The sequence below is a fragment of the Pelodiscus sinensis genome, chromosome 29 (assembly GCF_052426305.1).
Source record: "Pelodiscus sinensis isolate ZL-2025 chromosome 29, ASM5242630v1, whole genome shotgun sequence".
Classification (NCBI taxonomy): Eukaryota; Metazoa; Chordata; order Testudines; family Trionychidae; genus Pelodiscus; species Pelodiscus sinensis.
In genome coordinates, this window is record NC_143080.1 from 5,544,071 (window position 1) to 5,607,924 (window position 63,854).

General features: G+C 42.7%; 2 protein-coding genes across 3 annotated transcripts; both read right to left on the reverse strand.

Moving 5' to 3' along the window:
• Positions 1–6,451: 6,451 nt before the first annotated feature.
• On the reverse strand, positions 6,452–33,253 carry KRT222 (keratin 222). The gene is made up of 6 exons (XM_014569116.4): positions 33,140–33,253; positions 31,102–31,230; positions 23,100–23,320; positions 18,809–18,885; positions 14,376–14,484; positions 6,452–8,640 (listed from the first exon to the last, which is right to left on the reverse strand). Exons 1-6 carry the CDS (start codon positions 33,233–33,235, stop codon positions 8,427–8,429), a joined length of 846 nt encoding a protein of 281 aa, XP_014424602.4. The 5' UTR covers positions 33,236–33,253; the 3' UTR covers positions 6,452–8,426.
• A 4,865-nt stretch (positions 33,254–38,118) lies between these two features.
• Positions 38,119–45,041, reverse strand: LOC102451558 (keratin, type I cytoskeletal 12). 2 transcript variants are annotated; one of them, XM_006114287.5, is made up of 9 exons: positions 44,442–45,041; positions 43,851–43,933; positions 43,265–43,421; positions 42,876–43,037; positions 42,627–42,752; positions 41,221–41,438; positions 39,904–39,956; positions 39,758–39,820; positions 38,119–38,438 (listed from the first exon to the last, which is right to left on the reverse strand). In XM_006114287.5, the coding sequence occupies exons 1-9, from the start codon at positions 44,958–44,960 to the stop codon at positions 38,335–38,337; spliced, it is 1,485 nt and encodes a 494-aa protein (XP_006114349.2). In that variant the 5' UTR covers positions 44,961–45,041; the 3' UTR covers positions 38,119–38,334. The 2 variants fall into 2 exon arrangements, with proteins under 2 accessions (XP_006114349.2, XP_014424604.2); XM_014569118.4 differs by having other exon boundaries at positions 39,758–39,805; positions 44,442–45,040.
• Between the last annotated feature and the right edge of the window lie 18,813 nt (positions 45,042–63,854).

Below are 63,854 nucleotides of genomic sequence, written 5' to 3' on the forward strand. Positions count from 1 at the left end.
GCAATAATATGAGAAGCTGCATCAGATGGTTATTTTATAACCCTATGCATGCCCCACTAAAGGCTGCACTCAGCTATTTAAATAGAGATATTGAGGAAGAGTTATCCATACCCATATCCATACCCTGCATAGGACGCTTGAAAATTTGAGGAACAACTGGGTCTTAATGTGAATGTCCATGCATCTGCTTCTTCCTTTCCTTGGTTTGTGGCTTTGCTTCCTCTGGAGAGGATCTGGTGAAAGCCTGCCAGAGCTATTAGCAGAACCCTGAACCTGCGAAAGAGCCATTCAACTGGTAATGAAGTCATTTAACAGACATTTGTAAACTCCAGGTATATGTTGTCCATTCAGAAACTTACAGGACTAGTTTAAAATTGTTTTAAAAATATGTTGTTAGCATTTTGCTGAAGGTTATAAAAGCAGAATTCTAAAAAATTGTCTTCCCCATCCACCCAGCTGCCCCATCAGGCTTAGGGACATCAATTTAATCATACAGCGTAGAGTCCCATAAATCCTATGGATTGCCCTCCGCCCAGGGTGAGGCATTGCTGGACATGGTTCTCTTAAATACTTGTCTTTAGAAATAAGGGCCAGTGTTTTCTCTGGGACATTCAGAGTTTGTCTAATCAGATGTTGGTCACTGAAGATCTGTCACTTTTTCAAATAAATAGAAGGTCAAGGTCCACATTGGCTCACAATTTATCCCTTGCTCAAGTACAAGGGATAAATCCATAACTTGCATTTGGCTACAAAAAACAAAGGGAACCAAAATACATATTTTTATGAACTTCTTTTTAAACCACCATTATACATCATCAGAAAATTTATGTGAAAAAGGTGAGAATATTGTTTTTATATTGGCAAAATACCATTTCACTCAAGTTTTTACCTGCTGTTAGTTAAGGAGTTTCTGGAGAAGAGTGTAGGTAGTAGAGGTGAAAGTAGGGTCCATTAATTCTTGCTTTCCTTCTTGGTCTCACACCATTACACCACTCTTTTCTCTCCAATCTAGTATAACATGATTTTGATAATATGAAAATGCTAAAATGCTCTTAGATACAGTCATATGAGTCTATGTTTTTGAAATATTTCTCATTGGTTTTTGTATATGCTGGTCACAACTGTGCAATCTTTATATGATTGAGCACTTAACAATGAGAATAGCTCCACTGGAGTGAACAGTCACTGGGTTGTGGGTGAATCGATACCACTTTCTTCCCACATGCCCTTTATTGTAATTTAGGTCTTGTATTTTTCTTTCTGGAAATAGATTTACTCTGCAGTTGCTAGAAGAGGGAATGTACCTTCTGCATTATTTTACCAGAAAATAGCTACATTCAAAGTGATGAAAGGACACCTTCTTCCCCAAGATCCTGCATTTGTAGGTATATGCAGAGTTCTTGTTGTGAATTTATCCCAGGATATTAGTGAGACAATATGGGTGAGGTAATATCTTTTTATGCACCAGCTTCAATGAGAGAGAAAAGCGGTCCAGCTACACACTCTTCCCCAAACAAGTTTTTCCAATGAAAGACATTACTGCACCTACCTTGTCTCCTCAGACATGTTAATTGAAAAATATCATGACATGTTTTCAGCAGTGAAACAGTAGCATATTTATCCATTGATGGCTTAAATGTAAACACTTTGATACTTAAAGTACAACATAACATTCAACCCTTAATTCAGTAAAACTCCCACAGACTTTAAGATTTTTTTTCCTTAGTCTGAATGGGTGATATGACTGCTCTGTAAGAGTCCGTAGGTCCAATCCTGGAAAGTGTTTACAATATGGAGTCTCGTTTGAAGTAATTTGGCAGGAATTCAGTTCTTCTACCAGCTATTGACTACTTCTCTTTTCAAATGTGCAAATTTTAGTTATATTTTTTTTATACGGTTCTCAAATAATTTGTGAAAGCTAAGGTGGAAGGTTTCACACAAGAGGAAGTTTCAGGGATTCATGATCTATGTTGTACTTATTGACAAGGCAGTAACTGTCAAGCAGTCTCAAAAGTTTTCCCTCCTAATCCTGCTTATAGCATTGTATGTTAGTGGTGGATATTTTGAAGTCCTATTGGCACACACAAAGTATCATGTTAATTACAGTATGAAAGTTTTCTGTACTTCATGTATTATAGATCTGCCAAGAAAAATAATTATTTTGTATGCATAGAAAATTAAAAGGAAAGATAAAATCTAAAACAGGATTTATGCATCTAACTCAGATATTTAATGTACGGGTGTGGTGTGTGTGCTTATATTTCATTTTTCATGCTGACATGCCAAACCTATTGTATGTGTTCCACTGATTAGCAAAGTTGTGTTGATTTCTGCTCTTTCATTATATGTATGAAGAGGTGCATGACAGTACTCTATTTATTCATAAGGAAATATGTAAAATACAGGCAACAACAATACAAACTTCACCGTATTGTGCCAACAAAGTGCCTGTATCATGATCTGGAGAGACAGATCATGAGAAGATAATTAAATTTCTTTTCCATATTTGTTTAAGGTCAGACTCTGCCACCCTTAGGGCATGTCTACACTAGGAAATCATTTTGAAATAACTAAATTAGAAATAACACCCAAAATAAAATCAAAAGAGCATGTCCCTACTATGGGGGGAGCCTCGACATTAGTCTGAGGCAGGCTCCATTATTGTGGACATGCTTCCTTGACTTAGAGCCTCAGAAAGGACTGGGGAATAATTACTTTGAATTAGTCTGGGAAGTAGTTATTTTGAAATAGTAGCAGTGTACTGTTAGTGTGGATGCTCTTTCAAAATAACTATTTTGAAATATGTGTTATTCCCCAGGGAAAGCAGGAATATAGATTTTGTAATGACCAGCCTGTTATTTTGAACTTGGTAGTGTGGATCCTTTGTTTATTTCAAAATAAGGGGGGTTATTTTAAAATAACTCTCTAATGTAGACCAGGGCTTTGTGTGGTGGTTGACTAGCATCTTGCTATATAAGTAGTCCTTTGATTTTATAAATAAAGGTGGCAATATGTAGCCCTTAATCTTTGGTTTAACTGCTGAGATTTCTGCATCTTCTACTAGGAAATGGTAGGATGCAGAATGACCTATGGGACAATAAAACTTAAGTTCTCAAAGGTCATTCTACTTTTGTCAGATGGCAGTAGCTCAATCCCAAATCATGTAGTCCCTCAGTATTGAGCTTTTTGAGTATCACTATACAGTGACCAAATTCCAAGACAGTTTGGTCAATATACACACATAATTCATATTGATGTATTGACTGTTCTGATAGTACAGGGAGAAGAAAATAAATCTCTTAACTTTGAAAAGTATGACTCTGTGAAAAATCCATTAAAAAAATCTCCAGTTATATTTTTACTGTAAGTGGAGGAAATGTAATTTAAAATATCAACACCCCATATTGCAGCTTATAAAACCTAAAATCAAGAACAGACTTCATGTAATAGAGAGGATTATACCGGGGACAGAGCAGCATGAACTCGGTATTCTCTAAATTAACTAACCCAACATTTAAACTATTTGTGCTGCTCTTTTTCTTGCAACTCAATTTGTACTCACCAAACACCATAGCTGGTTTGGTGCCAGATGTTTTAAACAGCAAACAAGAATTGTGTAGAAATTGAGGCCAGAGTTATACTGTGGGAATCTTTCACCTGTAGGTGAGTTGAGTGACTTTCACACTCAGAATAACTTAGCATGTAGTTGTGCTCTGATTAAAGTAAATAACTTCCGTTACCTTTAGTTTCATCAGGTTAGTGTGTGGCCAAAATACTGTATGTCAGTAAAGTCTGATTTTTTTTTTCTATTTGATTTATTTCTGGTCCTGGACAACCATGATAGGTCTATATTCCTTCCCCCCCCCTTTTCGATAATATACACGTTTAAATGTAAGCTTAGGCCGGATGTATTCATCAGTACAGTGCATGAAATGTATATGGATAGTGAAAACATTCGTAGTTGCATTAGATGAGATTAAAAAATACAGAGGATACATGTTTCATATGCCAAATGATGGCTGCTTAGAATAAAATTTTCCTTATGGGCAAAGTTACTTCCTATCTGTCCATTGCAGGGATTCTAGAACCTTCTTACAATGTTCCTGGTACAGACCATTATCAGATTTAGATAATTGATCTGATCTGGTAGGGCAATTCTTATGTTCCTATACAAACTTTTCCTGTTGGTGGATATATGCCTAAACAGTTTTACTGTAAGATATGTCAGCCTAGACTTCTGATAATTACTTATTTGCTGTTTGTCAATTTCTGTTTCTGCTGTCTTTTAGGGTGCGTCTCCACAGCAGGGCTTAAATCAAAATATGCTATGCAAATTGAGCTACATTAATTGTGTAGCTTATTTTGAAATTGGGAATGTCTACACAGCACGTATTTCAAAATAGAGCACTCTTCCTCCAACTTCCCTTATTCCTTGTACATTGGGGGTTACAGGAATCAGAGTAAGAAGTCTTTCAGCTTGACAGTATTTCAGCATTATTTTGAAATAACTGCGTGCCATGTAGACGCAGGCTAAGTTATTTTGAAATAATGCTAGTTATTTCTAAATCATGTTGCTGTGTAGGCGTACCCTTAGATTGCTAGCTCTTTGGTGCAGGGACTATTTTCTGTTCCTTATTTGTGTAGTACCTGGCACAATGGGACTCCAGTTCTGATCAAGATCACTAGCATACCCAAATAATAATATTAATAATAATAAATTATGATGAAGATATACTAGGCAACATACCCCCCCCCCCCCCCGTGATGTCAGAAAATCCATACGAAACCTGGATGATAGTACTACTTTTGGAGATTGATAGCAAGCATGGGTCATGATGCTAGAGTACTTGCAGTACTGGTTGAACCTCATAAAACTGGTACTCTCTGGTCCAGCAACAGCTGATCCATGAGTACTTGTGGTCTAGTGAGCCTGGAGTGTAATGGTAGGAAGTCCAGCAGCCTGGCCTGGTGCAGTGGGCCGAAGCACCACAAAAGTGCCTGGGCCATGCCAGAAAATCCCAGCAGCCCGCAGCAATGTGGGAATAGCGAACCTTGGATGCCCGTGGAAACACAGAGCTGGGGGGCTGAAGAAATCTGGCTGCCCGCAGCAGCATGCAGATAGGGGCTGGAAAATCCCAGCTGCTCGCTGTAACATGTGACTGGGGGCTGGAGAAGCCTGGCTTCCCATGGTAGCATGGGGACAGAGAAAACCCCAGTAGCCTGCAGCCGCATGGGATCAGGGGCCAGAGAACCCTGGACGCCCACGGCAGCGTGGAGCTGGGAAACCTGGCAGCCTACGACACTGTGGGTCTGGAGGCTGGAGAACCCTGGACACCTGTGACAACCTGGGGTTGGGGGACCGGTGGTAGCAGGGCAGACAGCCTGGCTAGGGAGGAGGTAGAGGGGGGCCAGAGGCAGGAGGCCAGCTGACTCGGGCCATTAGCAGGGAACACCTCCCCTTATCCAGCAAATTCTCTTCTTGTCCCGAAGTTGCTGGACCAGAGACGTCCAACCAACCTACACTGCATTCTTTTTAGATTTAGGAGGTAGGAGAGGTAGGTAGGTAGGTAGGTAGGTGTGTGTGTGTGTGTGTGTGTGTGTGTGTGTGTGTGTGTGTACATGCCCCCCTCCACTTCCCTTTTAAATGGAAGTGCATGTCAAAAATCACATACTATGCAGTTTCAGGGTCTATTTTATTATTCTTTATTGCAATGGTATAATTTACTTTGGTAACTTCATATCCCTGTTCAAAGTGCCTCAAAGCAGTTTTATCTTAGTTTATCTTCAAGTATTGTAAAAGATAAATATTATAAACACAAAAAAGCTGCATAGTGGAATTACTAGGACAAGCTATTACATTCAGGATGCCAAGTATTCCATTAACACCAGCTCAATATTTGACTGTTAAGGTTAATGTTAATTAGTTGGCTTGGTACAATAAATATAGAAGAATGGCTTGGAGTAAAAATGCATGTTTTTTACACTAATCCAAGTCAGAAATAGTTAACTAAATACTGGATTAAATTTACAGTGTCAGTACCTGATTTGCATGCCATAAGTAACTGAACAATTGCTGACACCTGAATAAAATTTTGACATGCTAACATGGAACAGCAGGAAACACCGGCTTTTCCCTGTACTTCAGTTAGAGTTTAGTTTGCAAGGCCAACACCTTTGAAATTCTTCACAAGTAAATTGTCATTCTTACCTAAACACATACATTTTTTAAACCTAGTTTCATAGTCTATTAAAGAAAATGTGTGTACATATTTATATTTCTGTTTTCCTGTGAAAAGACAGCTATTTAACAGCTGAGGTTTGCTCATTTAGCTTTGAATTAGCAATGAAAGATACCATTAAAGGCATAGTAAAATGTTGACTTAAATTTGTAGTCTTTATCTGAATAATTTAATGAGCTATACAGTAAATAAGCCCAGGCATAATAATGATATTCCAAATACTGTAAACCAACAGCATATATTACTTTTTTAAAAAGGATTTTATACAAATTCCTTTAATTCAACACTTATTGGAACATTTGGAGAGGTATGAAAATAATTGTATTTTCAAAATTGTGGGATGGCCACATTTTTAACAACTTCAAGGAACTATTTTACTTATTGCTCAGCTAATAATGCAGATATATTAGTCCAGAAGGAGAAGCAGTTCTAGGATTTTTTAGTTAGTATATTTATATAATACCTATACAGTAGAACCTCAGGGTTAGGAACACCTTTGGTTTGGAGGATGTTTCTAACTGTGAAATGTTTGTAACTGTACAAAACATTATGGTTGCTAATTTTAAAATACACAATAAATATCTTAATGCAGCTTTGAAAATTCACTATGTAGATGAATAATGTTGCTTTTAGCTATCTTAATTTAAATGAAATAAGTACAGGAACAGTTTCCTTATGTTGTCAATTTTTTAACATTTTTTACTATTTCAGTAGTTTATATTTAGCACTGTTGCCTGATTATGTGTACTTCCAGTTCCTAATGAGATATATAGTTGTGTGCTCAATTTGTAACTTTGAGGTTCTACTATATCGTAAAGCCTATTGATATTTCTAGTACAGGTTGAACCTCTGTAAACCGGTAGTCTCTTGTCTGGGCACATCTGTAGTCCAGGAGGCTAAGGTTAAGGTGTAGTGCTGGTGTCTAGGAACCCTCTGGGCTGGCAGGACTGCAGGCTGCTGGCAGTGAGTGGCCAACCAGGCCAGGAGCCCAGCTCCCCACACCTGAGCTGCCTGGCATGCCCTAATTAGGCTTCCTGGCAGGGCTGGAAGCCTGGTGCACCCCTGCAGAGTTGCTCAGTGTGGCTGCCTGGTGGATCTGGGAGTGTTAATGGGACCCAGAGTGCCCCAGCGGGGCTGCCTGGCACGCACTGCAGCAGGACTGTGTTGTGTGCACCATCTGGACTGCTGGGTGTGGCAGGCAAGGGAGGATGGGAACCGGCAGAGTAGAGGAGCCTGAGGCACGTCCAGGACTGTGTGGCAGATATGACCTCCCCTGGTCTGCCAAAATCCCTCATTCGGGACCAGTCAGATCCCAAGGATGCTGAACCAGGAAGGTCCAACCTATACACAAGACTTTTGTGTTTTGAACTACTAATGAAGTAATGAAATTTCATGCATGAAGGACTTGTGGGACTAGGTCTAGTATTTTGTATTTCATATCAAGTGAAATCCTGGCTCAGATTAAATCAGTTGCAAATCTCCTATTGATTACAGAGTGGTCTGGATTTTGCTCTTTATATTTCACTAGAACTCAGAGAGAAAGAAAATGAGAAACTGATAGATATAGTAAACTCTATGGTGTATATCAGCTCTTCAGTTTTCATGTAAAACCCTGAATTGATTTTAATGGGGAATTCTTCCTAAAAATCAAAGACATGATATTGTTCAATATTACTTCCTTGTAAAACCAGTCTTAACAAAATATGTGCATGGATGCATAGGAGAAAAAGTCAGTTAAAAATAATTTTAGATGTGCACCTCACAGCATGATACTTTTGTATTATAAGTGATATGAGGGTTCATTGTGTTTGTTATATTGAAAAACTAAGAAAACAAAATGATCAGTTTTCATTATGTGAGGTTCTTTGCTACAAAAGCGATGTAAAGATAAAACGGTAGTTCAGTGTTTAAATATTTGATGAAATTCGAGATGGCAAAGCAAGTTTTTTGGAAAAAAATCCCAAATGAATAAAGAGTAAAAAATGAGTAAGAGTTACCTTTCTTGAAATACAATACCTTTACCCTACTTTCTTTCAATTAAGAGAACCTCACAATGTTCATATTTATTAAAGCATATGCTTAGTAACATTCATAGTTGTGACAACATAAGGGGAAGCTGTGTGGTCCCTGTAGATTATTTATTTCGAATACTCATCCTAAATGACCCTTGAGATTTTTTGCTGCAGGTTAAGGTTTGATAGATGGAATACTGCAAGACCTTCTCATTACTAGCCTGACTTCAATGTCGGGTAGGTTATTCTGTTTAGTCTGTAAACATCCATCGTCTGTTGCTGCTAGATGAAGATCAAAGCGCAAAGAAACAGATTTTTTCCTTAAGTGAGGATTGTCCTTAAAGAAAGATCCTTCCCATTCTTTAATAACTTCATCCACTTTTTCTGTCCTGAAACAATAAATGAAATGTTATTGTGAATATTGTGGTGAATACTGCTGGCACGATATTACGTATCTTCAAAGTATTCTTTTAAAATGGGATGAAAAATTCAGTAATATGATATGGAGATAATTTCAGTAAATGCAAAGATTTCAGAGTTCTTGTTTCACAGCTACATTGTCAAGAAATATAGACTACTCATTGTAGAAAAAAAAATGTATCAAAACACGAGTCTAAACACCACCAGATTTTAGATAGAAGGTTGTTTGAAATCCAACCTCAGATTTGAATTTTGCATTTACCTTCTGTTATCTGTAATGGGCAGAACCAAGTTCCTGGATCTGAATGCCTTCACAATGAGGAGGAATAGAAGTCCAGATGCAGACTTCAGAACTTGGGCCTACTTTTAGTGCAAATATAGAAGTAACAACAAGCATGATTCTAGAGCCTTCACTCACACAACTAAATCTTACTCAAGGAAGTAGTCCTATTTAAGTCTATCAGACTATTGGCATGAGTAATGATTACTTACATAAATAAGGGGTTCAGGATTAGGCCTTAATGATTTCAATCAGTAATTGTAATTAAATATTAGTGACACTGTTCACCCAGTTTTCACTAAATGTTAATGAAAAAAAGGTGCAAAAATTACTAAAACAATGCTGGTCTTATATTAATGAAGCAATTTAAGGTAAATAAGTCTTAATAATTTCTTCAGCTAACAAAAAAGAGACTTTGCAGATTCATCATGTGTCTGTAGTTCATAATGCAAGTAAGGAAGGGGCTAATATGAAAAATACAATAGAATATGAAAAAATAATGTGCAAGCCTAGTTAAATACCTGGCTTTTATTAGCAAGATAGTATAGTCCACAATTCTAGGTCTTAAAATGTTTTTAATATTGGCTGGATAAAATCTGTTCCGTTTCATATTAAAAATGCACAGTCACTTGAAGATAAGTCTCTATATAACCTTTAAATATCCTACTGCATATTTATGTAAGATTTCTTCAACTCATAAAACACAAAGGGCAAGTCTACACTACATGGAAGATCGATGCTGCCGCGGTTGATCCTCCAGCGGTTGTAGTATAGGCTGACTAGATCGAACCAAAAGAGCACCCCTGTTGGTGCTACTACTCCTACTCCTCACAAGGAGTAGGGGAAGCTAACAGGAGCATTTGCTCCTGTCGACCTCCTGCTGTGTGGATGGAGATTTAAGATATGTCAACTCCAGCTAAATAATTTACATAGCTGGAGTTCCATATCTTACTTCAGCCTTCCCATGTAGTGTACACCAGGCCAAAGAGTGAAATCTGGGTTCTGTTGTTAATGACTTCAATGGCAACAGGATTTCATCCAAAAGGTGTGATTCCAAAACAAATCTATTTGGATTCCACACTGGAGAAGTACATGGAAACCCTTAAAAATCACCACTCTTCACTTTGTGCAAGCAGAATATGGACAGCAATTTTGCTAATTTAATTAATAATTATTAAGCACTCTGCAGCATTTAGTGAAGTATTACATTGTTTGCTTTCTTATAATTAACTAGGTTATTAACTGACAAATTATTGGAAGTGAATCCAAATCTATAATTAATTAGTGTGTTTATTACAATATATAATGGATCATAAAATACAAACACAAAACTTAGATAATAAAAATTGTGCAATATAGTACAACTTGAAGAGTAGCTAATGCTACTCTGGTTAGTGTAATAGTTGCTTATAGAAATCAAAACATTTATTGGGATGCTGCAAATAACAATTTGGGCATGCCAACCGAGGTTAAAAACTTCCTACATACCTCACCCTGATTAGATCCAACAACATAGTATCAAAACAAGACAACTTAGTTACAAGAGAAAGATACAGCATCATTTACTGGTGGGAGTTCTGTTTACACTGATAATTAAAACTTCCCCTCTCTGGTTAAAAAGTATTTGAAAAAGCAGTAATAAAAGTTTCACTGTAGTAGCTCCTAGGTATTAAGGAAGTTTGCCATCTACAGAGTTTTCAATGTAGGTCTTAAGTCTTCATTCATACTTGGATCTAGATTATCAGTGAATGCATAAACTTAAAAAAACAACAAAAAGTCTAGCAGCACCTCAAAGTCTAACAAAACATGTAGATGGTATCATGAACTTTTGTGGATACAGCCTACTTCTTCAGAGGAATGGAGCATTAAAAGTCCAGATCCAAGAATAAATAAGGGAAAGGGGGGGAGGGGAGGAAGTTAAAAAAGTGAATTAGCGTGTTCAAGTTACAAGAAGCTGATAAGATGACCTCCTTGTTAGATTATAGTGTCTTGAGGTCCTGAAGACACCCTGACAATTCCTTCTCCATGACTGGTCTCCCATATCTATAGGAATCTGCTGGGATGCTTCCAAATCCCTTTCAGTATTCCATTGGGATGATTATTGAATATCCTCAGTGTTTCGTCTTTCCTTTTTTTCCCCCAGTGAATCTGTGCACCAGTTTTGAATGCACTGCAGAGGGGTGAGCTCTTGATTTTTGTAACAGTAAAAATAAGTTGTTTGTTTTCTTAATTATTAGACAGTGTAGACAGCTGCCAGTGTAGACAGCTGGCAAGTTTTTCCGCAAAAGCAATTGCTTTTGCGGAAAAACTTGCCAGTCTAGATACAGCCCAAGGGTTTTTGTGATGCTCTTGGAAGAAATCTACTCCTAATACAACAAGAAATATTGGTCACTTCAACAAAATCCCATCTGCTGTGCAAAAACACTGAGTTCAGCTGGAGTTGGATTTCTTCCATTTTCTGCAGTGATTGATGATTAATACTTATTATTTTACCTCCTGCATAAACCTTTTTTCCTTTTAGCACTCTGTGTTCTCCATAAATCAGATATAATTCAAGTGGTTTTCCATTTATGTCTCTAGACAGTAACAGTGGTTTTCCATCTGTCTATTTCTCTAGACAGTAACCATTCAGTAACAGGTATCTGGCCAGCTCTTCACATGGCCCATGCTAATAATTGCTGAAGCTGACCCTACTGCCTCAACAACTTTTAGCTTCTCCAATGTGGATTCCTGTGTTCATTAAATTCTGACTCCAGTAGTATTTTCCTCCACTTTGCCTGCAAATGTCATTTGGTCTGGGAACCATTCAGGAAACAGTCTGGCTCATGAAATCCATGAGACATCTGAAAATAGTTTACACCTGTGCCTTCTTCAGCATTTTTAGTCACTTCACTAGCAATTATTTCTTGAACATGCTGCATCTGGCATAGAGGAGTCACCATGAATCTGGGCATTAACAGCTGATACTTTTGAGGAAACCCAGTTTCTGCACATTTGTAACTCTGTATATAATCAGGTCCATAGTTTTATCCAGCATGTTATCTTTCTTCACAACAGTTTAAATTCCCCAATTAAACTGCATGCATCTGACGAAGTGGGTCTTTGCCCACGAAAGCTTTTGCTCCTACACTGCAGTTAGTCTATAAGGTGCCACAGGACTCCTTGCCGCTTTTGCCCCTTTCTGCATTCCTTTTCCAAATTTGACACAGTACATCACTCACATTTTGGACAGAGTGGTGCAGGGAAAGTCCTATTTAACAATCTCCTTAATGCCCACAAATAACGATGTAGGAATTCTACCTTTCTCATGCCTACTGGCTTGTTGTTCTGTCTTGTACTTCAAAAGAGCCAACTCGCCCTCCCACACCAAGCAGTGTATAAATATTTGTGTAACTTTCTGTAAGATCCATGATTTGTACTTGGAAGGTGCTAGCAAAAAGCTTTGGCATCACCATCCAGAAACTGGTAAATACTATATTGCTTTCTCATTCGTCCACTAATTTATAAAGAGCAATAGCTCAGTCTCTGTTAAGTACACACAGATTCTAGTCTCACCTGGAAGCTTTGCCATCTTGAAGATACAGCCACCAGTTGTAATACAGAAATTAAATAATGTATTGGGACACTGTAGGCAACAACTCTAGTATATACAGGGGGCTTGTCTACGCTACAGAGAAGACTGAAATTGCTGTAGTTGATCTTTCAGGGTTTGAATTAGTGGGTCTAGTGTAGGTATGTAAGCGACTAGTGGACTAGTCAACTATCCAATAAACAAAAGGAGCTGATGCTGGGGGGAGCTGGCTTAAAACCTGGTTCCCCTAGCACCGTCTCTGCAGGGGGCAGGGGAGCAGTGGGGACCAGGTGCAAGCCAGGAATCATGATTCCTGACTCGTGCCCAGTTCCAGATGCTGCGACTCTGCTTTTTAAATGTATTAAGAGCCTGATTTCCAGCTAACACTGGGTCCTCCCTGCTGCGCACCAGCCTTTTAAAGCCTTTTAATATATTTAAAAGGCAGAGCCATGATGGGGTTAACTCCTGGGGCTTCTGCGGTTCCTAACCCCACTGTGACTTCCCCACTTATCAACTAATCACTAGTTGATGGAAAGTCCATCGACTAGTTGATTAGTAATTAAGCTATATTTAACATCCCAAGACATGCTAATTCAAACTGAGAGGGCATATCCATCAGTGCTGGTAGTCCTGCTCCTCAGAAGGAGTAAGGGAAGTCATTAGGAGCACACTCTCCCATCAGCCTCCTGCTTGTGGACAGCGCCAAAATACGGTTTAAGATACTTTGACTCCAGCAATGTAATTAACATAGCTAGAGTTGAATATCTTAAGTTGACCTTCCTTGTTAGTCTAGACCAGGCCAGACAGGATTAAAAACTTCCCCTCCCCTTTCTTCTCTCTCATTCAAATCCAAGACATACTATCAAAACAAGGCAACAACTTAGCACTAAAATAATTATATTTATTGGTAGAGGTGTGATGTCTGTACTGATCTGACTAATTGTACTGATCTGACCTCCTTACTAATTGGAAATGGTATACTGAAACGATGCTACAAGGAAACACGGTACATCCCAGAGAGGTTTAATTTCAATGTATAGAACACACACATACCTCTCTCTCTCTCTCTCTCTCTCTCTCTCTCTCTAACTAGAAGATTTATCCAGCTTTGCATGGGTCCTTAATTAATATTTGTTTTTTGGAAAATAAAATGTAAATGTACATGCTTCATTTAAATAATTGCTCTGTGGTGGGGCTGGCGATAAGGGGGTCAGTCCTGTAAGCTTTCCCTGGGAGAGAAGGTCATTGCACTCTCTCACCGCAACAGCTTTGAACCAGGTAAGAAGCATCTCTCCATGGACACTGGAGTTCCAGCAGGCACAGCCGAGGGAGGGGTGCGGATCCTCTGTCTGGGGAAGGTCCAGGTTCTTCTGTTCCCCGCACTCCCACGCCAGAGTGAGGAATTCAGCAAAGAGCGCATTTTCCCCTCCCTGATGGAGGGAAACATCCAGCTATGTTCCCAGATGAATCCAGGTGCAGGGGGAGCTTCAGCCTCCTCTCCCTCAGTAAAGAGTGCCAGGGGAATGGGAGGCTCGGGGATAGGGCAATCCAGATGGGAGGAATGCCCTCAGCAAACCCTTTTTACCTGCCTGGTGATTCTTACCTGCCTGGTGATCCTGCCTCTTTTCTCTATGGTTTCATGAGAAGCAATTCCATTCTTGGCACATCCCATTTTCTTGGCACAACCAAACCCTGACCTTGCTTTAAGTTATGATAAGAGGAAGCTGTATACAGAATTTTGTGGTCTTAGCTCTTATCATTTAGGAGGTGTCCTTGAACAAACAGAGGGATGGACAGACAGACAAACTCTCTCAAATATATAATAGATTATAATTTTGCTAAATTTGTCTTACTGTATAGTGCCATGAGCTTCAGCACTTTCCTTCATACCACCTCCATTTAAGATAGCTGGCTTTGTCACTATTTCTGCCTTTTCATCTTCTTGCTTCTTTATAGCTCCAGCTGTAAGGGAAAATGCAAATATATTTGATATTTGTTCTAAAGGAGCTTTCACTCCTTGTACAAGCATTAGGGAAAGATCCCTTTAAAATGTTTAAGAGACTAGTAGGAGGAAATCTTTGCTAGTTTGCCAAGTCTTGTGCCATCTTCTTAAGATACTGTAGTCTGTCTCTCAGGGCGCACATCTGGTAATGAACTATCTGGCATATATGTTGTGGTCAGAAATATGTGCTGATATTTGGTACACAGGTAGGCCTTGTCTACACCATGAGATAAGGTCGAATTTATTAAGGTCACTTTTTTAGCATCTGATTTTATAAAGCCAAAGGTGCATGTTCCCATTGTACACAAGTGTTTGATGTAGTGCATCCCCAGTCGGGTGGCTACTATTAACTTTTGACAGTGATGCACTCTGGGTAGCTATTCCACAGTTCCCACTGCCCCCTTTGCATTCCGGGTTAGGCTCCTAGTGCCCGATAGGACCAAAACAATCTTTTTGTGCCCTTTTTTCTCTGGTTATCTGTGCCCACTCCATAGCATGTCAAGCATGGACCTCGTTCAGCAGCAAAGTGCTATGGTAATCATATCAAAATATCTTGTGCTTTATGCTGCAGCATGTCCAGAGCCTATCCAGTGCCTGTCAAAGCGAGGGAGAATATAAGGAAGCCATGAACAGACTTTTCTGTGAAGCACCTGAGATGTGCAATTAGCAAATGCTTGTGGCACTTGATTCTCTTGACACAGTGGAATGCCGATTCTGGTGCCATGAGACAACCGCAGACTGGTGGGACCACATAGTTATGCAGCTATGGGACTATCAGCAATGGCTGCAAAACTTTCGCATGCATAAGGCCACTTTCATGGAAGTTTACAAATTGCTTTCCCCTGCCATGAAGCACAGAATGAGACTTGCTCTGATAGTTGAGAAGTAAGTGGCAATAGCCTTGTGGAAGCTTACAATGCTAGATAGCTATCGGTCAGTTGGGAATCAATTTGAACTGGGTAAATCTACAGTGGGGGCAGCTATCATCCATGTAGCCAAGGCAATCAGTACCCTTCTGCTATAAAGAATAGTGACTCTGGGAAACATGCAGGACATAGTGGAGGGCTTTGCTGCAATCAGGTTCTGTAATTATGGTGGGGCGATGGAGCGCACATCCCTACCTTGGCACCTGACCACCTTGCTAAAGAGTACATAAAACCTCAAGGAGTATTACTTGATGGTGATGCAGGTGCTGATGGATCACAAGGGCTCTTTCACCAACATTAACATGGCATGGTTGGAAAAGGTGCATGACTCACACATCTTTAGGAATTCCAGTCTTTTCAGAAAGCTGCAGGATGGAACTTTCTTCCCAGGATGGAAAATTACTATTGGAGCTGTTAAGATGCTAATAGTGAACCTTGGGAGACCCAGCATACTCCTTGCTTCTTGGCTCATGAAGCTGTACACCGGCATCCTGGACTAGAGTAACCACAGGCCGAGCAAGTGTGAAATGGTAGTAGAATGTGCTTTTGGATGTTTAAAGAGAAGGTTTCACAGTTTGTTGACTAGGTTAGATGTCAGTGAAAGCAACATTTCCAGTGTTGTGGCAGCCTGCTGTGTTCAGCAATCATACAGGTGTGAGAATGATAGCCTTTTGTTCCTGGAAACATACCTGGGATTGCGTGAGGCACCACATGACTCCTTCCCCTCATCCCTCCCACATTCTGTGCATCTGATGGCTCTCCTGTGAGTCTAACAGGCATGTCATCCATTCTTCCATTATCCTCAAGATGTTCTCCTGTGTCTTCACTTTGCATTCCCTGCATGCTCTCCTGTCCTCATGCTCCGCTCCCATCTCCTGCAGCAGTGTTCTCCTCTACTCATTTAATGCGCCCTGTTCAACCGGGTAGATTGCATTTGCTCATTGGGCATGTCATCCCAATTATATTTTCATCTTCGGATCTGTGATAGTCAAACAGCTGGACGAGCCAGGAGAGTGGGCAACAGGCTTGCTGTTGCACCCGCTGTAATGAAAAAAGTGAAGGGCAGATTCTACAAGAGATACATTGTGGAACATAGAACCTAATCTCTTAAGATAAAAGAATATTTGTCTAAGACACTAGGCATGTATTATGTACAAGGCCAAAGTTATGCTTTTTAGTACCCACTATGCTGATTCTAGTAGTATCTTTGAGATACTACTCAAGGAGCGGATAGAGAAGGTATTTGAGCCTTTAGCTATCATCTTTGAAAAATCATGGAAGACAGGAGTGATTCCAGAAGACTGGAAAAGGGCAAATATAGTGCCCATCTATAAAAAGGGAAATAAGAACAACCTAGGAAACTACAGACCAGTCGGTTTAACTTCTGTGCCAGGAAAGATAATGGAGCAAGTAATTAAGGAATTAATCTGTAAACACCTGGAATATAATAAGGTGATAGGTAATAGCCGGCATGGATTTGTAAAGAACAAATCATGTCAAACCAATCTGATAGCTTTCTTTGATAGGATAACAAGTCATGTGGAAAAGAGAGAAGCGGTAGATGTGGTCTACCTAGACTTTAATAAGGTCTTGCATGATATTCTTATCAATAAACTAGGCAAATACAACTTAGATGGGGCTACTATAAGGTGGGTGCATAACTGGCTGGATAACCGTTCTCAGAGAGTAGTTATTAACGGTTCACAATCCTGCTGGAAAGGCATAACAAGTGGGGCTCCGCAGGGGTCTGTTTTGGGACCGGTTCTGTTCAATATCTTCATCAACGATTTAGATATTGGCATAGAGTATGCTTACTAAGTCTGCAGGTGATATGAAGCTGGGAGGGGTTGCAACTGCTTTGGAGAATAGCGTCAAAATAAAAAATGATCTGGACAGACTGGAGAAATGGTCTGAGAGGATTGACAATGTGAAGGGATGTATATTTATCAGAAGTGCTCTCCCCGCCATGGGGGCCCAGCAACGATACATTCTTGGAGGAGGGCTTTGTCTCCAAAGTTATAAAAAGGTCTTGGTTATTGGTGATGTCGGATGCTTCTCTCTCCTCCTGACAATGCTTCTCCTCTTTTTCCTTGGCAATACTATCCTCCATGCTGTTGTCAGAGGCTGCTGCAGAAGTGTTTTGGGAGGAATTCAGAGACTGAGTTGGGCAATTGGTCAGGTACTCCCAGTGGCATATTTATTGCACTGACCAAGACTTTCCATTTGCCTCCCTTGTCTTTTGGTATGTCTGCCTGAACTCCTTTATTTTCACGTGACACTGCTGGGCATCCCTGTCTTATCCTTTATTTTGTGCAATCTTGGCAAAGGTATATCAACATTTCATTTACTGCTTCATAGTTCTACCTGAACAGATTTCTGTCCTCCCACAGCAATCAGGTCTAAGATCTCCTGCATGCTCCATGCTGGAGCTTGTTTTCATCTTGGGACGTTCTTGGTCAAGTGTGCTACTGAGGTTTGCTGCCTGCCTGATCTGAGGTCTGTCCGTCACGCTGGCCAAATAGGTTATGAAATTCAAATTTGTGGCAATGTGGGACTCCTCCCGGAGGCCAAGAACTTCAACTTTCGCAGTGCTGCATCTGCAGTACCCTAAAGTCAACCATGCAAGGTTGAAATTACAGTTAATTCTCATGAAAAGCAGAAGTACTAAAGTTGACTTTAACAACCCTTAAAGTCGGTGGAATGGACTTGGTGGTGCTGACTCTTAGTTTAGAAAATTGACCTAATGTAGCTAAGTTCGACCTAAACCCCTAGTATAGACCAGGCCTTACAAGTAAATCTGTGTTTCTCTGCATGCAATTCTAACTCACCCAGCTGAATTCAGCCCTGGCAAACGAAATTCCAATGGAGGATGATGCACCAGGCCATGATGCACCAGGCCATGTCTCTGGCCATCTTCTTCATTCTGAGTAGATTTTTAGCTTTAAATTGTTTATTTTGGCATTATCTGTGACTAAATTAGGCATTTGACTGTTTTTTTCTTCAAAATACTGTAGACTGGAATCTGTGACAATAGATTTGAGATAAGAGAATTCAGAAATATTTTTAGCTATGCATTAATGAAATATAAAGTCAGCTATATTTATTAGTAATATACTATAAGATATTTGATGTGCCGCATACATCAATATACTTTATTGAATTAAAGTTTAAACTCCTGGAGTTTGGAGTACAACTTTTACTCTCCTTTGGTTCTATCCATACAAAGGAAGCTTGTGGCCCATCACAATGCTAATAGCTTTTGGTAGCTCCTGTTGAAGAAATTCAGCTGGGCAGCATTAAGAACTGAGAAACTATTGCGGTTTTATTTTGGGAATGTTCCCTTGTCTTAAAAACTCACTTGAACGTGGAATAAAAGCTGTCTTGCTAGTGGTAGGTTTTCTGACATCTTTTGTATCACATGTAGAACAATAAAGCCTGAAAAAATGAAAATATTACTAAAATATAATAATATAGTTATTTTAATCCAAAACCTAAATGATGAATAATTGAGAGGAAAATATGCAGAAATGACAAGATTCATTTATAGATTTGGTGTAGTCACACCTTATTTTGATTGCAGGACCAAAGAATGTTGTTGAAAACTTGTATTGTATTCTATCATTTTTTCTTGAAATGTTTTCAGTAATTTTGAAGTATGCCAGAAAGATCTTTTCTTAATATTTTTCTTTTGCTTTAGTCATAGGTAGGAGATTTACCTGGTGGTGCTTGGAACCTTAACCCAATTAAGTTTTTTTTTAATAAAAGGAACATGTTCATGTTTTATTTAAATAATTGTATTTTTAAAAAGTACAGTGTTATTCTGATAAAATTAATTTTTATTGTGATTTCTTAAAAATGGATTGTTAAATGTTTTCCATTTAATTTTTTTAGTAATTTTTTTAAAATGGGAAGTCCATCAACTGTATTTTTTTCATCCCTATAAACTTACATTCATTATATGTTTTAACAAAAAAGGGCTATAGTCAATGTGGTTTTCTATAACATTTTCTTCTAATTTTCAAATCTTAAGCATTGATTTAGCTTTGTCAAAATAAAGCACTACTCCAAATTTCTCCATTTTATGTCTTTTCGGTAAGATTAATTGAGAAGCAGTCCTATTCCAGGTTCATCCTATTTTTCTATATCATCTTGATTCAGTCTCTTTCAACATTTGCTCATTTATGTCAATTTCGAGGACTCTTTTCTGTTTTGGTTTTTGTTTTACCAGGCACATCCCATTTTCCTGCTACAACCAAGCCCAGACATTGCTTTAAAGATATGATAAGAGGAAGTTGTGCACCAAATTTGGTGGTCCTAGCTCTTACTGTTTAAGAGGAGTTCTCGATCAGACAAACAAACTCTCTAAACTATATGAGGGTATGTCTGCACTAGCCCCCTAGTTTGAACTAGGGTGGCTAATGTAGGCATTCGAACTTGCAAATGAAGCCTGGGATTTAAATATCCTGAGCTTCATTTGCATGTTCCCGGGCGGGCGCAATTTTTAAATCCCCTTAGTTCGAACTGACTGACCGCGGCTACACGCGGCAGTCAGAAGTTAATCTGAACTAGTCCTTAGTTTGGATTAACTGTTACACCTCATTGCAGGAGGAGTAACAGTTAACCCAAACAAAAGACTTAGTTCAGATTAATTTCTGACTGCTGCGTGTAGCCGCGGGCAGTCAGTTTGAACTAAGGGGATTTAAAAATGGCGCCCTCCCATGAACATGCAAATGAAGCTCGGGATATTTAAATCCCAGACTTCATTTGCAAGTTCGAATGCCTACATTAGCCACCCTAGTTCGAACTAGGGGGCTAGTGTAGACATACCCTGAGAGATGAGCTATGTATATTTGTAAATAGCTATAAAATAGCAATGGACTGAAAAATATTTGGAGCCCTAACATTCAAATGTTTTGCCTGTCAGGTTGTGGGAAAGAAACCCTCTAATTTCTCCTGCATGTGGCAGAGGAGGCAAAATTCCTGGCCACCCAGAAGTATTCCCAAGAAACATTTTCACTTGCAACAATAACAGAACAATTCAGAATTTCAAAATCTGATTACAAAGGAAGACAGCTGAACCGAAATTCATTTCCAAAATCTATACAATCAACATAAGGTTGAATAAGGATCTTAACTGGTTACGATACTGCAAGGGCAATGTCCGCTCTCTTGATATACACATTTCCAGAACAACTGCTGTTAATGAATCACTTCCATTCTGACTTGTTTACAGTCAGGCTTTAAGATACAACCGGATTTGCTCCAATCCCACGGACAGAGAGAAACATCTACAGGAATCTATATCAAGCATTCTTAAAACTAAAATACCCGCCCGGAGAAGTGAAAAAATAGATTGAGAGAGCCAGACGAATACCAGACATTAGCTTCTTCAAGATAGGCCCTACAAAGAAAACAATAGAACTCCACTTGTTATCACCGGCAGCCCACAATTTAAACCCCTCCAACGCATTATAAATAATCTACAACTTATCCTGGAAAATGATCTCTCACTCTCACAGGCCTTGGGAGACAGGCCAATCTTCACCTTCAGACAACTCCCTAATCTCAAACAAATTCTTTCCAGTAACCATGCAACATGTCTCCATCATGCTCATCCAGGAATCCACCCCTGCAATCAGCTCCAGTGCCAACTGTGTCTACACATCTATACAAGTGACATCATCATAGAACCTAACCACATAAACCACTTCAGAGGCTCATATAATTGCACATCCACCAATGTGATCTATGCCATCAAGTGCCAGCAATGCCCCACTGCCATGTATATTGGCTAATCTTGATGGTCTCGATGACAACGGATTAATGGACATAAATCAGATATTCAAAAAGGTAACACACAGAAACCTCATTAATGGATCTTAATGTTTCCAAATTATTACAACCCAAATTTAAAAACCAGCTTGAAATGAAAGCTGCAGAGCTTAATTTCATTTACAAGTTTGATACCTACAATCCAGGTTTAAACAAAGACCTTAACTGGAGTACCTGCTACATTCCACATCCTAATGACATAAAAAGCCAAACAACAGGTACTTAAGAGTACTTAGAACCCTCGCTATCAGCTTCATTTAGTATGAAAACTAACTGACTATTCTTTTCTCATTTTTTTCCTTTCCTTTCCTTTTCCTCCTCTCCCCATCCCCTCTCTGCTATTTATTTGGAATTTGGACCCCTTAAACTCCATTCATCTGAAGAAGGAAGTGGGTTGTGCCCATGAAAGCTCATGATACCATCTACATTTTTTGTTAGTCTCTAAGGGTACGTCTAAACTACGTGGTTTTTTTCAGAAGAGGATATGCAAATTCCACGCATAAACCTCCTTTTTTTTAGGAAAAGTGGGTTTTTCAAAAAAGGATTTTTTCCTGAAAAAAAACCAAAACGCATCCAGTCTACTTTCACTTTGGAAAGACCCACTTTCGAAAAAGCAATCAGAAGAAGATATGCAAATTCCACAGGAAATTCCTCTTTCGGAAAAAACCATGTATTTTAGATATACCCTAAGGTGCTGCAGGACTATTAATTGTTTTTTTATGTTTTTTCTATTACAGACTAACATGGCTATGTCTCTGAAATTTCATTTATACAAGTACCCTCTTTCTTTTGTTGTCCTTATATATACCCATGCCTCTGTAAACTGCACTCTGGTATGCCTGCCTGAAAGCCTTTACCCTAATAAATCTGTTAGTCTCTAAGGTGTCACAGGACTCCTCATTGTTTCAATATTTAATATAATTTATGTTAGTAGTTACTTGGATGAGCAAAACCCAAATCTTGCCTTTGATTTGCACTATAACTGAAATATTCCAGATACATTTTATCTCATTTATCTTCAGAGAATTCACATATTCAAAGCATGGGAAGGCTTAAAGGTGACAAAGCTAATGTATGAGCAGTACAGTATATGTGGAAAATGAGGAACTGTTTAAATGTGTAGCTTTTGGATTATAATTATTGAACTTTTCTCTCTCTCAAGTTTTCCCCCTTTAAAACATTAAAGTTAAATCTATATTGAATTATTACAGGAATATTTTTTCATGTTTTGATCAATAAGTTTTACTCCAGTTTGATGTTGGTATAATTCAGTTCAAATCAAAGTGGTGTAATGCTGTGGCAAATCAGGTGCATTATGTATAATTAGATTAAAACTGTACTGAAGCAGGACATTTAATAATACAGATGTGTGTGTACACACATATACACACACACTACTATCCTTTTCTCCATTCAGTGAGAGTTGTGAGTCTAAAGTATTTCTCACTGTGGAGGCCAAACTGCCTTTAAATATTGGTTAAATATTAACTTTACTTTAAAAAAAAACACCATGATTTTTCTAAACAAAACAATTGAAAATCAGAAAAAATAAGCACTGCAGACTTTGTACAGTAAGATAGTTTAATGGCATGAAAATTGTTCATGTAGTCATTTAACATATTATTTTTAGATTTTCAGTATGCCTGTATGGAACTTTGCACAGGTCAAAATGAAAAATCCTTTCATGAAGGATCATCTGTTTTACTGCTATATTTGATGGAGTAGTTCATGTTGATGGCAACTCTGAAAAGTATTGCAAATAGAAGCTCTAAAAGATAATGTAAAAGCAAATACACTTTCTCCAGTCTGTAACTTACCTGTTTTCCTCTTTCTCCAGCAAACTGCGATACGTTGCTATCTCCTGCTCCAGTCTCATCTTAGTGTTCAGTAATACTTCATGCTCTTGAAGCTGTTTCTCGATCCCTCTCCTCACTTGCTGTAATTCCATCTCTAAACCTTCAATTTTAGCTTTTAAATTCTGCAGTTGTGTCTGGTACTCCCGCTCTGTGGCATGCAGACAACTTTCCAAACCTCTTTCCTGGCAAATAAATCCAATATTAAAGCTCAAAAAAGTAGTTCTAAAAGTTCGGTTCCACATAGTGTTTAGTAATAATTCAGCATTGTAAAATTTTTACATTTATTTTTCAATTTATCTGCTAAATAATCTTAGGAACTATAATAGTAACTCAGCTTTTAGAACACCTTTAATAAGAAACTTTAAACTTGTAGATTTTTGCATTTAATTTTCTAGTAACATCTGTAATCACATAAACTCAATTAGATGATCACACATAAATATTGCAATTTTATATGATTAAATCAATTAGTTTTGATCAGAAATTTTACTCAGCTGTCCAGAATGATGTTTTCTAATAGTTACAGGAATTCATAGTGTTGCAAAGTCATCATCCTCAAGCTACAACCCTACCTGCAATAGGGAAATTGACTAATATTTCTAATCTGTTATCACAGTGGCGACTGGTGACAGGGAAGAAAGGGGGGCACTGGCCCCACTTCTCCCCATCCCTTGCTCTGCCTCCACCACATGTTTGCTCCTCCCCTCCCCATCTCTTCCCAGCAGTCCCTGGAGTGGCGCGGCTGGGAAGTGTTGTGGTGTGGGCTGGAGCCAGCTGGCTTGCACCTTCTCCGCCTGCCACTGTTGGTGAATGTGTGTGTGTGGGGGGGGAGCAACATGGTCTCCTGCTGCTGGTGCTAGCCCTCCTGCCAGCGGCTAGCCAGTCCCTCCCACCTTCCAGCTGTATGTGGCCCTGAGTGGATTTTTCTGAAAGATTGTTAAAAACAGGGCCAGTCTTAAGTCTTGTTGTCACTAACTTCTATCTATTAAAAAAAAAAGTTTCCTGTGGGATGACAGAGTATGTCATCACGTCATTCTGGGTATGTCTAGACATACCGAAATTGCTAATGAAGCGGGGATTTAAATATTGCATGAGGCATAATGGATCGGTTGGAAAAAGCTTTCCTTGCCAACCGATCCCTGTCTAGACTGCTGCTTTTTGCCGGCAAAGTGCTGCGGTGGCAAAAAGTGGCGGCCATTTTTATTCTAATGAAGTGTGAGATATTTAAATCCTTGCTTCATTAGCAATTTTGGTATGTCTAATTTACATCCCTCTGGCAACAAAGGGATGTAGTCTAGACATACCCTCTGTGTCTTGCCTGCCTCCTCCCTCCCCACTCTTCTATCCCTTCTCCACGGTGCTTGGCAGGTGGGTACCACATGGCTTCCCTCCTTCCCCTACCCCGGTGCTCCTGGGGGTGCTGGGCATGCTGCTCCTTGGCCTGGCCCAACCCCCCAGTGGCTGGAGGAAGAGAGCTGGGCCTGCCACGCCGTGGCCTTGGCCCAGCCTGACCCCCAGGCGAGTCCCCCTTTCCTTCCTTAAAATCTCTGGAGTCATGGCATGCCACATTCTCCACGATTTAAAAATTGTCAGGTTTGTTTTAAGCACATGCCAAAAAGTGACCCGCACTCCTGCCTGACATGCCGGGGAGAGGGCCATCAAAGAAATCATTGCTGCAGAGAACAGTGGCTCAAAGTGCTTTGTATGGAGGTGGCTCTGCGTCTGGAAGACCCGGCGCCAACCATGTCCTTATCAGTGTAGAGCACCCTGTTGCCATCTTCCTCTTTGAGGCTGAAGAAGAGCTCCTTTTGGCACCACTATGGGTCAGCAAGAGAAGCATCTGAAAGGCACCAATTGCATTCACCAGTGTTTCAGAAGCAAAAAAAAGCCCGAAGGCCGGACTTCATTGAAGTCCACAACTGTGTGATGCCAAGACGGCCACTCTTTCTATGAAACGTAGTTTAGTCTAAAGCCATAGAACTCCCCCAGGCCCCGGGGGTTCAAACCCTGTCACTCTTTTCAACACCAGAAGCATTTGATATGGAAACAAAATTGATGCATCTTGCAGTGCTATTCTACTCCTCCAAGGAGAGAAGTCCCCGGCAGTCATGGCATATAGAGGGAAGCTGGCATTGGTATGTAGGTATTCCCGCTCACAAAGCCGATAAACATTGTCTCGACCTGATAGACAGCCCAGCCACTCACTTAGCTCCCGCTTGTAGTGCCTAGAAGCTTGGCTTCTCCCTGGTCCGTGTTATTAGAGACTTCAGGATTAGAATTGGAGTCATACCGATCCAGAAGGAGCTCAAGTGAAAGGTCTCAATCCAGGCACAAATATCGTTAGTTGCAGGTGCTGTGGCCTTCTCAGTGGCAGAATGTGCCACAGGGGCCCTTCTGGACCCTCTGAACATTCCATCAAGCCCAGGATGGGTTCTCAGGACATCGCTTGCCACTGTCTTCCATAATGTCAGCCACATTTGTCCCTCCCTCTATGGCACTATGTCTTCTGGCCATGGCACACATATCAACACCAATGGTAAGATGGCACTGTGTCTGGTATAGACCCCGATCTCTGTTCTAACACTGACCATGAGTCCAGAGCTGGCAGCTTCCTTAGCTCTGTTGCCTTGACCTGGGCCCACAAGTCATGTCACCAACACCAATGGTGCTGTCATCAGCAGTGTCTTCACCACTCCACAAGCCAGCATAGGTGCCAGTGACATCCCAGGCATCAAGACCGGCATTGATATCTGCATCGTTGGCACCAAAAGTTCTCCCTTAGGCACTGAACTATTTCCAAGATCCTTGGGACTGACAAGATGTATTGGGTCCAGATGGACAGAAACAAGTCCCAGTCCTAGTGCCCTCCTTGTTGTTGTCTCCTGACGCGGCATTAGTGGGCACTGCAGTGGCCCAAACTCTTGAGGACATAAGGGTCCTACAACTACCTTGTGAGGAGGGCTTTAAACTAGGTTTGTCGGGGGCAGGTGAGCAAAGCCCACAGGTAAGTGCTGAATGTGCGGGACTGGGAGATGGGTTGGAAATGGGGGGGACTACGGCCTATAATGGCAAGGAGAAAGGAGGGTCAGGGCACAACAGGGAGGCAAGATCAAATCAGTATCTTAGATGCCTATATACAAATGCGAGAAGTATGGGTAATAAGCAGGAAGAACTGGAATTGCTAACCAATAAATACAACTATGATATCATTGGTATTACAGAAACCTGGTGGGATGGGACGCATGATTGGAATATTGGTATGGAAGGGTACGGCTTGCTCAGGAAGGACAGACAGGGAAAAAAGGGAGGAGGGGTTGCCTTGTATATTAAAAATGTACACACTTGGACTGAAGTGGAGATGAACGTAGGAGATAGCTGTGTAGAGAGTCTCTGGGTTAAGCTAAAAGGGGTAAAAAACGAGGGTGATATCATGCTAGGAGTCTACTACAGGCCACCTAGCCAGGTGGAAGAGGTGGATGAGGCCTTTTTTAAACAATTAACAAAACTATCCAAAGCCCAAGATTTGGTGGTGATGGGGGACTTCAACTATCCAGACATATGTTGGGAAACTAACACAGCGAGGCACAGGCTATCCAATAAGTTTCTGGACTGCATTGGAGACAACTTTCTGTTTCAGAAGGTTGAAAAAGCTACCAGAGGAGAAGCTGTTCTGGATTTGGTTTTAACAAATAGGGAGGAACTAGTTGAGAACTTGAAAGTGGAAGACAGTATAGGGGACAGTGATCACGAAATAATAGAGTTCATGATCTTAAGGAAAGGTAGAAGGGAGACCACCACAATTGAGGTTATGGATTTCAGGAAGGCAGATTTTGATAAGCTCAGAGAACTTGTAGGTAAGGTCCCATGGGAAGCAAGACTGAAGGGAAAAACAACTGAGGAGAGTTGGAAGTATTTCAAAGGGACGTTGTTAAGGGCCCAAAAGCAAACAATTCCGCTGTGTAGGAAAGATAGAAAATATGGCAAAAGACCAGCTTGGCTTAACAAGGAGATCTTGCATGATCTCAAAATAAAAAAGGAGTCATATAAAAAATGGAAACTAGGACAACTAACAAAGGAGGAATATAGGCAAGCAACACGGGAATGCAGGGGCAAGATTAGAAAGGCAAAGGCACAAAATGAGATCAAACTAGCTACAGGCATAAAGGGAAACAAGAAGACCTTTTATAAATACATTAAAAGCAAGAGGAAGACCAAGGACAGGGTAGGCCCACTGCTTAGCGAGGAGGGAGAAGCAGTAACAGGGAACTTGGAAATGGCGGAGATGCTCAATGACTTCTTTGTTTCGGTCTTCACCGAGAAGTCTGGAGGTGTGCCTAACGTAGTGAATACAAGCAGAGAGAGGGTAAGTTTAGAAGATAGGATACACAAAGAACAAGTTAAAAATCACTTAGGAAAGTTAGATGTCAGCAAGTCACCAGGTCCTGATGAAATGCATCCCAGGATACTCAAGGAGCTGATAGAGGAGGTATCTGAGCCTTTAGCTATGATCTTTGAAAAATCATGGCAGACAGGGGAGATTCCAGAAGACTGGAAAAGGGCAAATATTGTGCCCATCTATAAAAAGGGGAATAAGAACAACCCAGGAAATTATAGACCGGTCAGTTTAACGTCTGTCCCAGGGAAGATAATGGAGCAGGTAATTAAGGAAATCGTATGCAAACACTTGGAAAGTAATAAAGTGATAGGGAATAGCCAGCATGGGTTTGTGAAGAACAAGTCATGCCAAACTAATCTGATAGCTTTCTTTGAAAAGATAACGAGCCTTGTGGATAAGGGAGAAGCGGTGGATGTCATATACCTAGACTTTAGTAAGGCATTTGATACGGTCTCGCATGATATTCTTATTGATAAACTAGGCAAATATAACTTAGGGCCACGATAAGGTGGGTGCATAATTGGCTGGATAACCGTAGTCAGAGAGTTGTTGTTAACGGTTCTAAATCCTGCTGGAAAGGGATAACAAGTGGAGTTCCTCAAGGGTCTGTTTTGGGACCCGTACTATTCAATATCTTCATCAATGATGTAGATATTGGGATAGAGAGTACTCTTATTAAGTTTGCAGATGATACCAAACTGGGTGGGGTTGCAACTTCTTTGGAGGATAGGGACATAATTCAAAATGACCTTAGCAAGTTAGAGAAATGGTCAGAGGTAAACAGGATGAGGTTTAATAAGGAGAAATGCAGAGTGCTCCACTTAGGAAGGAACAATCAGTTCCATACATACAAGATGGGAAGCGACTGTCTAGGAAGGAGCATGGCGGAAAGGGATCTAGGGGTCATAGTGGACCACAAGTTGAATATGAGTCAACAGTGTGATGCTGTTGCAAAAAAAGCAAATATGATTCTAGGTTGTATCAACAGGTGTGTTGTAAGCAAAACTTGTGAAGTCATTCTGCCGCTCTATTCTGCACTAGTTAGGCCTCAGCTGGAGTACTGTGTCCAGTTCTGGGCGCCACATTTCAAGAAAGATGTGGAGAAATTGGAAAGGGTACAGAGAAGAGCGACAAGAATGATTAAAGGTTTAGAGAACATGACCTATGAAGCCAGGCTTCATGAACTGGGCTTGTTTAGTTTGGAAAAAAGAAGATTAAGGGGGGACATGATAGCGGTTTTCAAATATCTAAAAGGGTGTCACAAGGAGGAAGGCGAAAATTTGTTCCTCTTGGTTTCTGAGGACAGGACAAGGAGTAATGGGCTTAAAGTGCAGCAGGGGAGGTTTAGATTGGACATTAGGAAAAAATTCCTAACTGTCAGGGTGGTCAAATATTGGAATAAATTGCCAAGGGAGGTGGTGGAATCTCCCTCTCTGGAGATATTTAAGAACAGGTTAGATAGACATCTGTCAGGGATGGTGTAGACGGAGCTTGGTCCTGCCTTGAGGGCGGGGGGCTGGACTCGATGACCTCTCGAGGTCCCTTCCAGTCCTATTATTCTATGATTCTATGATTCTACTTTTTCAGGGTCGCTCAGGGTTTGGGTATCAAGGCAGAGTTAATGACAGAAGAGTCAGGTCCACTGATGGACATTTTGATCCCTTCTGGTTCCTTCCCAGATTGCCCTACTGCTTATTAAAACCATAAGTGAAAATGATAAGACCTTCTGACAGACTCCAGCCTCAATTACGCTGACTGCTAAGCTCAATGATAAGTGATATTTTGTGCCCCACAAGGGGTATCTATATCCAGCCTGCTCCAGACTCACTTGTCGTGTATGCGATGAACCAGTGGGAACGACAATGATTTCAGGGACCTTGCCCCAAGAATAGGGAGCCTAAGAGGTTTGACCTCTTTGGGAAAAAGGTGTACTCAATGGAAGGTTTACAGCTGCATATTGCTAACCAGCAGGCTGTGATTAGCAGGTATTCCTACAACACTTCAGCATCTCTGGCCAAATTCACAGAGTTACTCCCTTACGATTCTTGGACAGAATTCTCTTCTCTTATTGAGAAAGAGAAAATAATTTCAAAGGCCTCTTTAAAGGGTGCATTAGACAGTGTTGATGCTGCAGTGAGAGTCAGGGCTATAGGGATGGCCATGAGGAGGGCCGCCTGGCTCCAAGATTCAAGTCTGCCATATGAAGTACAACAGACAATTCAGGACTTCCCTTTTGAGGGTACCACCCTGTTTTCTAGGGAGAAAACTCAGATAAAAGGATGTATAGCCTCATGGATTCTAGGACCACCCTCAAGTCTTTGGGTCTCAATAGCCCCATAACTCAGCACAGACATTTTAGTCCTCAACCTCCTCAATGGTTCTTTCCACAGAACCAGCAGGACAATGGCCGACGAAGGAACAGGAGTGCTACAAAGAGGGCTCACCGGTCCTCTGGCCAGGACCTAAACAGGCCTTTTGAAGGCACGGTTGAGGACAGCATAACAGAATCAAATCTGGATCCAACCCGCCTTACTTTAGCTTTCCAACTATCCCCCTTTCCACTAGGCTTGGGCCTGTATCACATCAGACCAGTGGATCCTCAGCATAGTGGAAAGGGGATACTTGATCTAGTTCTTGTTCCTCCCTCTCTTCCAACACCCTTCTCTGACCTCATCAGGGACGCTTCTCTTGAGCAACTCCTGATTTAGGAGGTGCATTCGCTCCTATCCCTAGGAGCAGGGGAGAAGGTTCCTCAAGAGCACCAGAATAAGGTGTTTTATTCTCAGTATTTCCTAATACCAAAGACCAAGGGGCAGTGGTCATGGAGTGTCTGCGCAGACACTGTGTACAAGTGTTTTCTTACCTCGACAATTGGCCATTCCAGGGAATAGGCATATCTCAGGTTTATCAGATAAATATTCAACAAAGTACATTCCATCAGGGCACAAGATTTCTTTCACTGTCTTTCTGGCCCAGGTTCCCACTCACAAAATTTGTAGAGCTGCTACGTGGTCATTGATTCATATCTTCACTGCACATTATACGAATACTTGGGAACCCAGGGATGATTCCTCCTTTGGATGAGTGGTGTTACAATCAGTAGTTGGCTCCTACCCCATCTCTTAACCTTCTAACTGGAATCAGCTAACTGGAATACACATGAACAAGCACTTGGAGAAGAAAAAACAGTTATGTACCTTCTCATAACTGTTGTTCTTTGAGATGTGTTGTTCATGTCTATTCTAAGAACTTCCTTTCTTCCCTTCTGTCTGAGTACCCATAAAAAGGAACTGAGGAAGGGGCAGGTCTGCAGGGTGCTACGTAGTACACCATGGAGATGTGCCTCCAGGGGATGCCCCGACTGATCTATGTGTGATGCTATGAGAAAATATTCTGGCTACCACATGCACATGTGCACACACAGACCGAATTGGAATAAACATGAACAACACATCTCTAGGAACAACAGTTATGAGAAGGTACATAACTGTTCTATATTGCATATCAGAAGAAGAAATGGGTTATTTTTTCAGGGAGTTGATAATATCAATTTTTGACCATGCTTACCACAGCCTGAAGAGATTCAATTTCAATTTGCATATGATGCCATTGTCGCCTGGCTTCACTGAGCTCTGCTCTGGCAGTCTTTAAGGCTTTTTTATCTTTGTCCATTCTTTCACTAGTAGCTTCTTCTATCTATAGAAAATATAAACAAGGTCTCTGCATTACACATATAAATATTTTAAAAGAATGAAGATAAAATAAATGCTGTTATTTGAAAAAAAAAACTTCTACTTCTCTTAAAATAGGATATTTAGGTTAATTTTTTGTGGGAACTGAATACATTTATTCAAGGTTGTAACGAAAAGCATATTGTAAACTTTGAGAAACCTCTTGTATTACAACCACTACTGGGAAATACTTTGCTCCATCTTTAATAACTGCTGCACTTCTTCAAAAGAGACTCAAGAAAACAGATTAATTTTTGTCTCTATCTTAACATAAATACAGAAAAAGACACAACTTGGACATATACTGTACAAAATCATCAGCTGATTAACAGTATCAGGGCCAGATATCTTGGCATGGATTGAACAATCATATACAGTAAAACTCCAATAGTCTGGCACCCAATAGTCCGGCACTCCTGATAGTCCAGCATCAAAATGGCAAGAGCCTAGTGAGTGAGCTTCGGCAAAAAATGAGTCACGAAGTAACAGTAGCAGCAGCTGAACTGAGCAAAAAGGGTAAAGAAGGCTTAAAAAAACTAAAACATTACAGTATACTGTATACAGTATGTACAATAAAAAGGGTTAAGAACACTTTATATACAGTATATAATGTATACAGTATATATATATATATATATAACACCATCTTATAGTACCTCCTGATAGTCCGGCATATCTGATAATCCGGCACCACCTAGGTCCCATAGGTTCCGGATTATCGGAAGTCTACTGTAGTAGAGAAAGAATGAAGAACTCATTGAAATACTTTATTAATCATTTTAAGATTTGTATTATCTTAGGTGCAGAAAAGTATGGGATAGGGTTGGTCAGGCTAACCTGTTAGAGAACCTGAAACAGATGTTTAGAGCACTCTTCCCCTGCACCTTATAACACTTGTTGTTGTAATGCTGGCCCAGTGGTGTCTTACTAACTGTATTGTGACCAAATCCAGCCATGTATAAAATCAGTGAAGTTGCGATGCTTATTCCAGATCTTATTCTGCCACTAAATATTAGATATGTTACATAAATTAGATAGTGAAGCACCTTGACAGTAACTGAAGTTATGGGGTATATTTAATTACTTTAAAATGGCCATGTCAGGTCAATTTCTTCCATTCACTCTAGTAGGAATAATGCTGAGTACTTACAGAGTGTTTAATGATAATTACTGTTTCTTTTACATTTGTGTTTTGCCTACAAGCGTTGGTGACATCACAAGCACCTGAAACAGAATATTTTCTGCTTTATCACGGGTTCTTGTGACATCAGCTCAGACCCAGATTTCAGTGTGGATGTCTTGGCATTTGATGATTGTAGCCAAATTTGTCACATTATTTTAACATGTTATTATGAAGAGATGTATGGTGTGTTTATGTTTGATAGTGTATTTATAACCTTTAAAATATGACAGAACAAATAATATAAACATTGCAGACAAGTATGGTATAGTTTTATAGAAACAATAGAAAATCCTTCCCTAGAAGGTCAAATTTCCATAACATATGTGCTCAAAATTATAAATCCTCTTTATAAATGGCTTCTTTATGGCTTCTCTACATAATATTCAAGATGTTTCCTTCCTGAGGGATAACTAAATGAGGAGAGAGTGTATGTCATCATGGTTTTTTTTAGTCACAATAATATAACTAGCTTTTATGTACAGACAAACATCCAGATTCATTACAGAGCATTCCTTTATGGTGAGTTTCATAACCTTAACATAGCATATTTTCTTAGTTTCTAGGTCTAGTCATATTGCAGTAAAATCTAAATCCCTTATCCAGAAATACACTGCATTGAAAAGGAAATATTGTACCTCAAAAAGGTTGAGGATGAATTGGTAGACATAGATTGTCTCCTTATTCTCATTACCTGGGTTCTTGTTGAGAGGATGGTCTCTATCTGATTTCTGGTGATGAGCATTTCATAGTTTGCCCTGATCTCATTGAGGAGCTGGGACAGTTCCATTCTGCTCCCATCCTCCACCTTGACTAACGGAACCTTATTAATAGAATGAGCCAGCTGCTGCAGAGCATACACTGCCTGCAGTGAAAGCAGAGAGCAGGAGAGACAGCACAGCAGAATTTTAAAGATGCAGAGCTCTTTTTTGTAGGAACATTGAAAAATCATCTGCTTTTAGTTGGCTTTAAAGATTAAGTTTAAAAATGCAAATATCTCTCAATTCTACTGTGGTTAAAAAGGTAAGACCCAGATAATGTCATGAAATGAATACAAGTGGTGTCTTCATGTGTTTATTATATTCTTAAGCCACTTACCCAAGAAGCTAGAGTCTGAAAGATATAATATTAATAATAAGAGCAAAATTATAGCTGTTCAATGCAAATTTGAAAGATCTGAGATGGGGCACATGTGGCAATCATAATTTGGTTGGCTGTATTCTTGGAATGCGAAGGAGGGAAGTAAGCCTACATTAACAACAGTCAGAATGTCTGGTGTCCTACTAGGTGAGCAACAAAATGGCAGATGAATGGCAGCGCTCACTGGAAAACATAATCCCAGTTGGATATACAAAATTATGTGGCCAAAATTAGCTGTTACTACTCGAGAGAGATTTTGGAGTCATTCTGGATAGTTCTCTGCAACCATCTGCTCAATTTGTAGTTGCAGTCAAAAAAACCAGTGTTAGAAACCATTAGAAATGGGATAGATAATTTGATAGTAAATGTCATAATGTCATTATATAAATCCATTAGAAGAGTTACCTGGTGTTGCCTGGGCCCATCCTGGGATGGGGGGCTGTGCCAGTCTCCTGCTGTGCTTGCTGCCCCCCGGGGTAACTCTCCAGTATTGCTGTCCTCTGCTCAGCCCCCTCTCTTTGCCTGTTATGGGAAATTGTCCCATTGCAGCACTTCCCATTTTCCTGATGGAACCAAACACTGGCCTTGAGTTAAGTTAGGATAAGAGGAAGCTCATGCCAAATTTGGTGGTCTCAGCTCTTACTGTTTAGGAGGAGTTCATGAACAAATGGACTCACAGACGGGTGGAGGGACACTCAGACAAACAAAGCATGTGTGGACTACATTGTTTTTTTGAAAAAACTTCACCCACGTCCACACAGCAATCTCATTCTTTTGAAATGAAATCGAAAGATCGCAGCTCTTCTGTCAAAATGGGTAAACCTCAAATTACAAGGAAGAACGCCTTTTTTGAAAGAGCTCTTTTGAAAAAAGGTGTGTGTGGACGCGGGAGAGGCAGTTCTTTCAAAAAAAGAGGCCTCCAGGAAAAATCCCAGGTGCCTACACTAATCATAACTCTATAGTTCCTGTCTCCAGCCCGTGTCGTAAAGCCGCAGGCACCCAGGACAAGCCTTGTGGCATGAAGCCGGCCTCACAGCAGAACTCTGACCATGCGGCTCTCCCTGCCACACCAGTCAGAAGCCATGTGCGAGCCACATGGCCCCCCGACATCCCATAGCCCTTCCAGGGAGCCATCCCAGGACCCACTCAGGGGCACTAACTTCTGGGCTCCATCCTGGTCAGGGGCTGAGGTCCAGACAATGTGGGAGCTATGGTCTGAGGAGGAGTCCCTGCAGGTTTGCCAGTCACGCCGCAGGAATGTGGACATTGGCCGAAGCTCTGGCCAAGAGAGGTCACCTCTCCCACACCCTGGAGCAAAGTCCAGGAGTTGCAGCAGGGTTATGCCAGGGTTCATGAGCGCAGCTCTAGCTCCGGGGCAGCGCCACACTACTGCCCCTATTATGAGGAGCTGCATAGAATCCTGAGGGGTGGAGAACCCCTGTCTCCACAGGTTCTTGTGGAATTGGGGATGGAGGCATCCGTTCAGAGCTGGCTGGAGTTCCAGAAGGAGGACAACCTTGCTGACCAGCAGCTGCAGGAGGAGGAGGAGCAGAGGTGGAAGCACAGGGGATGGGATGCGTTCATCATTCGTTATGCTCAGCCTGGACAGAGTGCAGCTGGCCGTGCATGTGCAAGCATGTGAAGTGGCAGTGTGCAACACATGGTGTCAGGAGCCAGTCCCTGAGCACACACAGGCTGTGTCTACACTGGCATGAATTTCCGGAAATGCTTAAAACAGAATAGTTTTCGTTATAAGTTTTTCCGGAAAAGAACGTCTACATTGGCCACAGATGCTTTTCCGGAAAAGCGGCTGATTTTGTACAGTAGAGCGTCGTTGCTTTTCCGGAAATTCAAGGGCCAGTGTAGACAGCTCGCAGCTTATTCCGGAAAAGCGGCTGATTTTCTGGAATAAGTGGCCCAGTGTAGACACAGCCACAGGCTGCTGCTCACACATGTCTGACCCCAGGGAGGGCCGTTCTCCCCCCGCCAGGCACTACCTGAATCAGTCTGGGCACAAGGATGCACGCATGACCCCACACAGACCGACAAACGTCGCACATAGCACACGGCCATGTGTGCACATGCGAGGCACCACCTGCTCCCACAGACAGTGCTGCCACGTGCAGGCATGTGTGTGTGTTTGTGGGGCTCAGGGAGGGCCAGGCCGCTCCAGGCCCCTCTCCCACACCTAAGGAACCCACTGTGGCTGGACACTTCCCTGGTCTACTTGGCCAATGGGGGGCGGGGAAGGGGACAGGCAAGGATGGTCCCTTGGCCACCTCGGGGTCCCTGTGAGGCCGGGGCTGCTGGCCAGGCCACACGTGGGCTTGCTGTCGGAACATCAGTGTCCCCTGTTCCAAGAACAGTTACTTACTTCTCTCAGGAGGGCAGTGCCCTCAGGGACAGTGTGTGCATGCGTGACTGACCACCTGTAGGGAAGCCTGGACAACCCTGTCTTGACCAGAATAATAATGTCTGCGGTGTCCAGCCCTGCATGGACCGGACTAACGATGGCTGCCTTGACCAAAGTGAGGCTTCTAATAAGGCAAACTAGGCCTGATTTGAGCCTAGTGCATAGAAACACATGGGCCATGCCAAGGGTTGACCTTTGAAAGTCAGGAGTGCATTAAACAATAGAATATCGGTATAGAGAAACCGTGCCAAGTGCATTGGTACATAACAGTGCTAATGAGCAAAATCACTGATGCAGCCATAGAACTATCAATGGAGTATAGTGTAGTTTGATTAGCAGAATGTGTACAAAAGAGGACATACACAATACATAATTAATTGGTAGATTTCTCTATACCGACCACATCAAGTTTTGCTTTGCTATAAAAGTAGGTGTAGAAAAGACAAGCAGTGGGAGGGATTGAATAAGGGGTCCCCACTGTCTTACTTGCTGCAATTAGAAGCTGTGTTTGTTCCTACCATCTCATGCATTGTGGACGCCTCTGCGCGTGGGGAAACAAAGAGGCCACGACCTCCCGTCTGACAATCATCTGAGAATAATTCAACAATTATCTGATAATTATAAAGTTTTAGCAGTGGAACTGTGCATATGTGTGTGTGTGATTTATAGAAATAAGTATCCTTAAAATCGAGTATCTTGGGCATTGCTCTAGGTGTAGGTGTTATTTTATTGTCTGTACTAACTATCCCATGTATTGAAATAGATCTGTGTAACCTGCACTGCTTTCCTTTACTATTTTGGGCATAATAAAGTTAACAAGAGTTTATCTGAGGTATTTTTACAGGCTCCTCTCATATCCAAAAGCCGAACCACACAGCACCACCTCTCCCTCTTGTCCTCCACAGCCAGTCCCTGAGGGTCAAGCCACATCAAGCCAACTGCCCACCTGGGTCCATGGAAGCTGCAGGCACTGGCGTGTGTACTAGGACCTCATGTGCCAGCACATCAGGGTGCTACAAGAAGTGAAGGAAACCATCCTTCCTGTTGGGCGAGCTAATCCAGCAGCGCACTGCATTGTGTGCCACAATCCGGGAGGTCGTGGCTTTCCCAGGTTCGGCCGTGAGGGCAGGGGACTGGTCTCAATGACCTCTTGAGGTCCCTTCCAGTTCTAGTGTTTTACGATCTGCTTGAGCATCCACCAGTCATTCCCAGTGGCTGCAGTAAACTGTTCCTGGCCAATGCGAGCTACAGTGGCCTGATCCCCGTAGTGCCTGTTGGCCAGGAATGGCGAACAGCAGTCACTGGGAGCTGGGAGCGGTTGCGTCTGCTGACACTCAGGTAAACAAACTGACTAGAGGTCTGCCAGCGGCTAACCCTGACCAACTACATCCAGCCCATGACAAAGTTCCTTATCCCTGATATATAACTTGCTGAATTCTACTTGTGAAAAAAGAACTTTTAGAAATATTGAAGTGCTAGTTAGTCCAAAGAATGTTTCTATCAAAATCTTAATCTTTATGTAGACATTATTCTGTGCCAATTTTATCCACTGTTAGCATAACTGTATCTTATTTTTATGGAACTAAGAAAACATTTTTTGGGGAGTAACGTTAATTTGAACCAAGGGATTTGATTCGAACTAACGTGGCCTGGAGCGCACTTCCTGGTTCGAATTAGCTGGCAAGCGGAATAGCGCGCAGGCGAGATTATGCTAATGAAGCATGGGATATTTAAATCCCCACATCATTAGCAATTTCGGTCGCCTACATTTACATCACTAGTTCAAACTAGGCAGCAAGTGTAGATGTACCCTTGGTGCCTAAAGATGCAGATAGGTACCTATTAGAATGTTCAGAATCACCCATGTGCGTAACTCATAATGATTCTAGGCTATGAAAGTTTAACTCTGCTATTGTTTCTCATTGTATGATGTGCATACAGTCTACCTATTTGAATGTATGTTTTATAGTCTATGTAATAATAATTAGTAATTAATTGCTAATAGCTTTTGTGCTGTACATATAAATCACAGGACTGAAAAGCCTCAGTTTATTTAGGAGGTCTTCCATGTTGAACAAGGGAGGATTTTTCAAAGTTAAAAATCAGGACTAATGCAAAAATAATGTGCAACAGTTAAAACATTTATTGAAAAACAGAAGCGAACAGAATGTATTTTTGGCAACCACCAGAGAAGAAAAAGCAGATACTAGAAACTTTATTTTTAAGATGGGAAACTCATAAGCCACTTATAATTCTACATTTGTTCAGAACACTTCCTTGTTTTTGGTTCCGACTGTAAGCATATGTTGGAGGATCCTTTGTTCCATTTTTGTTACTTATTTAGCTGGCCTTTCTTCAACTGACTGGACTTGTGAAGAGACTATTTTGCCATCTACCAGCTCTTCAACAATTGTCTTAACAATTCTAGTTTTAGATGGTTCTAAAAACAAAATATTAAAATTATAAATGTTTATATATAGGACCTTTATTGGTCATTATGCCAAAATACACAGCATGGCAGAAAGTTGCCTACAAGCATGAAATAGAGGTTGAAATGTTAACTTTGACAGACAGGTGTAAATTAAGAGCTTTGAGGTTTCTTTTTCTTTATAATGTATTAATAATTTTATTTCACCATTTCTGGCTCAATCTTCTGGGTCTTCTACTGACCTCAGTGGGAGCTGAAGGTTCCTAGCACTTCACAGTAAGTACTCAGCTCTTTGTAGGATTAAAACAGTGGTCACCAACCTGTAGACCAGGATCTACTGGTAGATCTTGGAGCCTCTGACAGGTGATCCTAACTGGTTTGGCCAAGTGGCTATCAAGTGCCTGCACTTCATCTGTGCATCTCCTGCCCTTTGCTTTGGAGCTGTCCCCTCAGGAGCCTCCTGCTCACTGTGCAGGGCAAGGAAGAGATAGGAGGGGTGCTGATGTCAAGGTGCCCCCCTCCTACTCTGTATCCTGTCTCCACAAAGCAGAGAGGAAGCACAACAGAAGTTGGTATGAAATTTGTTAGCTGCTTTTGGAAGTGGTGCAGGGCCAGGACAGGGGGGAGCCTGCCTTAGCCCCACTGTACCACCACCCAGGGGTCACCTGAGGTTAGCAGTGCCCAGCTAGAGCCCATATCTCAAAACCCTACCCCAGTCATGAACCCCCTCTGCACTCCAAGCTCCTGCCCTAGCTCCGAGTACCCTTGCATCCAAATACCCTCCCAGAGCCTGCACCTAGAACCCCCTCTGGTACCCCAACTGCCTGCCTCAAGCTCAGCTCAGAGCCCCTCTCACGCTCCAGATCCCTCAATCCAAGACTAGAACCTGTACCCCGATCCTCTGCCCCAGCTTGGTGAAAGGGAGGGAGGATGTGGGAGATAGGGATTATGGAGTGAGCAGGGGCAGGACCTCAGAAAAGGGGCACAAAGGAGGCAGGGCCAGGGTATTTTAGTTTGTGATAGATCTTGAATAGCACTTAAATTAAAAAAGTGATCTCGTGCTTAAAAATGTTGGAGGCCACTGCATTAAAACATTAAACCTAGTTCAGTCTTCTGTGAAGACAATAGGAAACTTCCCATTAGCTTCAATCGGCATTAGATCTGATCTTTTAATAAGTAGCTATTCATGCAAATAAATATTTTGTTACCAAGATCTGCAGATTTCTTTACTGGCAGAGGTAATCCTATTTGATTTTAAAAAGTGCACTATTGCATCCTTGTAGTGCATACAAAGATAGACTTGAAAATTAAAAAAAAAACAATTAAATTACCTTTTATTTGAACTCTTGAGTCTTGACCAAGTTCTGAAGATTTCTTTGCTGAAAGAGGTAATCCTATTTAATTTTAAAAAGTGCACTATTACATCCTTGTGCATACAAAGATATACTTGAAAATAAAAAAATAACAATTAAATTACCTTTCATTTGAACTCTTGAGTCTTGATAGCTGTAACTTTCAGTTCTAAAACCACTGTTAAAATAATTAATAATCATTAGTTACCTTACAGTACTTTGGAATTCTAAGAAAATGTAATTATTCTGAGAGTAGATGAGAATATTGGTTTTAAAAGCAAGTTATAGTTATCTTTGCAGAACTGACATGAAAAGTAATCAGTTTTGTAAGTACTTGGAACTACTATGATTGCAATTTTTAAGTGTCAAACCAAAAGGTGAATAATTAATCTTTATCCTGTAAAACATTTTTGTGGAATCAAATAAAATTAGTTTATCAAATATGAATGTAAAATCAAACTACTTGCTCTTTTATTATTGATTGATAACGACATTTTTCTATAGTGTATATTCTATTTACTGGAGTAATTTTCAGGTACTTGCAGCTGCTCATAATGTGCAGTTTTATAATATTGTTGATGCTGGGATGAAACAGAACTTAAACAGCAATTTATTTTCAGTTTACTTAGGTCTAGTTCAATGGGCATTGCAAGGCTCCAGATGACTTCAAAGTGTATTGAATTAGGTCTTTTGATCTCACAATATAGCCTCACAAATATTTTTTTTATCTGAAGAACATTTAGTGAAATGTGCTTCTGAGGAAAAAAAGGCCACCTTATTAAATATTATTTAGACTAAATACATACATATTCCAAAACTTTTAATCGCTCAATGACTTCAATCACATTGATGTCAGTGGATTTAAGAACATCCTGAGTCATCAACTTCCAGGATCAGATTTATAGTGCTGATAGAGAAGAAAAAAGTCCTCCTCTTGAAAAAAAGGATGCTTTTTATAGGCCATACTTGAAATGTGGGGTCAGTCCTGCAATGTATTCAGCACTCCTGTAAGGTTATGAGGGCCCTCAGTTTCCACTGAAGTCAGCGTAATTTAAGGTAATTGAGAACTTCACTGGGACGATCCGCACCTTACAGGTTTTATCCCTATTTGCCCAGAACATTAAATAGAGCATTGGTTCCCCAAACTGGGGGCATGAAGAAATTCCAGGGGGGAGTGCAAAGCAAAAGCAAATTTTGCTTTTTGGGGGGAAGGGGCATGATGCTGGAAAGTTTGGCCTTTTTTTTTTGTTTTTCGACAAGTTTTGCTGTTGGGGGGGGCGTGAGGGTTTTTCAAAAATCAAAAAGGGCATGATGCTGAAAAGTTTGGGAATCACCTGAATAGAGATATATTGATATTTATTTCTTATTTCTAATGTTCTGTTTTTTAAAATAAATTCACCTAACTGAAATAGAGATTTTTTTTCTTAAGCCTATTCACTTACCCTCCTTCTCCATTTAGCAGGCGCCTATAGGTCTCAATCTCCATCTCTAGGCGAGTCTTGATGCCCAAGAGCTGTTCATATTCTCCATTCTGGCATTCTATTTCACATCTAATTTGCTTTAATTGTTCCTCCAGGTTGCTAATCTGAAGCTGCATTTGTGAAAGCTGAACATTGTAGCTTCCTTCAGTTTCTGTCAAGGTGCCTTCAAGGGAGCATTTCTATTAGTGCATAACAATGGCATGTTACTGATGAAGCTGAGATGCTTGATTACACACAAAGAAAGTCTTCTTTAACAGTAAAAATAATTTATACCAGATAAGTAGAAAAAATTAACACTTAATTAGAACTAAAATTACATTAACTTTTTTCTCTATCAGTTTTCAATACCACTGGTTGTGTTGAAAATAATTTCTATGGAATAATTTTTCCATTCTTGTCTCTCTTTTTCACTATATAGTTTTCTAGTATTATATTACTAATTTTATGGTGTTTTATTGCTATACTCTGCTTTTGTAATACTTTTCTCAAACAATGCACAGTAAAATCTATGAAATTAGTTGGAGATACATGTAAAACAATTTTACTTGTATGTTAAGTTTATGAAAATGAGAAGTCAATATGGTAATATAAGAATTTAATCTCTTTGGTACATGATTATCTTGGTATTTAAAAAGAATTCAGAATTGTTCTTATTGATGATCCGTTGGAGATAAATAATTTGGCTATTAGCTGCCGTTCTGAATAAATCCATAAGAGGCAGATTAAAATGAATGAAAAATATAGTAATTGAGAGAACATAACTTTATGCCAAAATGTTGGATTGCATTAATTTTAATATCCCATTATTTCTTATTTATATTAATAATTATTATCTGTAAACATTAAAACACTGAATATGGCACCAAGGGATTAGTCTGTATTCAGCACTCCTAAAACACACATTCAGTCATTTTAAACTTACTTAAAAGGATGTGGGCCATATTCCATACTTAATTCTTGCCAAAAAGTTCCACTGAAAGTGGATAAATTGCATGTATGTAATGAAGGTGAGATATTGATCTGTAATGCCTCTTTTGAGGCCATGTCTGTTGCAGAACTTTATATAGTGTTTTTGAGACTGGTTACAATCTGTTTAGTTGAATTATAATTTCTGACTACCCAAACTCATAACTCTTCATTCTCTATCAGCATTAGTATTTAATTTAGAAGTACAGTTGTTTCTCTGTGCATAGAGTAAATATAGGTGAGATATCAGAACACCTGTCTTTAATGGAAACAATTATATATTAAAGGCATATATGCCCTTACATAATGTTGAACTGGATGAAGCTATCTGACACATTGAACAGGTTTTCAATAAGAATTTTGAATGCTAAAAGCCACTTTAAATGGCAACTATTGCAAACCTGGGCCAGAAGGGATTGTAGCTCAATGTCCAAGGTTTGGAGAGTACGTTTGATCTCATTAATCTCATGCCTGGCTGAATCTGTTTCACCAGCATCATGAAAGATCTGTTGCTGCAGCTGTTGACTCTGGAAAATTCATAATAAAATATAGAGGCTATTTTATTTGCTATAATAAAATATAGCAAAACAAAATTTTGGATTTGAATATGCTTTCAGATAACTTGTTATTGTTATCAATCATATTTTTACCGTTTTATTAAACTGTTCTTCAGCCTCCCTACGATTTTGCTGAGCAAGGATTTCATACTGAGTTCTCATGTCATTCAGAGTCTTCATTAGATCAACTCCTGGAGCAGCATTCATTTCTACATTCACTTCACCTGTAGAACCATGCTGGGCTTGTTTTAGTTCCTGGTTAAATGGCAGACAAGATTTTAAATTTTAAATACATTGCAACTGCAGAAGCAGAGAAAAATCAAACTACTGAAATGACTGTGTCAAAATCAGAATGTTTTGAAATATTATATTGTCCATAAACCATTCCACTTTTAAACTGTTTTTAAATGGAAAGGCTCTAGTTGACTTCATTTGGAGATGAACTTAGACCTATATTTACAAACGGAAGGCAAAGATCTTACCTCTTCATGGTTCTTCTTAAGATACATTAGCTCTTCAGTCAGGCTTTCAAGTTCTGCTTCCAGATTGGATCTGGTGAGAGTTAGGTTATCTAGGACTCTACGCAGACCATTAATGTCAGCTTCAACACTTTGGTGAAGGAACAGTTCATTTTCATACCTTAAAAGTGTTAGGAGAATTTTGAGAATATAATCAGATCCGAAAGAAAAAAATCACTTTTCTTTGCAAGAAAAATATTTGATATTAATAAAACAGAATTTCATTAGAGAAGATATGAGAGTAATGTATTTTTATTATCTGTTTATTTTATCTTCTATTTTTGTGATTTGGAAAAAGTTGTAATAATTTTTAATATTAAAATAGAACTATTGCATATTGTAGTTTTAAAATTAGTTTTAATATTGCAGTTATTTTTTGAATAGTATTTCCGATTTCTAAAAAGTATAGAGAAACTTGTCTAAGGTCCATATGGTATCATCAGTTTGTAATCAGAAAACAATGTTGAGTTCTGCTTAAAAACTAATGACATGAGATGGCTCAAATTGTTACTACCCCATTATTATTAACTGTGGCTTTTATTGAACTCACTTAAGTCGGAAGTCATCAGCAGCAAGCTTGGTATTGTCAACCTGCAGGACTATATTGGCATTGTCAGTAGCTGCAGAGAGTATCTGGATAAATAGAATATTTGTATTTAACCAATGAAATATGCTTTGCATTTAATTTGAGGCAGTACTGGCAAAAGTAGAGATTAAAGTGAAAAATACAGATGTTGAAAATAATTTGTTTATATGCAGAATAAACACAGAGGTATGATCTCTTTCTCTTTTTCAAAATTCAGGTTTTTTTTAAGGCTAACAAATTAATTTTCATACATGAACAGTAAAAAACTGAACATACTTAACATCCAAGTAGATGCTTTTATAGTAATAAAAGTGTGTGTGTGAGAGAGAGAGAGAGAGAGAGAGAGAGAGAGAGAGAGAGAAATCAGTTGGTAGAAATATTACCTCTTACAGTCAACTACTTTAAATATTCTTAATGTCAACAGAAAATGATAATGTCTGAAATTATATTGAGCAGAATTTCTCAATTGGTAATAACTTATGCACTGCTTATGAGTTATAGTTTAACACAAGATAAAAGGTGCATACAATTGTAAAGTAAAAAATTATTTATTACCTGATTATGAAGATCTTCAATTATCTGGTAATATTTGTTGCAATGACAGCCTAACCCAGTAGTAGCAGCATGTTTCTCATACCATTGATGGATTTTAATTTCAAGATCACCATTTGCCTCCTCCAAAGCGCGTACCTTATTCAGGTAATTAGCTAGGCGGTCATTAAGATTCTGCATGGTTTCCTTTTCGCCACCAGATAGAAAGCTGCAATCAGCTCCACCAAAGCCCCCACCACAGACTCCACCATAGCCACTACCTAAGCCTCCAAATGAGCTACTACAATAGGCATCTCCATAACCTCCTCCAGCCGATACATGACCAAAACCACCACAATAGCCTCCACCAAAGTCACCACATGCTCCCCCTCTTAGTCCACTACCTAATCCAACACCAGATCCCCCAGTCAAACCACTTACACTCCCATTACCAAAGCTTCCTCCTATGCAAGATAGTCTGACTGATCCACCACCTTGAGAAAATGAGGAAACTTTGGATCCACTAGCACTCCGAAGAGACATAGCGTTTTAGTGGTGGTGTGGGTTGTTAAAATATAACAAAATAATCAAAGTGGAGTGAGAGAATGCCTTTGCTAGGCAGCTCCTTTACCTTTTTATACAGAGTTATTAGGGTGTTCCTTTCTGGATTCCTCCTACCTATGGCATAATATTTTTTTGCTAACTCAGCATAGTGTTAGCCTTGATTGAATTATTTATCCTAATTAGCATTTAAGTAAATGGTGACCATTCACGTAAAGAGGTTAGTGCCCTGAAGATGTTTATTATATCAGGTAGAGCAGGGTGGAACAAAGCTAAAGAGTCATCATTACATTTTAATTATAGATGAGTAATTCCTTTTCTACTTCCAAACCTCAGACATAACTCATAATTTCCAAAGAAGATAGAGCAAAATTTCAAGTGATATATATTTATCATTCTTACTTCCTAACTTACTATTTCTGTTTTAGAAAATTAATAAAAATATCATAGTCCCAATGTTTGTTTATTTGTTTGTTTGATTTGCATGCAGTTTCCCTTCTAACTCTTGTTCTGATGGGATCTTAATCATCCTGAGTGATTAAACCTCCTTTGAGATTTAACATAAATTTGGGGGCTGACTAAGGGCCATACATAGGTTCTTCAAATTTGCCTTTACTAATAAAAATCATTGCCATTGTTATCATCTATAATTTTATTTTCAGAGCGCCTTCCTGCAGAAGCAATCCATGTATTTCATATTTAAAAATATTAAAATAGTCTATAATTATATTTAACCTCTTAAAAAGTAGATTAATAAAATGTACATATATACTGGAATTCCATTTTTTTCTCAGGAAAAGTAGAGAGATTTGGAGCTGGGAATTTGGAAGTTATCAGGACTACTCAGTAGATACAAAGTGTGGAGTCAGTAAAAGTCATCTCCTCTTCAGAATTCGCCACAATCCAGAAATCAGTTACTTATGTGCTACCTTTAAAACATGAGTAATTCCATCCTTGTTCTCTGAAGCACTTGAACACATTATTCAATCTGCTAAAAGTTAGGCTGAGCTTAAGTGCTTTGCAGAATAGGGATGGATTTACCTGCTTATGTTGAAGCATGTCGTTAATTGCTTTGCTGACTGGGGGTCACGGAGGAGTGGGGAGTCTCTGGGCCCTGAACCCCATCCACAGCCAGATGTGACTCCTAGCCAGCAAATAGAACAGAAGGTTTATTCGTTGACAGGTCCAATGTAGCATAGACTAGTTGCTAACATAGGAACCAAGAACAGTCTGTACAATCCATCCTGAGAGAGGGGGGCCCTGGGCTCCCTCCCTGCATCATAAGACAGCCAAGAGTATTTTCACACCTAGCAACCAATCTCCAGCCCTGCAGCCAGCCCCACCTCCTCCTTTGTCCAGTTTCCCCAGCAAAAAGGTGGCACATGATGTCACCTGGTTGCTCCTCCCACCTAGGCTCAGGTTACAAGAGAGCCTACGTGCTGGACTGAGAAGTCTGGAGCAGTCTCCCCTCGTCACACCTAAAACTTCTATCCACAGCTGGGCACTGATGCAGTGGGCAGGGAAGCTGAGGCACACACAGTAACAACAGAACAGCACAGGACAGTAGAAATCACATACAACATAACAAAGCAAACAGAGGGAATACATTCCCCACTTTGTCACAGGGACCAACATGTAATGTTTGTTTGAATTATTTATGAATTTTGTACCAATCTTTTAGCTTCCATTCCAGTGAATGCTAGGTCTTCTAAGTCAGTGTTTCTCAACCAGTGGTATGAGTACCCTTAGGTGTACTTGAGAGAAGTCTGGGAGGTATGTCAACACAACTGAAATTTGGAGAAAACTGAATTTTTTTTAAAGGTTTACAGTGCTTTATTATTTTTGTACTTTTTTCACCCAAAAATTTAATTGCCCGCCCAGGTATGATTAAGTTGTTTAAACAAATGTGTTGCAATATTAGAAAGAAAATGTGTGTGTCTGAAAACTGTAGGTACTGGGGGTACTTTAATTATTTTTAAAGAGGTACTTTATAAAAAAAGCTTGAGAAACACTGCTCTAAGTTGATTTGAGGATGATCTTTGTAGTAACAAAGAATATGTCTGCACTACAGTGTTATTTCGAAATATCTTATTGGAAATAGCTTATTTCGAAATAACACATCTACACACAAAATGCATTTCGAAATAGCGTTTTGCTATTTCAAAATAGTGTGTCCACACTGAGGCTATGTCTAGACTGCAGGCTTCTTTCGAAAGAGGCTCTTTTGAAAGCATCTTTCGAAAGAGAGCGTCTAGACTGCACGGAGAAATTTCGAAAAAGCGGCTTGCTTTTTCGAAAGAAAGCATCCAGTGAGTCTGGATGCTCTCTTTTGAAGAACCCCTATTTACATTGAAGAACGCCTTCTTTCGAAAGAGGAACTTTCGAAAGAAGGCGTTCTTCCTCGTGAAATGAGGTTTACCGCCATCGAAAGAAAAGCCGTGTTCTTTCGAATTAATTTCGAAAGAACGCGGCTTGAGTCTGGACGCAGGGGAAGTTTTTTCGAAAAAAGGCTACTTTTTTCGAAAAAACCCCTGAGTCTGGACACAGCCTGAGTGGACACTGAATTGCATTGAAGGCTGGCCGGAACCAGGTCCAGCAGGGCATCAGGTCAGTAGTTTATTTGTGTGGCTGCTGTCTGAGGCTATTTGAGGCTTGTGCTTAAAAGGACTCCCACCCTGGACAGCCAGTTCTCAGCTTTCCCTGCTTGCTTGCCTACCTCGATGAGGGACAGCAAAGCATTTGTGTCTCTGCGTGCTCTGGTTGCCCTCACTCAGGACACCACAGCACTCTGCAACATGGAGCCGGAGCTGCCCATGGGTACTCTGGTGCTTCTCGTGAATGCGTTGCTGTGAGCCTGGCTGCACTTTCTGCAGGCTGCCATCCAGGAGGTCCACCGGGGGGCTGTCAGTATCCAGCAGGCCCTGCGGGAGAGTTTCCACCCTGAACAGCACTAAGAGCCTCCCTGGTCTGCCCCACTAGGGGCTTGTGCTTCATTCCTCCCCCACATTGTTCCACTTACCCTCCCAGCCCCCCTTTCTGATGTCAAATAAAATACATGTATTTTTATTAACAAACTCTTTTTATTTAACAAAACTACAGGGGGATGAAACTGGTGAGACTGGAGAAAGGAGGTGGAGAAGGGAGGAAAGAGGGTGGGAGAGGGGAGGGGGAAACCAGGGAGGTGGAAGGGGGAAGCAAGGTGAAGAAGGGGGATGGGAAGCTCATGGTTGAGGGGGGGCTTGCCGGACCAACTTGATTTTCATGCGAACCTGGGTTCGCATGTTCCCTTTGGTGGCCAGGCTGGCAGCTATCCTGCCATAGATGGCCGTGTTCCTCTATCTAGTGCAGAGATCATGGACGTTGGGGGCATCCCCCCAAACCTAAGTAAGGTTCACCCTGGACCAGGAAGGCGCCCTTCTTCAGGCCCTGGCAGGCTCCTGGGAGCTGGCAGCCTGCTCCTGAGGAGTGGTGGAGGGCTGGCTGCCAGTGGCTTTCTGGCTCATGTTTTGGGGCCACTGGGTCAGGAGCAGTGACTGCTGGCTCTGGGCTGGCAGGCTTGGAGCTCACACAGGCACTGGCCAAAGTCAACCCCTTTAATGGTTCCAGGGAGGGAGGGGAAGGAGAGGAGTGTTCTTGTTTGAGGCTGGAGTGGCTACCAGGGCACCCTGGGAAGGCTGGAGGCCCCCTATTTCAAAATAAGTGTACAGCACTTATTTAGAATTAGCTATTTCAAATTTGGCGTTATTCCTCGTAGAATGAGGTTTACCAAATTCGAAATAAGTGCTCCACTATTTCGAATTTATTTCGAAATAGCGGTTTGGCTGTGTAGATGCTAGTAAAGTTAATTTGAAATAACGTCTGTTATTTCAAATTAAGTTTGTTGTCTAGACATATCCAGAGGGAGTGGATTATGTACATGGTCGTTTGAATGTTCTGTTGTTGAATAAATTGAGGTTGCTTTTGCATATTGTAACAAGTTGAGAGTTGGTAACATGGAGTCAGTAGGCCTGAATAAAGGCCCGTAACATAAAAATAGCCCATTGTCATGGCTTACATCATGTGTAGTGGTGCAGCAGTGAGTCAGTTTGCTGACAGCTATAGTGTATATTGCCTGGCAATAAACCTGCTCGGGTGATTTCGATCCTTATCTAATTTGTGGTCTCTGAGGGCTGTCTCGGGAGTCTGTCATGTTGACTCAAGTGCACAGGGTTAACGCGTTACACAGGGAAGCACAAATGCACACAGCCGAAAGTTTATCATCATCGATGGAGTAGAGGACCTGTCAGGAACCCATCAGGACAACCCTGAATCCTGACAGAGAACAAAACCTGACTAAATGACACATTATTTTCATTAGTTGAGGAAATGAGGCTACTATTATAGCTCACTCTTAGATGCACGTACAAATCCTTCCTCTGGATCACAGTGTGATTATGCAGCTGACCAAAATTCAGAGTATTTGTGTAGAATATGTAGATGACTTTGCACTGAAACCATCAGCACTGCCATCTTCACTGGTGCCGCATATGCACCTAGCACCGATAAGTGCCGAACCACAGACGCCGGCACCGACTTCGGCACTGAGCTCTCTGGTGCCGAGGAAGGCAGTGCCGAAACCTCAGCAGCGCCGAAGCCCCATCTGTGCTTGCCGTCACCGACTTTTTCGCTGTCATCAGCACCCTCACCACCGCTGATGGCACCAACATTCCCTCCGCCAATTCGAGATGATCAGCACCGCTCTTCACACAGGCTACCATTGCCATTTTTTACTCCACCTAGAGAGCTCTCTCATCGCTTCCAGCGACAATTCTCAGCCTCTCTGTTGCTTCTCCCAAGGAGATCTTATTCTCTCTCCCCTTCTCCACGATCCAATTACTGGAGGGAATACAGAAGACCTTGTACATATGGGTGCTCTCCCTCTTATATTGATTGTTACCATATTGACCACCACCATTATTATGACCGCCACAGACATCGTTTGCCATGCAGGCATTCCTCATATTATACATCCAGATCTTGATCATGGTCAAAATATGTATCTCTTGAACATTCCCCTGCTCCACCTTCATCAGTTCTGGAACACAACCCAGTCTCTCCTCAACCTTCTCCCTCCAACATTGACCAAGAACAACCCACTGCAGTGGAAGTACAAACACCTGATATATCTCCTATCGATCAGTCCTCTTCGTCACCTGACAGAGCAGTTATCCCAGGAAATGCCTCACCCCTTGATGATTTAAAACAATTTCAGAAGCTGTTCAAGAGGGTGGCAATTACTCAAGAGATACAATTGTCAGAGATTAAAGAAAAATAACATCACCTCCTTAAGAATCTCCAAACGTCCCAATCCTCTAAGATGGCTATCCTGCTTGATGAAGCCATATTGGAAGTTGAGGAGGAGATCTGGGAAACACCGGCAGCTGCCTTATCTACCAACAAGTGGGCGGATAAAAAGTATTTTATACCACCCAAGGGATCTGAGTTTTTATTCAATCACTCCCAACCCAATTCCTTGGTAGTGGATGCAGCACAAAAAAGGGCAAAGACACCGCAGCATAGGAATTACACAGTAGACAAAGATTTCAAAAGACTTGATTTATTTGGCAAGAAGGTTTACATGTCATCCACACTTCTCCTTCGCATAGCAAATTATTTAGCGCACTTGTCAAATCACAATTTTGACAATTATACTAAGTTGACACCACTCATGGAATCACTGCCAGAATCCAAGAGACCTATTTTGAGGACAGTCGTACAAGAAGGGTATGCCTCCACTAGAGCTGGTTTGCAGATAGTGATGGATGTTGTAGATACAGCAGCGAGGGCAACAGCTACAGCCATGGTCATGAGACGGGCGTCTTACCTCCAATCTTCAGGAGTCCCTAAAGATTTACAAAATAAAGTAAAGGATTTACCCTTCAATAAAGATAAACTATTTGCAGAGAAGACAGACACCATCCTTTACTCCAGCAAAGACTCCAGAACAACACTTCGTACCTTGGGGACGTAGACCCCACCATATAAAAGGAGATGATACACCCCCTTCCAAAGAGATATGACTATACCCACACTAGACAACAGTGGCATCAACCCCAACGTACATTCGACCAATCCCACTCATGTCAGAAGCCTCAGAGACGTCGAAACCAAACTAACCGTACCTAGGCCCAGCCTAATAACAAGCAGCAGGTTTGACTCCTCTGTTGAGGGTATGCAAACAGATGCACATATTCGTCCATTCCAGTCTCCTACCCACTTATTCCACCATCGTCTGCACCCAGTCTATCGCTACTGGGCTGCCATCACCACCGACAAGTGGGTATTGGAAATAATACAGCATGGATACACGATCCCCTTTCTCTTCATCCCTCCCACAACTCCCCCAACCCTGTCCCTTTTCAGGGTCCCCTCTCACGAGAACCTACTATGCACCAAGGCTGACCACCTCCTATTCATAGGTGCAGTAGAAAGAGTACCGCAAGAGTTCAGAGGGAGAGCTTTTTACTCCCATTATTTTCTAGTACAAAAGAAGACAGGAGAATGGAGACCCATATTGGATCTCAGGAGACTAAACAAATATGTCAGAAAACAAAGATTCTAGTAACTCTAGTGTCCATAATACCTTTCTTGGATCTAGGCGACTGGTTTGCTGCCCTCGACCTGTAGGATGCATATTTTCATGTCACCATTCATCCTGCGCACAGGAGATTTCTTCACTTTACAATCGGCATAGATCACTTTCAATACCGAGTCCTGCCGTTCAGACTATCTACTGCCACCAGGGTGTTTACCAAAACACTGGCAGTAGTTGCTGCTCATTTGCGAAGGAAAGGAGTAATAATGTTTTAATGTTCCCTTATCTCGATGACTGTCTCAGAAAGGGCAAATCGTCAGCAGAGATTTCCCAGATGTTGACAGTCACCATGCATACACTGCACATACTTGGGCTCCTCATCAACAATCAAAAGTCAACATTCCAACCCACTCAGGAGTTGGAATTTATTGGTGCCCGTCTCTATGCCATTACTGCAAGGGCGTATTTGCCCCTCCACAGGTTTCAAGCAATGCAGGTCTTAATAGACATTCTTCTTCACGAACCCACAACTCAGGTTATTGCATGCCTAAAGCTGATGGGCCACATGGCAGCCATGACGTACATGGTTCCTCACTCCAGACTGCATTTCCATACTCTCCATCGATTGTTACAAATAGTCTACAATTTCCAGAAATACAACGTACACAAAAAGGTGGCTCCACCACCACTTCTCAGGGCTTCTCTCAACTGGTGGGCAAAGGAAAACAACATCCTCTCAGGAGTCACTTTTTACCAGCCTCAACCAGTTCACCATATCACTATTGATGCCTCCCTTATTGGCTGGGAGGTACATATGGGTACCAGATCCATCCAAGGACGATGGTCACCCCAGGAAATGTTACTCCACATAAATCTGCTAGAACTGAGGGCAGTCGCCAAGGCTTGCAAACATTTCCATGCTCGCATTCACAACACCATAGTCAAGATCCTTACAGACAATGTAGCAACAATGTACTACATAAACTGCCAGGGGGGTGCACGTTCCCTATCTCTAAGTGCAGAAGCTGTCTAACTATGGAATTGGTGCATCTTATTTACCTGCAAAAGCGACGGGGAGTCCTGTGGCACCTTATAGACTAACTGAAGTGTAGGAGCATAAGCTTTCGTGGGCAAAGACCCACTTCGTCAGTGGGTCTTTGCCCACAAAAGCTTATGCTCCTACACTTCAGTTAGTCTATAAGGTGCCACAGGACTCCTCGTCGCTTTTGCAGATTCAGACTAACACGGCTACCCCTCTGATACTTATTTACCTGGCACCACCAACACCATGGCAGATTCCTTCAGCAGGAATTTCGCACTGGACCACAAGGTGGAAGTTCATCATGTAGTTGTCCAATCCCTTTTTCACCAGTGGGGGACGCCACTCACAGACCTCTTTGCCATGTACAACAACAGCAAGTGCTGCTATTACCGTTCCAGAGCAGGACTGCATCAACACTCTCTGGGAGACATATTCCTCCTCAGTTGGGAAGGTCCCCTCCTGTATGCTTTCCCATCCACATCCTTCATACCTAGGGTTCTTCAGAAAATCATGGCAGACCGCGCAACGGTAATTCTTCATCGAGTAGTGTCCTCGAGGGTGCGCCACTCGAGGTGCTGGGCTCATCCCGGCACCGCAAACCGGAGGAATTTTCACTAGCAGTAGCCCCCCCACCGGACTGTGCATGCGCAACTTCCCCTTCACGCCTTTCATCTGAGCGCGGTCCGGTCTTGTCAGTTTCTCTTCAACCGTCCGCAGCTGCAGACGGAGTTAGATTAGGCTCCCTTCCCCTCTCTGAGGAGGAAGGGAAATCTCCTAGTTATAGTTAGTTGCTTGTTTAGTCATAGATAGTTATCTGTTATAGTGTTTCTAGTTGTAGTTCCCCTCTTTTTTTCCCTGGTTAAAGAAAAAAAAAGCCGTTTTTCTTCAGCGGCCAGTCAGTGCCTTCCTGACTGAAATTGACGAAGAGAATAAATAAACAGTAAAGGACTCAAGGATGCCAGGATCACCTGGCTTCAAGAAGTGCCTTCGGTGCCAGGAGGCTATCCCCGTCTCAGATGGACACTCCCGGTGTGTCAGATGTCTCGAGGACGCTCATGTCCCAGCAAAATGTGGCCTGGCCACTGCACGAAGATGACAGCTCGCGCCAGAAAGGATCGGGAGCTAAGATTGAGGGTCCTTTTATTTAACAAGGCTCTCCAAGCTCCGGAGGTCTCCGAGCCGCGCTCTGCACCTACTGATCACGCTGGGCAAGCCCGCAAGATCCACAGGACGCCGGGCGGCAGTACGGACAAGCCGGGGAGCTCTGGCTATGTGCCGAGACTCCCCGCGGACAAGGCGGGCAAGGGCCGTAGCTCCTCTGCCCCAACTGCAGCCCGCCACAAAAGCTCCGCTCTGACACCCGAGAAGGGTTCGCGAGCAGAGTCGGTGCCGGCAACGGCTTCAACGGCCATTGCGGAGCCGGCAAGAGAAGCACCGGCACCGGGAGTTCCGGCGCATGCGCGGCTGGAGCCAGCTGTGTCGGCACCCGCAGCGCCTTCTCTAAGTGCCGTTCTGTGCTCCTCGGTGCTGGGCATATCGGCACCGGATGCAGCACCGCAGCAGGAGTCTGCCAGCCCAGCCCCCTGCTTTCACATCCCCGGCTGATCAAGCTGCACCGAGCCTTTACTCTGCCGACGTTCAAGTGGCAGAGGCTCCTTCACTGCCTGCTGTTCTGCCGCAAGCACCTCCTCAGCCTGCCTTCAATTCCTCAGTGCCAACCAAAGCACAGCAAAAATCTGCAAGGGTCCGGACACCGTCACCTTCTCGCCTGGACCTGATTCACCTACCTCGTCCCATGCTGATTGCCGTCGTCGTGTTCACCTCGTCATTCACCGCCACGTCGGTACTATCGGGACCACTACTCGCAGTCTCCTTCACACTACTATAGGAGATCCCTTTCACCAAGGTCTCCAAGACATATAGAGTGCCCTCGTCGATATGACACAGTGAGAAGATACACCGTTCTCCCTGCCACAGCCGGAGGGATGACCGATGTTATCACGAATGCTCTTCTCATTTATCTCACCGCAGAAGGTATTCGTGATCGCGGTCACCGCAATCTTCTCGGCATGAATCTCCACATGGTCTGGACGAGTCTACCCCTTATGTTGCCCCACCATCCTCGGCTGGGGATTTGGATTTGGATTCACAATATCAGGAGGATAAGAAGGACCACACTCCTCTTCACAGACAGCAGAGCCCTGATTCCCCGGCGCAGCGTTCCTCATCCTCGCCGGATGACGCAGTTATCCCTGCGGACTTGTCTCCTATGGAGGACCACAAGCAGTTCCAGGAGCTCTTCAAGAGGGTTGCACAATCTCAGGACATTCAGACCGCGGATGTGCAATAGAAACAGCATCGACTGCTTAAGAATTTACAACCTTCCCAGAAGTCAAAGCTCGCTTTTCCCTTTGATGACACTATACTGGAGGTCGCCAACGACATCTGGCAGACGCCGGCCACATGGCTACCGACTAATAAGCGGTCGGACATGAAGTACTTCATAACTCAGAAGGATATGGAGTTTCTGTTTACACATCCTCACCCTAACTCCCTTGTTGTGGACACTGTATAGCAGAGAACAAGAATGTCTCAAACCAAGAATTCCTCAAAGACAAGGAGGCCAAACGACTGGATATCTTGGGCAGGAAAGTATATTCCTCCTCCTCTCCTGCTCTGAGGATGTGTAACTTTGCGGCACAACTAGCAAACCACGATTTCGACAACTATTCGAAACTGGTCCCTCTATTTGAGCACTTGCCGGATTCCAAACGTCAGATTCTCAAGGCAGTGATACAAGAGGGCTATACGGTCACCCGAACAGCCTTGCATTTCGCCCTTGACACAGTTGATGCAGATGCTAGATCTACAGCTTCGGCCATAGTCGTGCGTCGGGCGTTTTGGCTACACCAGGCTGCTGTCCCGAAGGAGTTGCAGGCCAAGGTGGAGGATTTTCCCTTTGATCGCAAGTCGCTATTTGCCCAGTCAACGGATCAGGTCTTCCACTCGGGCAAGGATACACGTACAACTTTGAGAATGCTAGGGATGTACACCCCCCCCCCACAAACGTAGGAAATACATACCCTACAATAGGCAAAGACCATTCTCGTATGCGACGCCTCGCACCAGGCCATACGAGCAGCAGAGGCCAACACAACGTCCCCAAAAGCGTAGCCAGCAACCTAACAAGGCGTTTGTCCAGCAGCAGGGCCGACAGCAGGTTTGATGTGTTGATCGAGGGACTTCGGACCACCCCACTAACAGAGACTCTAGGTATCACAAAAGGCATATTCCATCATCGTCTCAGGCCTTATCAGCATCGTTGGGCTCTCATATCCACCGACCGGTGGGTTTACGACGTAATCACTTCAGGATATGTCATTCCCTTCACCTCTCTTCCCCTTCCCTTCCCCCCCTTCCCCGTCCCTTTTCAGGGACCCCTCTCATGAGACTTCTCCATCAAGAGGTGTCGCGCCTTCTCATATTAGGGGCAGTGGAAAGGGTGCCAACACCCTTTTTGGGGAAAGGATTCTACTCTCACTATTTCCTCACCCAGAAAAAATCAGGGGGTTGGAGGACTATCCTGGACCTACGTCGGCTCAACCGTCATCTGAGAAGGCAAAAATTCAAAATGGCCACATTATCTTCGATCATTCTGGCTCTCGACGGGGATTGGTTCGCGTCCCTCGAACTTTAGGACGTTTACTTCCATATAATGATACACCCGGCCCACAGAAGATTCCTTCGGTTCACAGTGGGGTCCGACCACTATCAGTATCGCGTGCTGCCTTTCAGACTATCGGCGGCCCCACGGGTTTTCTCCAAAACCCTGGCGGTAGTGGCGGCCTACCTGCGGCGCCTCAATATTACAATTTTTCCATACCTGGACGATTGCCTGCTAAAGGCTTCCACACTCGACGAGGCTATGAGGGCAGTATCTGTAACTACCACTCTGTTTACAGCCCTCAGACTCATAATCAATCTCGAGAAGTCCTTCCTAACACCAACTTGCCACCTGGGGTTGGGTAGGGGATCTGATATCTAAATTAATAGTAAAACACTTCTTAATGTCAACAAGTGCACTACTGGTCCTACTGTATAACTCAAGAGCTCAATTTGCTTAGCAAAATGTTATGATGCAATATGAATTTCAGTGAAGGTCTTTGCCGTCCACGTCCTGTGCCACATGTTCTCTGGTGCTGTCTACCACCGGCACCGTGGAGAAGTGGAAAATGGTACCTAGAAAGAGAACGGAGATGGAGTCGAAAAGGAAGTCTAGCTCCTTCACACCGAGTAGTGCTGCTTCTCAATAGGCGTCAATGAAAGCTGACATGCCACCACTTCCGGCACCAATGGACACTCTGGCACCAAACCAACATTCCAGTTCCTGCCAGTCAAAACCCAACCACACCCTGGCACCAGAGCTCAAGAAGACTTCCCACAAGACCAATGACATGTGGCACCGAGTGCCACAGCTACTGACACCATCTCCATTGGTGTCAAGTGCGCCTTTACCTCTTCATTCTCCTATAATTTGACAATCCAGTCCACACCAATGATCCCCCAAAAACATTTCTTGTTCACCTATATCATTGTCACCGGGCCAGGCACAGCATTGGACAGGAGAGCAGGTTCTTCTCACAACATTCCTCACCGATGGGTTCAGTAACTTCATGGCTCTCCACTTGACACTGACCAACACCCCTGCCCTCCCCCCCTGCAGTATCCATGGTTTAATCACTGTTGGTCATATTCAACACAGCAGTTCCCACCCCAATGGCCTCCTTGCAAGCCCTCAAACCAATACTGCACTCACTCCTTGCACCGTCATCGTTCATGCAAGATGGCAGTATCGACCCCAGCACGTATAGCAACAAGATCTCTGGTCACCACCACACAATCTTCTCCGTCCTGTCCTCTGCACTCACCTTCTTTCAACCAGCCAAATTGAGCTGGTGGACAAAGATGATGACCTGCCTCATTCAGGCTCTGACAGTTCCTCTCCAGTTTCCTCATCCTCTCCACCTGCAGATGACCTGAAACAATTTCAGAATCTATTCAAACAGGTTGCTCAATTCCAGGATATAGAACTGCAGGAAGTACAAGAGAAACAACATAAGTTACTCAACACACTCATTGCCTCCAACTGGCAATGTCCTCTAAAATAGCTCCAATGACTAATGAGGGTGTTATGGAGCCATCAGAGGCACTATGGTGAACTCTAGCCTCCATTTCTCCCACCAATCTCAGAGCGGACAGAAAATATTTTGTCCTGGCCAAGGGCACGGATTTTCTTTTTTCTCACCTCCAGCCCAAGTCATTGGTCATGGACTCAGTCCACCACAGATCAAGACAGAATATAAATCTACGCCTCAGGATAAGGAGCATAAGTGGTTAGACAGCTTTGGCAGGAAAGTCCACTCCTCTGCCACTCCTTCCCCATATTGAATGACATGGCTCTGCCCGCGAATTATGTCCATGCAAATTATACTATCCTACAAGAACTTTTAGAAGATCTTCATTAGCAAAAGAGGTCCCAGCTGTAATCGATAATGGCGGAAGGCCTATCGATAGCATGGACAGCACTTAAGGCATCTATGGATGTGGCCGACATGGCAGCCAGGACTACAGTGACAGCAGTAGTCATGCACAGGGCCTCATGGTTGCAATCATCTGGTGTCCCGTGGGAGTTACAGACGAAGGTGGAAGACCTCCTGTTTGACAGAAACCAACTTTTTGCTGCTAAAACACATTATGTCCTTCATTCAATGAAGGACTCCCGTACAACACTCTGCACTTTAGGCATGTACATCTGTAGTGAGCAGGGGTGGCCGCTCACTGACCCCGAGGAGGAGAAACCCCTCTTTTAGCCCCGGTGGGCCGAGATGGAGCTTTCCCCTTTAAGTTCACAAAGGCCTAGGGGTGGGGCAGGAAGTATAAAAGCCCAGCCCAGGAGTTCAGTAGGGGCCAAACCACTGTAGGGAGTAGAGGCCTATGCTGAGCTCTCATGCTTAGGCCCTGAGGATCTGGCAGAGGTGGACGACTGGCCTGGATGGCCAGGCCCAGGCACTGAAGAGGAGACTTTCTATACCCTGTCCCCACAAGCAGAGTACCCAAACTCTGCGAACCCGTCGCTGACTGGGAGTCAGGTGCAGATGGAGGGGGAGTTCGGAAGTGGCCCAGGGGAAGCAGCTGTTGGTCAGGTTGACCTAATAACTCTTTGACGTGTGTTGGCGTGTTGCGGATTAGATTCCCAGCTGACCCCAGTGGTAGCTGAAGCCACCACTGGTAGGGCCCTGGGCCAGGATGCGGTGGATTAGGGAGGGCCTGCATCTCCCCTGCCATTCCACCGACTGGGTGGCAGTCTCCCTCTCCCCACTTGTTCTGGGAGACGGTTTGTTTGTCTGCCCCACTCTGAACCAGGGCCTGGGTTAAATGGACTCCAAGAACTGGTTGTTAGTCTGCCCCACTCTGATCTTGAACTGGTGCGAGCAGAGCAGCCTGCCCCACTGTCTGAAAGGGGCTGTGGGCCATTACTTAAGGGCCTGAACACAGGTCAGGGGCCCAAGATTAGGCGAGACTGCTTACAACACCGCCAAAAAAGAGGTGCAGGTATACTCCCTACCAGAGACCGAGAGATACAACCTACCAGAGACAGCAGAAGAAATCCTATGACCACAGACCTAAGTTACAGTCCAACAGAAGAAGGGTGCAACACAACCAGTCGCCCACCAATCGACCACTGCTAAGCAGCAAATTTGAAGATGTGGTTGAAGATATAAGCTACCACCCTAAGGATCCAGTGCATACCATTCATATTTTCCACCACCACCTGAGGTCCTTTTGTCATCAACGGGTTCTTGAGATCATCAATACTGGCTACACAATTCCCTTTACTTCTCTGCCTCCTACTGAACCCCTCTTTCTGTCCCTCTTCAGGGATCCCTCTCACAAGCCCCTTCTACAAGTGGAGGTGTAAAAACTACTGAGATTGAGGGCAGTAGGGTGGAGGAGGAGGAGGAGGTGAGCCAAAGGATGACAGAGGGAGTGGAAGGGGACTAAATTAGTGCCCCATGGTGCCCGGGGGCAACTGCTCACCTCGCTATGCCACTGACATCAGCCGACGAGGGGGGGGGGGTGCCCAATCACTATGTGCAGAGGCAGTCAGGTTCTGGACAAACTGAGCAGACACTCCTCGGAACAGCATGAGTGGGAGCTCAGCCGCAGCATCATCCTCCCAATCTTCCAACAATGAGTTTTCTGACCATAGATGTGATCAACAAGATTTGCATAGACTGAACAACAATGATTCTGATACCACCCTATTGACCAAGAGAAGCATGGTTTCCTTATCTGCACCATCTGTCGATCATCAAATCGATCCTTCTCCCCATCGGACCCTGCTTGATATCTCAACATCAAGGGAAAACTCACCACCCAAACCTGAGGGTTCTCAAGCTCACCGCATGGCTTCTTCATGGTTCCAAAATGAAGAGCTTACCTGTTCGGAGAGAGTGAAACAGATCCTCTTGAATAGTCAGTGCTCTGAAGGCATTTTCAGGAATGGTGCAGTCAATGCCAATTACAACCAAATATTACCCCAATACTTACTCACTGTGATAGACCTCAGTGACTCAGGCCTCTTCATCAATACCACTGAGCCCACCTATCCGCCATCACTGTCTTCCACACGCCAGTGAATGACTTATTGCTGTTTTCACATCCCATCCAAAATGCTTCTTAGCAGGTTTGCGAAAGACACACCTAAACGTATGTCCTCTGGTACCACCTTAGGATTTAAACTTTATGCTTGGCATACTGACAGGACCAACTTTTGAACCACTAGCTACTGCTTCTCCCCAACATCTGGTCATGAAAGTTGCCTTTATAGTAGCAGTCTTTTAACTTCTCATGTGAATAATTGCAAATCAAGCACTAGAAAAACCAATGCTCAGAAGTGGCAACATTTTAGTCACTGGGCCACAGAACATTCACTAGCACCCCTGTAGTGGGGTAGAGTGGCCACCCACTGAGCCGGAGGCGGAGAAACCCCTCAGGGAGCCGTTTTGGGCCCAGCCTAGCCCCGCCCCCTCACCTGACCGGAAGTCAAAGGGTGGGGCTAGGAGTATAAGAAGGCCGCTGGGGAGCTCAGTCAGGGCCCAGCCTCTGAAGAAGATGGAGGCCTGTCCAGAGCTCCTGCCGGGGGAGGTTAAGACCGGGCCTAGACCGCCCTCAGCGGCCTCCCCGGAGGCCAGTCAAGGCTTCCCTGCCAGGGCTACGGAGGCGTGGCCAAGCCAGCCAGCCGAACCTCCCGTGGACCCAGAGGACTGGCCTGAGTCGCTGGACCAGCTGGAACCCCGATGGGTACTGGAACGCCGGGGCCAGGCGAGCCCACGGGACGCTGCAGAGTTCCAACCCCTTGACCCCCTGGATTGGGCCGACTGGACACTGCTGGGACGACAGCACTTCGACTCCCTGACAGACCTGCTACCCGCGAAGGGGGAGACAAGAAGTGGCCCAGGGGGTAGCATGGGCTGAGAGCAGCAAATTGCCAGCAAGTTGCGGGCTGGAGCCCCTGCTGAGCCCGTAGCAGCTGAACTGCTGCATCCAGGGCCCCTGGGCCGGGGCGCAGTGGAGTGGGTGGGCCTGCGCCCCCCTGCCACCCACTAACCGGGTGGCAGTCTCCCCCTTGCCACTGCCGCAGGTGCCCTACCTGCCCAGCTCTTGAACTAGGAGCTTCTACAAACCTGTATGTTTGTCTGCGGCCACGCCTTGCGTCAGGGCCTGGCCGCCATTTGCTGCCGTGCCCTGAGTTAGGGCTGGCTTTGCTTATTGTGTTGGTTGTCCCGCCCTGCTATAGGGCTAGGGCTTACTTACGCTGTCTGGTTTGTGGCCATGCCTTGTACTAGGGCCTGGCCGCCATTGTTAATTAGCTACCCCGCCCTGTGCCAAGGGCCTGGGCTCAGCTTACTGTGTTTGCCGCCCCGCCCTGCTTGAGGGCCTGGGCTTGCACCCGGTGCTCCGCTGCCCTGCCCTGCTCAAGGGCCTGGGCTTCCGTATGGTGGTTTTGGTACCCGGCCAGGATCCGGACCGGACCTTTTAAAGGGCCAGGACTAGGACTGTTGCCCTGCCCCTAAATGAGTTAAGAGACTTGAATATATGGAGAATTTCTTCCCCTGTGGCCCGGGCCTGAAGCAAGGCCGGGCCCCTGAACTATTGTCTCTCACCCCAACCTGAGATAAGGCCGGAGATAGACTCATAGACTTGGACTATTTTAAGGCACGGTAGGGCCATAGGGCGGACTAGCCACCCATTGTACCAGGGTGGAGGAACCGCCTCCTAAAGGCCTGCCGACCCACAACTAACCGTCCCCTGGAAGAGGGGAAAAGGTCAGGCTATTGTGGACATTGCCGGAGGGCAGTGTCCTGAAAATACCGCGCCACCTGCCGGCAGATCTAATTCCCCGAACAGACGGCAGGGGGCGCTGTGGTGGAGCGGGAAGCCCGCTACAACCCCATTCAACTCCTCTACTGAAATTGTTGGACTACCTGCTCTCTTTAAAGAAACAGACTTTCAAACTCTTCCATTAAAGTGCACCTGGCATCGATATTGAGTGATCACTGCCAAATAGAAGGGCACACAGTCTTTGGTTATCCAGTTACAAAAAGGTTTTTGAAGGGACTCAACAATGTGTTCATTTCTTTTAAACAGACACTACCTTGCTGGGACTTAAACCTGGTCCTTACAACATTGACAGGGCATCCCTTTGAGCCAATGGCAATTTGTTCACTTTTACATCTCTGAATGAAGGTTGCCTTCCTCATAGCCATCACCACGGCAGGAAGAGTTAGTGAGATTCCTGCACTCATGACCAACCCTCCATTCACAATATTTTACAGGACAAGGTGCTGCTCAGACCTCACCCAAAATTTCTTCCCAAAGTGGTTTTTCCATTCCACATTAATACATCTACATACTTACCTGTTTTCCACCAAAAGCCACTTCCAGATGTCTACGATGTACATCCACTCTTAGATGTACATCAGGCAATAGCCTTCCACCTAGAACAAACAAAACAATTTAGATGTTCTGACTGTTCCTATCCATAGCAGATCATTTGAAAGGTCAAGCCATTTCTAAACAAAGACTTTGTAAATGGATTGCCAACTGTATTAAGATGTACTACTCAATTAACAAACAACCATTCCTAGACCAAACTGTACCTTAGATATATATGCCTCACAACACACACAATTTGGGTTGGCAGTTCTATGTGCTGCCTACACTAAATGTCCGAAGCCCCTTCCTCCAAATTCTTGGGATACTGCTCCATAGTCATTTACAGTACAGCACCCATTGGGACACTCCTCGAAGAAGAAAAAGAGGTTACTTACTGGTGCACTGGTGTTCTTTGAGATGGGTATCCCAGTGGGTGCTCTGTGGCCCTTCCTCTTCCCTTCTGCTTCGGAGTCAACATCTCTCTGCAACAAAGAAGGAACTGAGAGACAGTTGACAATGCGCACATGTTGGCACACTTGCTACGGTGTGAGACAGCTCTGCGCATGTGCATCACCCCCCAAGGTATTGCTGCTAAAAATATCCAACTATAAGTCTAGGGGTGCCGAAACACCTACTGTGGAGCATCCACAAGGACATCAATCTCAAAGAACACCAGTTACTGCACAAGGTGAGTAACCTCTTTTTCTTTCCCAAGTGGCTCTGAATAGTCCCACTTATGTATACTATGCCACCTAGTGGTGCATAAGAGTAGAACTTTTTCCATCCAGTGTCTATTAAAGTACATATTCATCCACTTCTGCTTAGCATTTCTGAATGCTCTGAGGGCGAGTCTATATAAAAGGGTGATATACTTCTTGTCACTGCAGGCTTTCATTGATTGAAGAACAGATAATGACCATTGTTGCTTTGAAATCAGTTCCTATTTCCTACATATACACAGGCAATTAGTTGCATTGATTAGCATACGGCAATTAACCATTCAAAGGTTCTTAGCTTAATACAAACATCACAGAGAAATAAGGACAACGATATTATTACACTACATTTCATCTAATTGCTAACATTCACTTTTGATCTCTTAATAGACTATAGAGCAGTGGTCACCAACCAGTAGATCGGGATCCACTGGTAGATCTTGGAGCCTCTGACAGGTGATCCTAACTGGTTTGGCCAAGAGTCTATCAAGTGCCTGCACTTCATCTGCACATCTCCTGCCCTTTGCTTTGGAGTTGTCCCCTCA

Bases quoted from the DNA above. Each gene is read 5' to 3' on its own strand.
- LOC102451558 (XM_006114287.5), bottom strand. From the start codon at position 44,960: ATGTCTCTTCGGAGTGCTAGTGGATCCAAAGTTTCCTCATTTTCTCAA. The intron at 43,422-43,850 runs GTGAGTTCAATA...AACACTTTTAAG, and splicing joins GCTGATGACTTCCGACTTAA to GTATGAAAATGAACTGTTCC. The intron at 39,821-39,903 runs GTAATTTAATTG...AAAATTAAATAG, and splicing joins CTCAAGAGTTCAAATGAAAG to GATTACCTCTTTCAGCAAAG.
- KRT222 (XM_014569116.4), bottom strand. From the start codon at position 33,235: ATGGAACTGTCCCAGCTCCTCAATGAGATCAGGGCAAACTATGAAATG. The intron at 18,886-23,099 runs GTAAGTTACAGA...TCATTTTTTCAG, and splicing joins CTGGAGAAAGAGGAAAACAG to GCTTTATTGTTCTACATGTG. The intron at 8,641-14,375 runs GTAAGACAAATT...TTATTGTTTCAG, and splicing joins GAAGCTCATGGCACTATACA to GACAGAAAAAGTGGATGAAG.